We start from the raw sequence: 72,089 nt of genomic DNA on the forward strand, positions 1-72,089 counted from the left end.
TCACACTTTGAGCTACGGGTGTAAATTTGGTAGATTTGGGTAAATCCTACCCAAACTTCGTGCCTGGAAGGAGGTGTAATTCATGCTAGCAAGACAACCACAGGTTTACTGCAGCAGGTGCCCAATAGATAGTCTTATTGTTTTTATCAATAACGAAATTCCACACTCTGGAGAGTAAGTTTCCTTAGGGCTATACTGAGTAGTTCCCCTCTTTAAATAGTAACCATTGTTTTTTGGGTTCTAAGAAATATTACGTTGTTTTATTCAGGCCTATCCCCTGGTCATAGATCCACATTCTTCAAGTGCTTCTTCAATGAGTTTTAAGTGGATTTTAGGTCATAGCTGGCCTTGATCCAGAGCTGTCTTTTCTGTGAAGGTGGTAATAGTGACGGTGGTATCCTCATCCATCTGAAGAAGAAAGAGGTGGAAGAAATTTATAGGCCATCAGCTATTTGGACTTGCCACCCAGCCCACTATTGGGTCATTTATCACACGGAGTCACCTCTGTGGGCCAACTGCACGAAGCCAACATATTAGATGCATTAGATGCGAAGCATATTTAGGGTTTTGAAAGAGGATAGACGTGAAGCAAAACCACATGCAGACATTTCAGCTGATGAATGACCTGTGGATGGGCAGGTGCTGCCAGTTACAGCTGAGCTCTGGGAGAGGGGTAGGGAGGTGGAATGAAACGGAGGGCTGCTTTCAAACTTCTTAGTCTTGCAGCTCCCACCTGAAGGTGATAACACTGCCACTGGGGATAAAAAGAAGTCCCTTGGCTTTGGTTCCTGCAGATCTTGCTCAATCTCTGTGAAGGGTAATGATCTCTTACATCTTTTACAAGACTTTTGGGGTCCTTGCTGTCATGTACATTTATCCAACAAGAGTTAGAGCTCAGCATTCCCTCTGAGGATGTGTAGGAGACAGATCTTGGGGTGCTTTGCCACCGACATCTTTCACACCTCACAGGACAAAGCAACTTTGCCCTCTGTGGTTCGCTTTCCCCCCTCTAGGATTTAGAAAACATATGAGACTCAGCTGTGCTTCCTGAGAGTGAAGCACTGATGAGAAGGTCATTAGGCAATACTTTGTTCTGGAGGGAACAGGACCTTTGTGGTTGTGTTAGTTTCCTATTGCTGCTGTAACAAATTACCACAAACTCAGTGGCATGAAATGACACAGATTTATTATCTTATAATTCTGGAGTTAGAAGTCTTAAAATCAGGGTCTCAGCAGGGCTGTGTTCCTTCTGCAGGCCCTAGGGGAGAATCTATTTCCTTGCCTTTTCCAGCTTCTCGAAGCTGCCTGCATTCCTTGGCTCACGGATCCCTTCCTTCATCTTCAAGGCCCACAGGATAGCATCTTCAAGTCTCTCTGTCTCTCTCTGATCTCTACTTCCATCGTCATATCTCCTTTTCTGACTCTGACCTCTTGCCTCACTCTCGTAAGGTCCCTTGTGGTTACATCAGGCCCACCAACAATCCAGGATAATCTCCCCATTTTAGGATCCTTAACCTAATCACGTCTGCAAAGTCCCTTCTGCCACGTAAGGTAACATATTCACAGGTTTCAGGAATTAGAATGTGGACATCTTTGGGGGCCATTATTCCACCTACCATAATGGTCTAGTTTCTCCTTCTTTTCTGATCTTGACTCTTTTTCCTTGTAAAATTGATTTATTTTTTGTTTCAAATAGATAACATATTCATAGGATTCACACACACAAAAAAAGATACCTAAGGAGGTATACAGATGATCACTGAGCACATGAGAAGCTGCTCAACATTGTTAGTCATTAGCAAAATGCAAATCAAAAACACGAGATAGCACTTTACACCTACTAGGATGGCTGTAATGAAAAATACAGAAAATAACAAGTGCTGACAAAGATATGGAGAAATTGGAAGACTAGTACATTGATGTGGGAATGTAAAATGGTGCAGCCACTGTGGAAAACAACAGTTTGGTGGTTCCTCAAATTGTTAAACATAGAATTGCCATACAACCCTGCAATGCCACTCCTAGATCTATACTCAAAAGAATTGAGAGCAGGGACTCACACAGATACTTGTACATGAATGTTCATGGCAGCGTTACTCCCAGTAGCCAAAAGAACCATTAACAGCTGAATGGATAAACAAAATGTGATATATACATACAGCGGAATATCATTTGGTCATAAAAAGGAACGGAGTATTGATACATGCTACAATGTGGATGAACCTTGAAAACATTATGCTAAATGAAAGAAGCTAGACACAAAAAAAACAAATATTGTATGATTCCACTTACATTAAATATCCAGAATAGGTAAATCCATTGAGATAGAAGCAGTTTGGTGGTTACCAGGGCCTGGAGGCAAGGGGGTATGGGGAGTGACTGCTTAATGGGTACAGGGTTTTCTTTTGGGGTGATGAAAAGTTTTGGAATTTGATAAAGTGATGGTTGCATAACATTATGAATGTACTAAATGCTACCGAGTTGTACACTTTGAAATGGTTAATTTTATGTTATGTGAATTTTACCACAATTTTTTTAAAAAGGGAAAGCAATTAACAAGGTGTACATTGAGAAATCTTACTCCTGCCTCTGCCCCATCTGCCTCATCTTCCTCCGCCCATGTAGATAATGACTTTAATTAGTTCATCGTGTAGCCTGCCAGTGTTTCTTTATGCGGAAACAAGCAGATTGAGTTATTCTGATTTTCTCCCTCTTTTCCCACCAAAAGTAGCATGCTATATATAATTTTTTACAGTTTCACATCTAATAATACATCCTAGAGTTCCTTCTATATCTTCAGTATTTTAACATCTAGATGATATTCCACAGTTTAGATGTAACATAGTTTATTTAATATAAGCCTTGAATGCTATAAATTTCCCTCTAAGCACTGCTTTGGTTGCCTCCCACAAAATTTGATATACTGTAGGTTTATTATCAGGCAGTTCAATATATTTTTTTATTTTCCCTGAGACTTCCTCTTGATCAAAGGGTTATATAGGAGTATACTCTTTAATTTCCAAGTATTTGTAGATTTTCTATTATTTTTCTGTTATTGATTTTAGACTAAGCCCATTATGGTCAGAGAACACTTTGTATGAATTCAGTTCTTTCAATCTTTTTCCTCTTTTTAAAACCTTTTTATTTTGAAATAATTGTAGATTCAGATGCAGTTGTAAGAAATAGCACAGAAAGATCCATATACCTATTATGGGTTGAATTGTGTCCCCTCCAAAATTCATATGTTGAAGTCCCAACCCTCAGTACCACAGAATGTGAGGATCTAGAGATAGGATCTTTGCAGAAATAATCAAGTTCAAGTGAGATCATTAGAGTGGTCATCCAGCATGACTGGTGTCCTTATAGAAGGGAGAAATCTGGACACAGAGGGAAGGTGATGCAACAACAGAGAGAGAAGACAGCCATCTATAAGCCAAGGAGAGAGACCTGGGACAGATTCTCCCTCACAGCCCTCAGAAGGAACCAACTCTGTTGGCATCTTGATTTCAATGTCTAGCCTCCGGAATGAGGAGCCATTCATTTTCCTTTGTTTAAGCCACCTGGTCTGTGGCACTTTGTTATGGCAGCTAGCAAATTAATAAACTTAACCCAGTTCCACCCAATGGTAACATCCTGCAATCTTGCATTACTATAGTACAATGACAACTGGAAAATTGACATTGATATAATCTGTTGACCTTATTCAGATTTCACCATTTAAAATGCACTCATATGGGTGTGTGTATGTTCCATGAAATTTTATCATATGCAGATTCATGTAATGACCACCACAGTCAAGATACAAAGCTGCTCCGTCGCAAAGATGCTTTATGCTACTCTTTTATAGCCAAAGCCACCTCCCTCGCATCCCACTCCCTAACCCCTGGTTACTACTAATCTGTCTCTATCTCTATAATTTTGTCATTTCGAGAGTGCTATATAAATGAAATTGTATAGTATGTAACCTCTAGAGATTGGCTCTATTCACTCAGCGCATTTCCCTTGAGACCTATCCAAGTTGTTGCGTGTATCAAGAGCTCATTCCTTTTACTTGCCGAGTATGGATGCACCATAGTTTGTTTAACCATTCACTGTTTGGAGGACATTTGGGTTTCCAGTTCGGGCCTGTTATGAATAATGCTGCTATCACCATTCATTTACAGGTTTTCACGTGGACAAAAGTTTTCATTTCTCCAGGATAGATGCTACATCCTTTTACATTCAACCTTCGTATGCTATAAGTGAGTTTCTTATAAAACAGCATGTAATTTGGTCATTTAAAAAAATCCATTCTGCCAATCTCAATTGACTTGTTTAGACTATTTGCATTTAATGTAATTATTTATATGTTTGGATTTAAGCCTATCATTTTATTTTCTATTTGTTCTTCTGTTTTTTATTCCTCTGTTTCCCATCTCACGCTTTCTTTTGGGTTATTTGAATCTTCTCAGTATTCTATTTATTTATTTATTTACTTACTTATTTATTTATTTATTTTACTGTATCTCTTCAGTGGTTGCTCTAGGAATTACAAAATATATCTTTACCTTTTCATGATATTTTACCACTTCAAGCAAAATGCAGAAAGCTTACCACAAAGGGCCTTTGCTCTCCCACCTTCATTTGTAATTGTCTTATGTATTACACCTACATACATTGTATCAAACAGTGTTATATTTTCAGTTTTCAGCCATCAAGCAGAGTTTAAAGAACTTCAGAGAAGAAGGGCTGTGATATGTGCCCATCCATTCAGCACCTCTGTTAGTCCTCCTTCATTCCTGGTGTTCCAAGTTTCTGCCTGGAACTTGGCAGACATTGCCCTTCTGTTTGAAGAAGTTGCTTCTAGAACAGGTCTGCTGGCAACAAATTTTACTTTCTTTGTTTTGAGAAGAACTTTATTTCACTGCACTCCTCAAATATATTTTTGCTGGATATAGAATTCTGGGTTGACAATTCTGTCCTTTCAGTATCTTTAAATGCTGTTCCGCTTCCTTCTGGCTTCCACGATTCCTGATGAGATGCCTGCCGTTGTCTGGATCATTGTTCCCTATAAGTCGAATGTTTCTCTCTGGTTGTCTGTGAGATTTCATTTTTGTCTTTAATTTTAAGTAGTTTGATGATAACGTTCTGGACCTGGATTTTTTTGGAGCTCATCCTGTTTATGATTTGCTGAGCTTCTCAACTCTGTAAGTTTTATGTGTTTTGTCAAATTTGGAAAGTTTTTAGTCATTATTTCTTCAATTTTTTTCTGCACTGCACCTTTTCTTCTCTGCTTCTGCAACTCTGATGACACAAATGTTAGGTCTTTTGGTATTGTCCCTCAAGTTCCTGAGGCTTATTTATTTTTTCCCCAAATCTTTATTCTTTCTGTTGTTTGGATTGGAGAATTCTATTGATCTATCTTCATGTTCTGTGATTCTTTCCTCTGACATCTCTATCCTGCCACTGAGCCATCAGTGAGTTTCAAAATTTCAGTTACTGTATTTTTCAGTTGTAAAACTTCTGTTTTACTTTTCTTTATATTTTCTATTTCTTTGCTATGACTGTCTATCTTCCATTCATTTAAAGAAAGTTTGTCCTTACTTGTTGGATCATGAGTCTCTAGGTCTTATTTAAATCCTATGGCAAATGTTGATTTTTTGCTTTAGTAAGCAGTTGACCCAGTTGGGTTCAGGCTGCAGCTTCCAACCAGCCTTTTATGAGTTGTGGTTTCAGGGCCCATTCTACTTTCAAAGTCTTTGCAACACTATTCAGATCTGTCTTGCATGTGTGCCACCTGGTGGCCAGAGTGGGACGTGGGTGGTGGTCTACAGTTTGTGGTTCCCTCTCAGAGCTTTTGGTATACTGTTTGGCGTCAGATTCACACTGTGCCACTTAGGGGTGAGCCTAGGGATTTATAGACACCTTTATCAGGTCACTTTCCCAAGCTCCTTCCTCGCTACGTCCCTGGCACTTTCTGGTTCCTGGGGTCCCCTTTTCAGTCCTCCATCGAGAAGAAAAACAAACGAACAAAAAAACCCAGGAGATTTCTCCCTTTCTCTTTGAGCAATAGGAGACCCCTTTCCTGTCCTTTGAGCCAGAACCTGAGGGTTTCTCCTGGAGTCCACGTCCAGTTTCAGGCCACTTTGTGTCTCGACTGGGCTGCACCGAAGCTAACAATGTGGTGAGCTCACTGTTGGTTCAGAGCTACTTTGAACTCTAGTCTTCCTTCCCAATCCATCTGCCACTATTTACTTTGCAGACTCCTCCGGTTGCTGCCCCGTGCCTTCTGCCCAGGTTTACAACTGCGTTCAGTGGGAGAGACAGGGTGGAGTGTACTCATTGCCTCCTACCTGGAACCTGGGGCTGAGTTTTCAATCACACAGTTCATTTGATCAATACCCTATTAATAGACACTTGGGCTATCCTTCTTGCCAATTAAATTGTGGTGTTTCTGAGAATTCTGTCTTCTCTTTTTCAGTCCTATCTCTTCATAACAGTGGGTCTCAGCTTGGGTTCTCATTAGAATTACCTAGAGAGATTAAATAACATATCCCAATGTCTACACTACACCTGAGACAAATTAAATCAGAATCCTGGGAGTATGACCCAGGCATCAATACTTAAATTTTTTCTTTTATATTTTACACTCCTTACCCTATTCCCCAATCCTTCAAACTTTCTCTTCCTATGGATGCCTCACTTCATTTAATATTGTCACCATCCACCAGACTCCCGAGTAGGACATGTCAGAGTCGGCCTGAGCTCAGCTCCCAAATCCCTCACGTTCAGGCTACTCTCCATCCTGTCAATGCTAACTCAGAAATGTGTTCAAACATGGTCCCCATCTCCATTCCCTTTAACCAAACACCTCTTGCATCTGGACTGCTGCTTAGCCATGTTATTAGTTTCCCTCTCGTGAGTCTCTCTCTTCTTGGCAAGAGCTCTCCCTGCAGCCAGGGGATCTTCCTAAAAGAAGAATCTCACCAAGTTACTCCCCTTGTAAAAGCTCTGTGGTACTTCCTCACCCACAGTATAGAGTCTAGACTCCTGAGCGAAGGACATGAGGCCTGCCATACCTGTCCCGGACTTCTTCTCCTAACTCCTCTCCCATCACCTATCCACCTCTGCTCCCCTATCCCAAAGACCACAGGCAATTCTTGAAATACTCCAGGCCCAATCATGCCTTTTCCTTGTTGCTCCTACCGAAATGCACGCTCCCTACCGTATACCTGGCCATCACCTTTTCAACCATTAGGAACCAACTGAAATGTTAGCCACTCGCCAATGCTGCCAAGCTGATGCCATCGCTGGGTCCTCTGTGTTTCTCCAGCTTTGACTGTAAGTGCATAAAAGTGTATAATAGTGGCCACTTGCATGACTGTTGTCCCCACTAGACTGGGAGCACCTTGAGGGTGGGATCTTATTAACATTTGTCTTTGTAGAGAAGGACAGTGTGCCTGACTCAGAGCAGACCCTCAATGGACATTCAAATAAATGAATAAATTTATGGCAGATGGTGGCCAAGGCAGCAGCTTTGTGAGACTAGAGAAGTAAAAGAAAGAGGATGAAATGTAGGTATTAAAAAAATGCAAGAATGTTTACAAAATGGAATGAGATCACCAAAGTTTCTTAGCTAAAAGAGAGTAGTCATTTATGATTTAGGTGAAGGTGTTGACACTATTTTGAAAAGCATCCTGGATGTTTTCTTACCTGAAGGAAAAGGAGATAACAGGAAAGTATAATAAGTTTGTAAAACAGGTATAAACTAAAACTCTAAGGAGCTGAGGAAATGCCTCTGATCTGGGAAGCAGCAGCATCTTGCCAAACTTGAATTCAATTCCCAGCTCACCATTTGCTCCTGGGTGAACTTGGGCAAGTTAATTAACCTCTCCCAATTTTTAACCTATGTACGGACACCATATTTCCTACCTTATAGGATTATTTTGAGCGTTGAATTAATTAACATATTTCTGGCACATAGTTTAGGGCCCAATAAATAGTAAGTATTACTTTTCTTTTCTGATGATATAGAGACAAATTGGCAGAAGCAGATGGAAAGAGGCATGTGTGGATTTCAGTTGGGTTCTTTATTGTCTCCAGCTCCCCAGAGAAAGCCTCTGGATTCCCAGGCCCCAAAATCCAGGGATGGGCTGACAGGCCAGCGTTCCTCCTCTGGCCCTGGCCATGGCTCTTGGTCCACTTGGACTATCCTCCACTCAGAGAGCCACAAAGCTGACCAAGAACCAGCATGGTCATGCAGGGAGGGACTGTATTTCTCATCTAAGTGTCCTTGACACCTGAAATAATAGAGCAATATTTGAATATGCTATACCTGGACAGAGCATGTTTGTCAAGGACAGTCTAAAAATATATTAAGATTTCAAAAAAATCTCCTGCTGCTGGGGCTGGTCTGGTGGCACAGCAGTTAAGTTTGTGCACTCCGCTTCAGCATCATGGGGTTCACAGGTTTGGATCCCTGGCATGGACCTACACATCGTCAAGCCACGTGTGGTAGCGTCCCACATACAAAATGGAGGAAGAATGGCCCAGATGTTAGCTCAGCGACAATCTCCCTCACAAAACAACAACAACAATTCCTGCCTGTTCTAAAGGTCTCTGCAAGTGCTACCTTCTAGATTTATGTCAACAGAAATAGCCAGACCTTGAGATGTCCGTACGAAGTACACGAAACTTTCAGCTACAAAGATCACTAGCTATATTTTTGGTGTAAAGCAATGATTACATTATTATTGTTCTCTTTGCTACTTTTATTTTTTGTTAACAGATCTCCATTGTTTACCACTTGTGGTAATTGTGTTCTCTGATGACCGAAAAATATTGAGTAGCTCAATAAACAATCAAAGCAAAGCAATCAATGTCCCTGAAGACCATCTTGTTGTATGTGTCTGTCCATAATCTCTCCTTTTACTGGGCGGGAGAAAAGAACCTCATCTTGCCAGCATTGTGTGTGGAAAACATCTCAGTTTTGATAAGAGAAGGAAGGATGAAAGGAAAGAAAGAAAATCAACATTGACTGAGACCCTAACATGTGCATTTTCTATATATCTTCTCATTTAATTCTTGAAAAACATCCACAAGAAAAGTCTTATTGCTATTCTTACAGGTGAGTAAACTGAGACTCAGAGATTAAATGATTTGCCCAGGTTCACTCACTCACCAAGAGGCAAAGCTGAGATCTGAATCTAATTGTGCCCACTCTAAAACCTCCTTTCAGGCCAGCTTCTAGGCAGCAATAGTCTTCCACCGAAGCCATAGCTATTTACTTTTCACCTACTTCTCATTTGCCCCTTTCCAACATCTTCTCTACCCTCTTTCCCCTTCTACAAGCTTCCCCTCTGTGACTTTCAACTGTGTGGTTATTCCCCATCTGGGGCAGCAATATATCTATAGGAATTAATGGAGGACAGAGTTGAGACTATGTTCAATCCATTTGCAAGCTCCACGGTAATGCACCTCTGAGTGTGTGTGTGTACAAGGAGGGGGTTTGAAGGGATGCACGCATCTATATTTCAAATTAGCAAGTCAGTCATGAGTTACAACTCCGTGCCAGGGATGTCTTTAGATAGCCAGACACGCAGATAATCAAGGCATAGATTAACTCGCTCCGCCTATGCAGTAATTTAAAGCTCTCAGCTTATATGGCCAGTTTGTGGTGGTGAAACATTCCTACGGCATATGGTAACCTTTAGTAGAAAACTTGCAGCAAGAAGTGCGGAACCCTATCAGACATGCAGAGAACATGTGGTTGATATTAGACTGTGCGATCACCCCTCAGGTCCACGGGACTTGGCCTGTTTTCTCTCCTTTCCCAAGGCCAGCTCGGGACTGGCTTCTCTGAATTGAAAAAAAAAATATCTCAACCCGTGGGGCTCTTGGAATTGTGACTGTTAGGATTTTCATGCTGCCTTAAATTAAACAGTAGCAAAGTGCTTTAGATCGGGAGTGAGGAGGCCTGATTCTCATCCCTACTGATGGCCTTGGATCAGCCATAGTGCCCCCCTCAAGGATGTGAACTAGGTAATTCTGAAGGCTCACCTCCAGCTCTAAACAGCAGTGATTCTAATCATTAGGATCAGGAAAAGAAAAGCTCCCTGGGCTGCGTATTTGAATTCTAGGGCTCTTCCCCAGTGTGAGCTACCGATGAGGAGATAGAGGCCACCAGACAAAGCTTTCCCACTTCTCCAGCCCACCACACGCCTCTCCCATATCCTTTCTTCCTCCTTTTGAGAAATCCCTGACAAATGTCCTCCATCGTCTCGAAAGCTGGCCTGTGTTCCAGAGCAGGGCTCCTCAAAGCACCCAGGGACCTTGTGAAGATGCAGATTCTGGTCCCAGTGGTCTGGGTGGGGTTTGGGATTCCACATTTCTAACAAACTCCCAGGTGAGGTTGATGCTGCTGGTCCGTGCGTGGACCACACTTTGAGGGTGTATTAGTCTGCTAGGGCTGCTGTAACAAAATACCACGGACTGGGTGGCTTAAACAACAGAAATGTATTTTCTCACGGTTCTGGACACTGGAAGTCCAAGATCAACATGTTGGCAGGGTTTGGCTTCTGGTAAGAACTCTCTCCTCGGCTTGTGTGTAGCTGTCTTCTCACAGTGTCCTCACATGGACTTTTCTCTGTGCACCCACGTCCCTGAGGTCTCTTCCTCTTCTTCTAAGAACACTAGTTCTATTGAATCAGGGCCCCATCCATCTGATCTCATTTAACTGTAATCAGTTCTTTCAGCCACTGTCTCCAAATACAGCCATGCTGGGGTCAAGGCTTCAACACACGAATTGGGGGGCACGACTCAGTCCGTAACAAGTAGCAAGGGTCTAGAGCAGTTCTGGCCATAGAAACATCACGTGAATCACGTATATACTTTAAACATTTCCAGTAGTCACATTAAAAAAAGTAAAAAAGAGGGGCTGGCCTGGTGGCGCAGTGCTTAAGTTCGCACATTCTACTTCGGTGGCCTGGGGTTTGCCGGTTCGAGTCCCGGGTGCGGACATGGCACCGCTTGGCAAGGCATGCTGTGGTAGGCGTCCCACATGGAAAGCAGAGGAAGATGGGCACGATGTTAGCTCAGGACCAGTCTCCCTCAGCAAAAAGAGGAGGATTGGCAGCAGATATTAGCTCAGGGCTAATCTTCCAAAAAATAAATAAATAAAATAAAACAGCAACAATAAAAAAGAGTAAAAAAGAAATAGGTGAAATTAATGTTAATAATCTATTTTATTTAACCCAATATACCTAAAATATTATCATTTCAGCATATAATTGATATAAAAATTGTTGAGTTTTTTTAATACTGTCTTTTAAATTTGGTGTGTATTTTATACTTATAGCACATCTCATTTTGGCCTAGCTACATGTCCAGCACTCAATAGCCACATGTGGTTGGTGGCTATGGTATTGGACGGTGTAGATTCAGAGTTAATCTCTTTCTACCTCATGAGGTACTTGGTATGGGGCCAAGGAGGAGACATGCATGCCTGAGGTAGATTCTAAGACAGGATATTTGACAATTACAGAAGACCCACTTTCACCAATTTCACATGTTGGTCACGAGTCTACCCCTGTTTCTCTCTGACCTTTAAGTTTTCCACCTAGAAAAGTGTGCTGCTTGATTTTATGTGTCAACTCGGCTAGGGTATGGTGCCCAGTTGTTTGGTGAAACACCAGTCCAGATGTTGCTACGAAGACTTTCTTTAGATGTGATTAACATTAGAATCAGTAGGCTTTGAATTAAGCAGATTTCCCTCCATAATGTTGGTGGGCCTCATCCAATCAGTTGAAAACCTAAGGAGAAATGATTGAGGTCCCTAGAAAAAGAAGGAATCCTGTCTGCAGACTGCCTTCAACTCAACACTGCAACATTGGCTCTTGCTGGAATTTCCAGCCTGCCAGCATGCCTGCCTGCAGATTTCAGACTTGCCAGCCCACAAAATCACATGAGCCAATTCCTTAAAATAAATCTCTCTCTCTATAAATACATACATCCTGTTGATCTTGTTTCTCTGGAGAACCCTGACTAACACAAACAGTGCTGATCAAACTTTCATGTATATAGGAATCGTTTAATGTATAGATGAATCCCAAATGGGAGTTTTTTCAATTGCAGATTCTGATTCAGTAGTTCTGGAGTGACACCTGAGATTCTGCATTTCTAAATTCCCAGAGGATGTTGAGTCTGTGGACGACACTTTGAGTAGAAAGAGCATCTTCTCTCAGTTCTCAGAGCATTTGGGAGCGGGGCCAAGTCTTCTCAGAACTTTGTAAAATTTCGCGTATCCATAGTTGGTTCCTTCCTCAAGAGCAAGGGTTGGCAAACATTTTTTGTAAAGGGCTAGATAGTAAATATTTTATGCTTCTGGGCCATATGGTCTTTGTTGTAGCTACTCTCCCCTGCCATTGTAGCAGGAAAGGAATCACAGACAATATGTAAACTAATGAGTATGACCAAGTTCCAATAAAATGTATTTACAAAACCAAGATGCGAGTTGGATTTGGCCTGTGGGCTGAAGTTTGCCAACTGCTGGCGTATAGGATCACTTGACAGTGAGATTCCTTGGGGCAGGGTCCTTACTCATCTCGGCAGCTTCAGCACCTCATGCATAAAAGACACTGAATAGATGCTTAACGAAAAAATGAGTGTACTAAATGAGGTTATTGAAATTTGGTCACTCATAATCTGCAAAGTGCAGATTCTCCATTACGAAGTAACAATCTTATATTGTCTTTTCAGTTTCTGTTTCAGATAGTGAATTAAGAATGTGTTATAATTTTTGTATAAGTGAACTTTTTGTCACCTGCTTACTAACTTCTGTTGCCTTGTTCCTTAGGGCAGAGATGTGTAAATAGAATTAACGAGAAAATTCACTAGTTCAATGTATGATATGGAAATGTGTAACGGGAATATTGTGGCCAAAAAATGGAAAAATAAGAGGACCAGTACAGCTAATGCATGCAAACTCATTCTTAAATTTGTGAAATAGTTTATACATGTAAAATGCATAAGTAATATACGTGGTGTAAAAATTAATATGATCACAAGTGCAAGGGGTTTTTATATGTTAAAAATGATTCAAATAAAATGTATTACAGGGGCCGGCCCATGGCCGAGTGGTTGCGTTCGTGCACTCTGCTTCGGCGTCCCAGGGTTTCACCAGTTTGAATCTTGGGCTTGGACATGGCACCACTCATCAAGCCATGCTGAGGTGGCATCCCACATGCCACAACTAGAAGGACCCACAACTAAAAATACACAGCTATGTACTGGGAGACTTTGGGAGAAAAAGGGAAAAAAAATCTTTTAAAAAGTATTGCATTTGTTTCAAGCACATGGACAAAGAAAACAGTTCAGTGGTTACCAGGGGAAGTGGGGTAGGGGTGGGCACACGGGGTAAAGGGGACCACCTATGTGGTGACAGACAAGAAATAATGTACAACTGAAATTTCACAATGATGCAAACCATTATGAACTCAAATTTAAAAAAAAGTATTACATTTGTTTCACTTAAAATATAACATATGTTCATTTTAGAAAATGGAATTTAACACTCTGTATGATCCCACACGCCAGAGATCAGTAAAAGGCTGGGAGTTTGCAGTGTGGAGTGGAATTTGAAAGCCCCACATGTTGGCATTATTGAGTGACAGGATGGTCTTATGAGGTCATCATGGCAGGTTGCGCAGCGGCTATGTCACCTGGGCTCACCTTCTTGGGGATCAGCTGTTACGGGACGTACTCCTCACCGCATCGTCCTTTTCCCAGTATGAGCTCTAAGCTCTAAGGAGGTTTCAGGAGGGTGGAGAGAGGACTCTGTGCAGGCTCATGTGCCATCAGGATCTTTGTGCCATCCTTTTGGATGGTGGGTTCTGAACTCCATGCCCAGGTAGAGTGGGCCACACGCCAGCCTCGGGACTATGGCTTCATTAACAGTACAGCAAATTTAATATTTATGCTTAGCTAAATTGAAACATTATTTCTAAAGAGCAAAGTAAATTTGGTCTCTCTGGTTGCACCCATATTTCCATATAAACCCCACATGGTATTGGGTCCTTCCTTATCCGAATGCTCCATTTCCACATATTGGAGGATGGCTGTTGATGATGGAAAAGATCCATTAAAAAATGATTATAAAGGACTTGGCTAATCCAAATGAGGGCTAAATAACCTGTTGATAAGGCTGGGCCATGGCAAGAACTGATAACCTGGGCCTCACGGGCCCTCTGTGAGGTCTAGCCTTGGCAGGGACCCATGTGATATGTGTGTTGCCTGCGTCCCCAGCAGACCATAGTAACTGGATGTACCCCAGGTGCTGAGCACGATGGAAACCATGCAGAACCCAGAAAATGCACAGTTCTTGGCTCCTATCTTAAAACTGATCTCATTGTAACAGGGTGACACTGGTCAGTTTTTACTAGCTTTTCAGATAGGCACAAGGTAGTTTGTGCATTGGAGAAAAACATAATTTTAAATGTTTAAAGATACTACTCATCAAACAGATTGTTGTACACCCATGTTCATAGCAGCATTGTTCACAATAGCCAAAAGGTGGAAACACCCCAAATGTCCACCAATGGATGAATGGAAAAACAAGATGTGGTATAGATGCACAATGGGATATCATTCAGATTTAAAAGGGAATGAAGTTCTCATACCTGCTATAACATTGGTAACTCTGGGAAACATTTTGCTAAGTGAAATAAGCCAGACACAGAGGGACAGACATTGTATGATCCCACTTATATGAGGTACCTAGAATGGTCAAATTCATAGAGATAGAAAGTGGAATGGTGGCCGCCAGGGCTGAAGGGACGGGAGAATGGGTAGTTGTTGTTTAATAGGTACAGAGTTTCAGTTTGGAATGATGAAAAATTTCTAGAGATGGATGATGGTTGCACAACATTGTAAATGTACTTAATGCCACGGAACTGTACACTTAAAAATGATTAAAATTGTAAATTATATGTTATGTATATTTTGCCACAATAAAAACATACACACACACACATTGCTACTCAAAGCACTTTCTTTTATGATTTCCATTTAAAGTTAGGAACACCAAATACTCCTTTGTCAATTCCAGCCTCACCTTCCCTTTGCCTTTCCGTCGTGGTTCATGTCCCTCCCAGGCTGTCTGTGACCCAGTGCGCAGGAGCTAAGTCAAAGGCAGGTCACTCTGACCTCACCTTGCCTGTGGCCAGAGAAGACGGGGCTATGTGAGGTGTTGGCAAAACGGGGAGCAATGGGAATGGGAGTCTGTGGGACTGGGATGGGGAGAAAGCCCTATAAGGTCATCAGGAAGAAATTAGTTGATGATTAAAGAAAGATCACAGCTGGTAGACACAACTGCGACGAGAGATCTTGGGAAGGACAGGAAGTGATCCCTTCAGATCCAAAAGAGGGCTGCTCTGGGGAGGTTCTGCATGGCTCCTGGAAGCATGGATAAGCTGCAACTGCAGACGAGCCTGCGGGAGTGATTTGTGATGCTTAAAATGTTTTAGTCTAGGCGCCGGCCTGGTGGCGCAGCGGTTAAGTGTGCAGTTCCGTTTCGAGGGCCTCAGGGTTTGCTGGTTTGGATCCCGGGTTCGGACATGGCACCGCTTGGCAAGGCATGCTGTGGTAGGCGTCCCACATATAAAGTAGAGGAAGATGGGCACGGATGTTAGCTCAGGGCCAGTCTTCCTCAGCAAAAAGAGGAGGATTGGTAGCAGATGTTAGCTCAGGGCTAATCTTCCTCAAAAAAAAAGTTTTAGTCTAGAGCAGGGATGGAAGCGGTCATTCTTGGGAGTGGTGCAATCCGTGCTCCTATTTATTTACCTCCTCTTGAATTTCCATCTATTTTCTTGAAAGAACTGGGCCTGCAGTTTCCTATGTATGAATTGAAAAATTTGTGTCTGCGTACGTTGTTCTTCTCTCACTACTCAGAAACCTCTAGAAATTCATTTCCTAATGGCTGGAGAGCACAACTAAAGTTATTGCTTCGGTTGCCAAATGACTTGGGTAGAAATCTGAACTCGCTGTTCTGCTTTCACCGGAAATGACACCAAACACATAGGTGCTGAGGGCTCCTGGCAGGGTGCTGTGGAAAGTGCAGGGAAGCACCTGGCACAGGGCGCCGGGGATTGGCTGCTGCTGTAGGTATCAAGGCAGGAAAGGGGAAGAACTTGCAGGAAAGGGGAAGAATCTGACACAGCCGGTCTAACCTTCCGGCCGTCCCTGCCCTCCGGTCCTGCTCACCTCCTGGGTCTCTGGCTGCTTAGGATGTCACGCTCCGAGTTTTGCCGAACTCTATCAAAATCAGCCTCTCAGGATTCTGTGTGTCCCTGCAGCCCCATCGCCTGGCAGGTGAAAATGAGCTGTGTTTAAAAATGTTTCCCCGGCCAAAACTTTTTGGTCTAATTAGTCCCATTTGTTTACTTTGGCTCCGTTGCCCTTGCCTGAGGAGACACATCTAAAATATATTGCTACACTGATGTCAAAGCTTACTGCCTTTGCTTTCTTCTAGGAGTTTTATGATTTAAGTCTTTAATCCATTTTGAGTTTGTTTTTGTTTATGGTGTAAGAAAGTGGTCCAGTTTCATTCTTTTGCATGTAGCTGTCCAGTTTTCCCAACACCATTTATTGAACAGACTGTCTTTTCCCCATTGTATATTGTTGCCTCCTTTGTCGTAGATTAATTGCCCATATGAACATGGGTTTAGTTCTGGGCTCTCTATTCTGTTCCATTGATCTATGTGTCTGCTTATGTGTCAGTACCATGCTGTTTTGATTATTATAGCTTTGTAATATAGTGTGAAATCAGGGAGTGTGATACCTCCATCTTTGTTCTTTTTTCTCAAGATTGCTTTGGCTATTCAGAGTCTTTTGCGGTTCCATACGAATTTTAGAATTATTTGTTCTAGTTCTGTGAAAAATGCCATGGGTAATTTGATAGGGATTGCATCGAATCTGTAGATTGCTTTGGGTAGTATGGACATTTTAATAATATTAATTCTTCCAGCCCATGAGTATAGTATATCTCTCCATTTGCTTGTGCTTTCTTCAATTTCTTTCATCAGTGTCTTATAGTTTTCAGAGTATAGCTCTTTCACCTTCTTGGTTAAATTTATTACTTTTTGCACAGTGAAGGAAACCTTCAACAAAATGAGAAGGCAATCTACTGAATGGGAGAAGATATTTGCAAAGGATAGCTCCAATAAGGGGTTGATATCCAAAATATATGAAGAACTCATACAACTCAATATCAAAAAAACAAACAATCTGGGCCAGCCCCATGGCCTAGTGGTTAAGTTTGGCACCTCCACTTCGGTGGCTTGGGTTCAGTTCCTGGGCATGGACACCACTCTGTTAGCGGCCATGCTGTGCTGGTGGCCCACATAAAAAACAGAGGAAGATTGGCACAAATGTTAGCTCAGGGCGAATCTTCTTCAGCAAAACCAAAAACAATAAACAAACAAACAAACCAATCCAATTAAAAAAAGGTCAGAGGACCTGAATAGATATTTTTCTGAAGAAGATATACAGATGGCCAACAGGCACATGAAAAGATGCTCAACAGCACTAATCATCAGGGAAATGCAAATCAAAACCACAGTGAAAGATCACCTCTCACTTGTTAGAATGGCTATTATCAAAAAGAGAAGAAATAGCAAGTGCTGGCAAGGCTGTGGAGAAAAGGCAAGCTTTGTGCACTGTTGGTGGGAATTTAAAATGTTACAACCACTAGTGAAAGCAGTATGGAGGTTCCTAAAAAAATTAAAAATAGAACTACCATACAATCCAGCAATTCCATTTCTGGACATTTGTCTGAAGAAAATGAAAACAGTAATTCAAAGAGATATATGCACCCCTATATTCATTTCAGCATTATTTACAATAGCTAAGATATGGAAGCAACCTAAGAATCCATCAATAGACGAATGGATAAAGAAAATGTGGTATTTAGGGGCTGGCTCCATGGCCGAGTGGTTAAGTTTGCACGCTCCGCTGCAGCGGCCCAGGGTTTGGATCCTGGGCGTGGACATGGCACTGCTTGTCAGGCTACGTTGAGGTGGCATCCCACATCCCACAACTAGAAGGACCTGCAACTAAGATATACAACTGTGTACAGGGGGGTTTTGGGGAGATAAAGCAGAAAAAAAAAACCAAAAAAAGATTGGCAACAGTTGTTAGCCCAGGTGCCAATCTGAAAAAAAAGGAAAATGTGGTATTTATACACACACACACACACACACACACACACACACACACACACACAATGGAATATTACTCGGCCATGAAAAAGAATGAAAATCTGCCATTTGCAACAACATGGATGGACCCAGAGTGTATTATGCTAAGTGAAATAAGTCAGACAGAGAAAGACAAATACTACACGATTTCACTTATATGTGGAATATAAAAACCAAAAATGAGCAAACATTGTAAAATAGAAACACTCATAGATACAGAGAACAAACTAATGGTGGCCAGAGGGGAAGGAGGTAAGCATGTGGGCAAAATAGGTGAAGGGGATCAAGAGGTAAAAACCGCCAGTTATAAAATAAATAAATCATGGGGATGTAATGCACAGCACAGGGAACATAGTCAACAATATTGTAATAGCTTTGTATGGTGACAGATGGGAACTGGACTTAGTATGATGATCATTTCATAATGTATGAAAATATCAAATCACTATTTGTACACCAGAAACTAATATAATATTATATCAATTATACTTCAACAAAAAGAAATGTTAATAAATAAAATAATAAAAATAAAAATGTTTGCCCTGGAATTTCCATTTCAGGTACCAGCAAGACTGACTTAGACCACAAATAACCCACGAAAAGAGTATGCAAAAGACAAAAACAGGCATTTCACAGAAACGAAAATGCATGTGACCAATATACATATAAAGAGATAGCCCATATTCTCAGCAGTCAATGAAATGCAAATCAATGTGACACCATTTTACATCCTTTCAACTGGCAAAAATGAAAATGTCTGACTGTACCAAATGTTGGAGAGAATGCAGATCTAAAGAAAGGATCAGTAACACATAACTATGAGAATGTAAATTGGTACAACCACTTTGAAAAGTTGATTGGCATTACTTCCTAAAAGGGAACATTTATAAAGTTTATGACCAAGCAGTTCCACTCTATGGTATAGACCAAAAAGTAATTCTTGCATCATCATTATCATCATTGTTGTTGTCGTCGTCGTCATTTTCATCATCACCATCATCATGATAATAACTACCACAACAATAATAACAATAAAAGGTATGCACAAAAATGATCAAACAGTACCGTTCACAACAGCAAAAACCCGGAAACACCGAGAGGGTGGAGGAATAAATGTTACACAGCAGTCAGATGTATGAAATAAACAATATATAACGATGTGAATTAATCTGCATATATTAAGGGAAGAAATAAGTATCAAAAGATTACAAACAGCATAATACCCTTTTTTATAATTAAAAACAACTAAAATAAAAGCGTATACTTTTAAATATACATATAGGGGCCGGCCCAGTGGCGCAGCAGTTAAGTGCCCACGTTCCGCTTCGGCAGCCCGGAGTTTGCCAGTTTGGATCCCAGGTGCGGACATGGCACCGCTTGGTAAGCCATGCTGTGACAGGCGCCCCACATATAAAGTAGAGGAAGATGGGCACAGATGTCAGCTCAGGGCCAGTCTTCCTCAGCAAAAAAAAGAGGAGAATAGGCAGCAGATGTTAACTCAGGGCTGATCTTCCTCAAAAAATAAATAAATAAATAAATAAACTAAAATATACATATAGAGTGAATACAACTATTTATAAAGGGGAGCGAGGGCATCATGAATTGGGAAGTCAGTTGGGCAGGAAGGGACTAGGATGGGGTCATGTGGTTAGATGAGGGTTGTTGTCCAGCTGCTTGCTTTTATTTTGGGTGGTGAGTTTGAGGGTGCTTATTACATTGTTAAAAATAACTAACCAAATAACAGCAGGTACATGAGCCAATGAAGAGAAAGTGTTATGAACCAGGATCACAATTCATTCTTAATCGGGTACTCTGCTCCTGCAGTTTCTCCTTGCGTCCTACACCCCCAAAGAAGCCAAAGAAGCCTCACTTAGGGGTCAGCAGAGCAGGGTTCCTTCCCCTGCGTGGATTCCTGCCTCCTGTGGGAGTGTCTTATCCCCACTCAGCTTCTTGCCTCTCTGTTGCCTGTTGCCTGAGGACATCTGCAAATTCCACACATCGAGGGTCACATCTTCTTGCTCCAGGCACCCCTGCCTTCTATTAACATGCAAATAGTGTAACCGCAGGAGTAGTAGAGTATGACTTATTAGTCTTGAATGTGTTTTTAGAACAGTCTCAATTATCTTCCCCTATCTCTCGATACAGATTTTTCCATTCCTTGTAACAGTTGCATAGATTTATCTGCACTATAGTTTATTTAACTCTATTCTTTTATTGATAGGCGTTTAGACTGTTTCTAGTTTCTACTCATACAAAAAGATGCTACAGTAAATAAAATGCTGTAGGGAAAATTGTTTTTTTGAGGAAGACTGTCACTGTGGCAATCTTCCTCTATTTCATATGTGCCGCAGCGTGGCCTGAAGAGCGGTGTGTAGGGCCACGTCCGGGATGTGAACCCGGGAACCCCGGGACGCCAAAGCAGAGCATGCAAACTTAACCACTACACCACCAGGCGGGCCCCGTAGGGAATATTCTTATACACTTAGGTGAGCATGCCAGTAGAGTGAATTTCCAGAAGAACTGCTGAGTCAAAAGAAACGCATATTTACATTCTGGTAGCCCCTTGCCAAATTGCCTCCAAAATGGTTAAACCTCTTTCCAGACCTACCAAAAGTGTGTCATGGTGAGTGTGGCTGGGTTTTTGTGGCTTCTTTCATTTTCCCTGAGCTGGCCCAGTAGGAGGAATGGTTCTGTGACCAGGGGCCAGGGAGAGGTAATGCTCACCTCCTGACCTTTCACCTCTCCCCTCTGTGTCCTGGTTGCTAAGGGCAGAGGTTCAGAGCTTCCCTTTGGCAACAGTAGGGGCACTGTCTCCCCTTTGCCCTCCCCCTGCCCCTGCGGTTGACCACAGCACCTTAACACTGGACACTGCATGAGCACTTCTGCTCTCCTGCCTCAGGGGGATGCTCCTAGGATTTGTGAAAATCCCTTTGGGACGAAAGGTACAAATATACGTAAGTCCGCACTTAAACGTACAGCTCCGTAAATAATGGCACTGGGTAAGACACCACAATAGGATGTCACAATGTCAGTAAAAGACTTGTCACTCATTCTGAAGCCTGGTATCTCTCCTTTTGGATTCAGACTTTCCAGGGTGTAGTTTCAAGCCCACGGCCACTTGCGGCTGGAAGCTCTGTTCATTCATTTGGCTGTGTCTGCAGTCTGAGGACAGAAAAGAATCTTTCCCCTTGTCCCACCTTTTACCAGTTTCATCAAGGTCCATTTGTCGTACTTACCATGGAGCTAGGCCTCTCTTAGGGTGATATGTTATTAAGATTTTCGGGCAAGCATCCTCAATGCTGTCTAACCACTGTCCAGTGGCCCCCAGCTGACTGACTCCACCTGGACCTTGGTGAGGGCCCAAGTCCTCCTGGGCCCCTCCCAGCACGAGCCCCTGTGGCTCTGACAGCAGGCGTGGTGCTGCCTTGCTGCCCCTCTCTGGGGAGGCCCCAACCTGGAGCAGTTGATTCTTGGCTCTAGTTTTGTCCTTTAAAAATAGAGTGAATGGAAGATACAGTAATGTGTTTTCCTGTTGGTAAATAAAAACATTATTTTTTTTCTGGATGTAGTTATGGACGCCACTCTGTACCACACGACCCTTGGCAAGGTTGATACACAGGCCCCCGAGCTGTGCAGCGGCTTCTCAGGACCTGCTTGGACCTGGTGTGGCCCACCGAAGCTTCCTGAATTACTCCAGTTTCTGCCCTGTCATACTGCAGCCGCAAGCAGGCTGTTTTAGAGTCAATTACAAACTAGAACCAGGGTCTGAGAACCACTTTTCTAAGCCCAGAGGCCTGTGGTGAAGGAGGTGTGGGGTGAGGGGCTTGTTGAAGGACTCCTAAATTATGCCCAAGATGAGCCAGACCCTTGGTTTCTCTTGCTGTAAAACAGTGTTTAGAGTTGATCTGGTCTCAGCTATGATGACGGTTTTAATTAAGGAGGTGCTATGCTTGAGGACTTTGAGTGGCGTGGGAAAACAATGTGTATTCTTTGATATACGAAGAATTGATTTGATATAACTATCACCTTTATGAGCATAAAAGTCAAACATGGTGCTAGAGTACTCCCACAGAGTAGCAACAATTTAGAAGAACATTAAGAATGTAAGCTTGATAATATGAATCATTTTTACATTTCATACTGTAAGTATACAGGATGACATAACGTCACGCTTTTATAGTTTGTAAGATGCAAGTTACTAGAATATAATATAATACTGAATGCTTACATGTCCCTGGTACCAGAAGGGCCTAATTTGTATGCTTTCCTTTAATCCATAAAATAGTCCTATGAGATAGGCAATAAAATTTACCCATTTTACATGTCATGCACATAGTAGAGGTCAATAAATATAAGCACAGTAATAATAATAATAATTGTAGTAAATTACATTTATTTGGTGTTTATTTTACTCAGGGAGCTGAACAAGGCATCTTTACACTTATTATTTCACTTATTCCTCATCATCTCATGCGGCAGATATTATTATCCCCATGTTCTAGGTGAGGAAACTAAGAGAAAAGTTAAAGAATGTACCCAAGGCCCCTGAACTATTAAGAGGCTGGGCTGGGATTTGAAAGGCATCAACACACAGGGTAAAGCAAAAGCCATCATGAGGTTGAACAGCAAGAAGCTTAATTCTTCTTTTTAAGTAAAAAGAAATAATTTCGTTTAGATTTCCATTGTATTAATAAATACAAAGGGGAAAAACTCTGCAACTGAGCATTTTATGCTCAAGGGAGCCGCTCCATAGCTTAAACTGACCCACTGCAGAGGGAATCGTGCTTTCCCACGGGGGCCATGTTGGAGTGAAGGGCCCTGTTCTTGGCTGAGAATTTCACATCAAATAAATCAAACCGATGACCAACAATATGCTGGCAGAGCAGAACCAAACAACAAAATTGTACTCCAAAGTCAAAGGAGTTTTGAGCACAAAGGGGCCTCAGAGACAATATAATAAGTAGCTTTAAAAGTTTTTTTTTTAGTGAGGAAGATTGTTGCTGAGCTAACATTTGTGCCAATCTTTCTCTACAGCATGGCTTGATGAGCGGTGTGTAGGTGCACACTCGGGATCCGAACCCACAAACCCCAGGCCACCAAAGTGGAGCTTGCAAATTTACCCAGTACACCACCAGGCTGACCCCTAAAAGGGTTTTTAAAGAAAAGGAAACTTTTTTTTTCAGCAAAATCTTATTAGTTCCATACATAAAATAGTTACAAAAGGAGCCAGACCATTTGCACAAGATGGGAGATTTTATACAAGTAAAAAGAACATGTATATATACTTGTTATGTGTGTAATACATACATATACATAATACAAGTACCATCTACATGCTTGTGCCTTGAGTCCCTCTCAGGGAAACCAAGAAAATGGTGGCAAATGAGTCAGGGTGGCAGGATCCTTACATGTCACTCTATTCTTTGATACTGTTTGAATTTTTAAACAAAAAACACATGTAAATATATCCACTGAGGCTGCTTTGCTGTGTTCGCTCTTGCTCCTTTCCCCGCCCTTCTAGCTCCACAGCACACGCTGCAGCCTGGGAACTGCCCATGTGGACTGAAGCCTTGGACACGTCCTCTTCCCTGCTCTGTTCCAGCTGTGGCTGTAAGTGCTGTTAACTTCACCAGGGCTGCATTTTCCCATCCGAAAAATGAAGAGACACAACTCACATGGCTGTTGGGAAGATTAAAGAGAGTCGGTCCTCGATGGTAGAAAAGGGGAGCCACGTATGTAATTTCAAATTTTTTCAGTAACCACTTTAAAAAACAAGAGGAACAAGAAATACTAATTTTAATAAGATATCTTATTTAACCCACTGCATCCAACATATTATCATTTTAACATGTAGTCAACATAAAGATGACTACTGAGACACTCTACACTCTTCTTCATGCTAGGCAGTTGAAATCCTCTGTGTATTTTACTCTTACAGCACATCTCAATTCAGAACAGCCTCATTACAAGTACTGTGGCCCCTGACTGCCGCAAGGCCTGGAGCACGCAGGGCATACCGCCTGGATTTCAGCCCATGCTTAACAGTGCTAGCTATCATTAATGTGCTTTGCACATGCTGGCACACCTCCTCCTTTTCTGTTGAACTCCTGCTCATACCTCAAGACCCAGCCAATGAGCCACATCCCCTGGAAGGCCTTCTTCAGGCATCCTGTCCTGATCTCCCTCCATTTTTGGCTCCCCCAGTGCCTGTCTCCATTGTAACCATTTTATTTGTCTATCTTTATAGACACTAAGCTCCTCAAAAGCTATAACCCATTTTTTGTTCTTTATGATCTGGGGCATAACTCAGGGCTGGGCGCCTGGGAAGGACTGAATAAATGCCATTCGAATGAATAAGGGGAGACAGGAACTGCACGCTTACTCCTCCGCTTTGACGGTAGGGCGGCTATGGTTTGTTTGTTTCTCTCTCTTTTTGTCATTTAATTTTTAAATACTGATTGGCAGAGTCAGCTCCCCCTTTCTTGTCAAACTGCCTCTCAAGGTCATTTCCCCAAGCTGGGCCTTGTTGCAGAGAAGTCACGATAAGAAAAGCAAAGGTCTTAATTAAACAGTGGGCCTGGAGAGAAGTCATGAAAAGTCAGCAGATGCCCGGAATTCCCCAGAGCCTTACCCGCACGCTTACTTGTGTCTGATAAACCTTTGTGAAAGGGAAAGAGATGCGGCTCCACTTGGGTGGCTTTCAGGGATCTGAGCCCAGGAGCGAGAAGGTTTGTGAAGCAGTTCGGACGACGAGAGCGTAGGGAGAGCAGGCAGGGGCAGCCTCTCCGCGGGGTGGGGGTTGGGGGCCGGGGGCGGTTTACGGAGCCCTGGGGCTGCCGCCTCTGCTCACGTTCTTTTCCTCCGGGTTCTGTAGCCCAGTTCTCACGCTGCTCCTGTTGCGCCTGGTTTCTGCTCCTGAGAGTGGAGCTGGGGAGCTGGTGAGAAGGGGTACTGAGGCATTCTTACCCAGGGCTCCTTTTCACCTTTTGTCAAAGCTGTGTGTCAAGGTTGGCCGAAGTCAGCCCTGGCGCATCCATGTCTTGGGTGACTTTAGGGAACTGCGGAGTTTCCGCGTTTGATGTGTCTTAACTTTAACACAAAGCACACCAGGGCTGGTTAATGATCATGAACTGTCATGGCAGCCACTCTGCAAAGGTGACAGTGATGGATAGGACCTGCAGCTTGGAGGGAGGCGGCTGGGTGCAGAGGCAGAAGGTTTATTTAAGCCAAGGCTGATAATAGAGGGGCCTGACCAGTCACTGACCAGCGGGACTTTAATGGGATGAGAGGGGAGGAGAGCCCTCTTTCTACACTGCCCTCTCAGGGGACTGTTCGCACTCTCCTCGTCTGCTCCACCAAATAAAAGCATTCCTTGAAGATTCAGATCTATTTGAAATCTTCTGCCAGGAGGGAGAAAAAGCCCATTTCTCTAATCGACCCAGTCATCTTTCTTGGTTTGGCTTCATTTATCTAAACTCTGTGTTTGCCTTACTTAACCGTTGGAAAACGGCGTCCTTAAAGAAACCGTAGGGATGGGCCTGAGTAAGAACGAATTCAGTCCTCTGAATAGGCTTAATCCTTTTGGGATTACCGCTGAAATGTGAACAGGAGTACAGGATTCTGCCTGTCAGTTGGGGTTCCTTAAGTGATTGTATCCGGAAAAATAAAGTCTATTTAAAAAGCTAATTTAGTAAAATTTTTACGCACACCTTTGTTTTTGGATTTATTGATCATCACTCCATCCAGTGCCCAAACTAGGAACAACACCGATATTTTTTTTAGGTAAATATCATATCATTATCATGAGTGAAGTTTGCCTGTTGTCCAATCAGACAAGCCACAGCGTGATGCTCTGGGGTTAGAAGCCCCAGCTCCTCTCTCCCTCAGCTGCGGCTGTGTCTCTTATGTTTCACTAAAGTGAGCTCTAGGGGAATGGTCTCACCCCAGACCCCTCCTTTGGAGATGCCAAATTTGGATCACTCTGGGACCTTTAGTCTCCAAGGGAGGGACGTGCTATCAGGGTCCACTGATAATTCTGTAGAGCGAGGGCTAATGCCTGATGGAGATGTTTAGTTGGCTCCCCAATTACTAAACTCAGCAGCCCAAGGCCCCTACTCATTGCCGGACAGCATAAACATCAGGTTTTGGTAAATAAACTCAGGCTATCATGCAAGCGTCCTGCGCACTTAAGCTGTGACTGACAGCTCGCTTGGGAGGACTTGGAGTCTATAGCCAAAGCTTTTGGGTGCACAGGCTCCGAGGTTCCAAGATAAACAAATCTGTCGGTGAGAGTGACCAGAGTGTTAGGTCAGTCCAAGGGTCACTTATAGGTCATCCCACTGGGAGCTTGGTCTCTGCTTTGTGTTTATCCTGGGAGGGAAAAAGCGGGAGGGGCTGTGGGCAGAGGGGTGGGTCTCTACTGGGAAAACACCCCTGGCCTGCTCATCAGAGCCTTTGGAAGTGAATCAGTGCCCCTCTCTCTCTGAGTAATCCAGTAAGGGTATGGGCACAGGCTTCTGTTTTTCATTGGAGTTAACAAACAAGTTCTTTTGGAAATACAGATTACAGGGGGTGCAGGACTGGCTTACTGGGGCTTCAGACTTAATCAAGGGATTTTCAGAGCCCAGAGTGATTCAACAGATTGTGTTATGGAATTGTGGCAGCCAAAATTAGAAGAGCCAATTGAAGGAATGGGAAATTTTTCCTGTCCCTAGCCCTCTCCTTGATCTAACCAATTTTCTTGGAAAATATTTCCTCAGTTTTACATTCCATACAAACTAGTGGCTTTTTTTTGGAGAATGATCCTAAATGTTCTTTCTTGTGCTTGGCTCTTTAAGATTGATAGAGAAGTGAAAGTCGGGGTACGAGTTACGGCCCTCTTTGGTTGATAGTTAGCAAAGTGAAGACCCTAACCTTCCCATGGATCCCTCTGCTTAGCCACCTTCCAATTCTCTCTTATTTGGAGGGCAGTCTGGTACAAGAAGAAGATGTGACATCAAACGATGGACATTTAGAGTTGATGGTGGTTTTTTTTGTTTCAAGACAGCAGATTAAAAAGACTTTTTCATCCAAGATTCTGTTGCTTGCTCTGGAAAATAGCCTTATCTTATAAAAAGTCTGAAGGGGCTAGTGTCTTCAGATAAATAGGAAGCTGTAAATGCTCACAAATAAGCTCTTAGGGATATTGGCAGACCACTTTAAGTAAACACAATTTACAAAATATATAATACAGTAAAGAAGCATTTGAAGATAGGTGTAAAGATGCATTGAAAGATACATGTAGAGATAAATATATATATATTATAGTATATATATATATATAATTAAAAGAATTGAAATCCTACAAAGTGTCTATGACCACATTGGAATCAACCTAGGAATCAAGACGAGAAAAGTAGCAGGAGAATCTCTAAACATTTGGAAACCAAAAAAAAAGAGCTAAGTCTTTTTTTGGAGTCTCAAGGAAAATAAAAAAATATATTGAGCTGAATGAAAATGAAAATACAATATAATAAGATTTGTGGGATACAGCTAAAGCAGTGCTGAGAGGGAAATTTATAGCATTAAATGCTTACATTAGAAAAGAGGAAAAGTCTTAAATCAATACTCTAAGCTCCCACCTCAAGAAACTAGGAAAAAAAGAGAAAATAAACCCATGACAAACAGAAGGAAGGAAATAGTAAGGATAAGAGCAGAAAACAATGAAATTGAAAACAGAAAAACAATAGAGAAAATCAATGAAACAAAAAGCTGTTTCCTTACAAAGATCAATAAAGTTGAAAAACCTCTAGCATAAGATACAAGGAAAAGAAGAGAGAAGACACAATTTTTCAGTATCAGGCGTGAAATAGGGGCTATCACTACACCCTGAAGACATCAAAAAGACCATAGAGAATACTATAAGCAATTCTACATCCACAAATTTACATCTGTGACAACTTAGATGAAATGACTAATTCTTAGAAAAACACAAACTACCACAACTCATCACAGAACAGATCATTTCAATGGCCCTGTAATTATTACAGGATTGAATTTATAATTAGTCCTCCCACAAAAAAGAATATTTAGGCCCAGATGGTTTCATTGGAGAATCCTATTGAATGTTTAAACAAGAATTATTGGGGCTGGCTCCGTGGCCGAGTGGTTGAGTTCGCGCACTCCACTGCGGTGGCCCAGGGTTTGGATCCTGGGCACCAACATGGCACCGTTTGTCGGGCCACGTTGAGGCGGCGTCCCACATCCCACAACTAGAAGGACCTACAACTAAGATATACAACAATGTACCAGGGGGCGGGGGGGTTAAAAAAAATTAAAAAAAAAAGAATTCTCACCAATTCTAAACAATTTTTTCCAGAAAATAGAAGAGAGGACCCTTCCCAACTCATTTTTTTTTTTTTTGAGGAAGATTAGCCCTGAACTAACTACTGCCAATCCTCCTCTCCCTGCTGAGGAAGACCGGCCCTGAGCCAACATCCACGCCCATCCTCCTCTACTCTATACGTGGGACGCCCACCACAGCATGGCTTTTGCCAAGCGGTGCCATGTCTGCACCCGGGATCCCAATCGGTGAACCCCGGGCCCCTGAGAAGTGGAAGGTGCAAACCCAACTGCTGCGCCACCAGGCTGGCCCCCTCAACTCATATTCTGAAGCTAGTATCACCCTAATGCCAAAACCAAAGAAAGATAGTACAAAAAAGAAAACTACAGACCAATATTCCTCATGAATACAAATTAAAAAATTAATAAGGGATTGGCCCCGTGGCGGAATGGTTGGGTCCTTGTGCTCCACTTCAGTGGCCCAGGGTTTTGCAGGTTTGGATCCTGGGTGCTGACATGGCACCGCTCATCAAGCCATGCTGAGGCGGCATCCCACATGCCACAACTAGAAGGACCCACAACTAAAATATGCAACTATGTACCCGGGGTTTTGGGGAGAAAAAGGAAAAATAGAATCTTAAAAAAAAAAATGTTAGCAAATGGAATTCATCAATATATGAAAATAATTATACACCATGACCAAGTGGTATTTATTTTAGGGATGCAATACTAGTTCAATATTTGCAAAATTAACTACTGTAATCTACTGAATTAATACACTGAAGAAGAAAAATAACATGATTATATCGAGACATATTTGACAAAATTCTGTACTCATTTGTGATAAAAACTTTCAGAAAAATAGAAATAGAGGAGAACTTTCTCAACTTGGTAAAGAACACTTATAAAATACCTACAGCTAACATTAGATTTGACAAGGAAAGACTGAATATTTTCCCTATAAGATTGAGCACAAGGTAAGGATGTTTACTGCGACCACTTCCATTCAACATAGTGTTGGGAATTCTACCCAGTGCAATAAGGCAAGAGAAGGAAATAAAAGGCACACGTTAAAAAGTCAAAAATAAAACTGTCCCTATTAGCAGATAACATGATTATTTACAGAGAAATCCCAGAGAATCTAAAAACTCTTCCTCTAAATAATAATTCAGCAAGGTTATAGGATACAAGACAAACATACACAAATCAATTGTATTTCCATAAATTAACAATGAAAATGCACATAAAAATACAACACTATATTTGTTCAAAAAATAAATGCTTAGGTGTGAATCTGACAAAACATGCACAAGACTTGTATACTGACAGCTACAAAATGTTGATGAAAGAAATCAGACAAGATCTAAATAAATGGAGAGATATACAATGCCCACGGATTGTAAGACTCAACATAGTAAAGATGTCAATTCTCTCCAAATTGAAATACAAGTTCAAAACAATTTCTATCAAAATTCCAGCAAGATTTAATTATTCTAAAATTTATATGGAAAGACAAAGGAACTCGAATAGCTAAAATAATTTTGAAAAAAAAGAAGAGGGAAGAACCAGTCTACCTGATTTCAAGACTTATTAGCTATAGTAATCAAGATTGTGTGGTGCTGGCAGAGAGATAGGCACATACATCAATGTAACAGAATAGAGAACCCAGAAATAGACAGGCAAATGCACCCAACACATTTTTGACAAAAGTGCAAGAGTATTCAACTGAAGAAAGACAGCCTTTTTAACAAATAGTGTTCGAGCTATTGGATATCCATGGGCAAAAAAAAAAGAACCTCGTCTTAGGTCTCACATCTTATATAAAAACTAAGTCAAAATTGACATAGACTTAAAAAATAAAAATTTTAGGAAAAAACGTAAGAGATAATCAAGATCTAGGGCTAGGCAAAGAATTCTACACTTGACATCAAAAGCATGATCTATTAAAAAATGACAAATTGTACTTCATTAAAATTAAAAACTTTTACTCTGTGAAAGACGATGTGAAAAGGATGAAAAAACAAGTTAGAGATTGGGACAAAATAGTGCAAACACATAATTCAACAAAGGACTAGGATCCAGAATATATAAAGAACCTTCAAAACTCAACAATAAAATCACAAAACAATCCAATTAGAAAATGAGCAAAAGACAAGAAGAGACATTTCACAGAGGAGGATGTATAGATGGTGAATAAGCACATGAAAAGATGTTCAATGTCATTAGCCATTAGGGAAATCCAAATTAAAACCACAATGAGGACCAGCTGGGTAGCGCAGCGGTTAAGTGCGCACGTTCCGCTTCGGCAGCCTGGGGTTTGCCGGTCCGGATCCTGGGTGCAGACATGGCACTGCTTGGCAAGCCATGCTGTGGTAGGCATCCCACATATAAAGTAGAGGAAGAAGGGCACGGATGTTAGCTCAGGGCCAGCCTTCCTCAGCAAAAAGAGGAGGATTGGCAGCAGACGTTAGCTCAGGGCCAATCTTCCTCAAAAAAAAAAAAAAGCCCACAGCGAGTTATCATTAGACACCTGTCAGAATGGCTAAATACAAAGTAGTGACAACACTATTTCTGCTGGTGAAGATGTGCATACGTTACTGGTAGGAATGCAATATGGTACACCCACTCTGAAAAACAGTTTGTCAGTTTGTTAAAGAAGTAAATATGATGTGGCCCTGCAATTACCTTCCTGGGCATTTATCCCACAGAGACGAAAACTTGTGTTCACATCAAAACCTGCACGTGAATGTTTACAGCGGCTCTAGTCCTCACAGCCCCAAACTGGAGGCAGCCCACACGTCCTTCAACAGGTGACTGGTGAAGCAAACTCTGTTACATCCACACAATGACATACTACTCAACAGGTGGCCGGTAAACAACACTCAGATGGATCTCAAGGGAATTATGCTGAGTGGAAAGAAAAAGCCAATATCAAAAGGCTTTATGATTCCATTTAGATAACATTCTTGAAATGACAAAATTATAGAAGTGAATTATAGAAATGTTAAGGGGGTGGTAGGGGGGAAGGGAAAAGGGCGGGGCTCTAAAAGAACGGCAGGAGTGATCCTCGTGGTTGCGGATCTGTTCTGTATCTTCACGGTAATGAGGTCAATATTCTGGTCATGATATTGGGCTACAGTTTTGCAAGATGTTACCATTCTGGGAAACTGGGTAGGGAGTATGCCAGGATCCCTTTGTATTCTTTCCTATAATTTCATGTGAATCTACACTTATCTTAAAAGTCTAATTGAAAATATTTTTCGCTGTTATCAGGATTTACAGTCTAACATCTTTAAATTATGAGCTTGCCTGGTATATATATTTTAAGTAGCTAATCAAATTAACCTTTAAAGCATCTATTTTATTTACACAGAATGTTCTGGAATGAATTATAGTATAAAGTGCTCTCACTAAAATCCCGTGTATAGCTGTCCCATTTGCTCTGTCATAAAACCTGTCAGCCACTCCCTCAATAATTGATTGTTTTTCAATCATGCAACACGTATGGTGTGCGGGCCTGAACAAGGCTGGGAACCACACACTGTCGCGTGTTGTTGGACTGCCATTCAGTCAGAATCTCTACCCCTGATCACACGGCTCTCAGATGTGGTAGAAGAGAAATGCTGAAGTCTGATTTGAATTCCTTTGTGAAAGACATTTTCAGAGTGTCAGTTTTTGGGCTTTTGAAAAACCTGCTTCAGAATTTGCAACCCAAAGAAGGTACAAAAGGTCAGACGGGCTCTTGTAAGTGAACTATGACCGCCTTGTATCTGGGTGGCTCTCCAGTTTCTCCCAAGGCGTTGCTCTTCAGATCAATGGGCTTTTCCTATGACACGGAAAGAGTGAAGACGCCTTTTTCTTCTTTATGGTTTCAGAGACCACATATATTATTTAACTGAAAAAAATATGGATGAAAATGTAAAGGTGGATAGATGATGTTTTGTTTTCCTCTCAATTCTCCTATCAAAAATGGGGCTGCCAACACCAACATTCAATCCTACGGACTCTTGACACGGGGGTCCTGCATAAATCTGGGCATCTTCTGAAACTGTGCACTGTATTTTAGTATATGTACATTTTTTCTGAAGAGAGAGAAGGCCAAGAGATTCTCTAAGTCTGTGATTCAGAAAATATAAGAACTTCTGTTTTAATGGATAAAGGATCAAGGAGAAGTAGCAAAAACTAGAAATAGTGGGGAAGAGCACAGGCAGCTGGCGGAGCTGGCTCCACTGAGCCCAGCCATTCAAGCACCGACTCAAGCACCTCTGTCCCCAGTGCTTTCTCCTGTCAGCTCACCTCCGCTCAGCCAGAAGTTGTCTCTTCTCTGAACTCCCAGCGCCATTGTTTGCTCCTCTCTTAAGATACCTATCACTTTCGATCATATGTGAGAGTCTAGACTTTACCTTTGCTCCTGACCCCTGTAGTATTATGGATTTGGTCTAAGTAGGAAATCTATAAATGTTTGTTGGGTGAGTAAATGAATTGTAAATGGTACCCATGAAACTGTCAGTTGGTCCTTACAGGTTTGGTGGCAGCCCTTGCAGAAATGACTTGGGGACGCTCGGAGGTCAGAACGATAGATTCTTTTCCCTTTCAACGTGCCAACAGGAAATGTAAAGTCTTGGGCATTGACTGGGGTTTCACATAGTGTGGGCTGCCCAATGGGGAAGGTACACTCAGTCCTTCCGCAGGGACCCCTGGATCTGCGGAATTGAAAATTGCACCCTTGTCTTAGTTGGGAAAAACTTAAAAAATCCCACCAGCTCCCTGATTTCACATTCTTGGTAGGTGAAGTCTGTTCTTTGAAGGGAGGGTGGGAGTGGAGAGAGGAACTCAGGTATTCCCTGTTCAAGTGGAATTTGCCCCAACCTCCCACAGCATTGCCTCTAGCCTCTGTCTTGCATTCTTGGCTTTTGAAGAGGGGAGGCAACCCCCCTCTTATCTGGGATTGCCTGCTTAAACAAACGCAGCGTGGAGGTATTGTCCCTTAGAAACTTGGCCTGGGACACTTTACCAAGTGTCTGCAAACACTGGGATGAGTAAAACTGCCCACTGTTAATGCAGAGCCATTGTTTCTGCTCAGGCTGCTCTTGCCTGAAAGTGCTTGGGGTGGGGGGTGGAGGTGGTGAGAGTGGGCCCAAGGGAATCCCTGGGCTCTGGGCTGGAGAATTGTGCTGCTGTTTGTTTAAACAACCTGAGTGTAATTGGGATTGTTTGAGACGCCCAAGATGTTTGGGAAAGCGGGGGAAGGGAGGCAGCTTGCTGGGCAGAGAGTCACCAGCAGGGACTTGGACGGCTGGCTGGTTGGCTAGTTGTCAGCCCCTGATTGCAAAGCCAGTGGGAAGGGTGGCCCTTCCCGCTGGACCGTGGGCGCTTCAGGACCTGGGTCAATAGGTTGGACCACGGAGTCTACACAATATCACAGCTAGTGCCTGAGGGAGGGAGAGGACGCAGGAAGGTGCAACTGAAACCTGTCGTCTCTTTTTAACCATAGCAATCCGAGGACAGCACAAACACATAGCTATTTGTTTGTTTGTTTTCAGATCATCTTTTTTAAAATCCCACAAAAACAGTTGTAACGACCAACCCGGGTTTCAGCCAGGGAAGGTAGGAAAGCCGGGGGAGGAATTCTTGAGGAGTGCTCACAGCATTCCTCGGGACACAGCGGGCAATGAGGGCGTATTCAGCAGGCCGGATGGAAAACGCAAGTCTGTTTTTTATGGAGGAGATCATACCCTTTCCTTTGACCTGGGGAAAGGGACAGAGAGTGTTAAAAAAATGAGAAGAATTTGGGAATAATAGAAGGAATCTCTGCAATGCTGGGCCTGGCCAGCGCCGCCCTGAGTGATCAGGCCTCACGTGAACCGGGTTCTCAGGTCAGAGGATTGCGGGTGTTGGGGAGACTCCAAAACCAAGGGTGAAGCTGATTAGGGACGCTTTCCACAAAAAAGGATTAGTGAAAGTACGGGGCTCCTACTGCACGGCGGCCCCGAAACTGGTCATGTTACTTTATCTCGGCTACAAACCTGTGACACCGATTTGTAGAAAGATGGACTGTGGCTCAGAGGGGTGAAGTTAACTTGCCCAGACCACAGAGAGTGAAATGGTCAAATCTGAATTTGAATAAAGAGCCTTCTGTTTTCAAAACCCTTCCTCTTTCCACTACACCATACTCAAACCACCTCCCGTTCCCCAAAAGAATGAAAATGTAGAATTCATCACTGTGCCAGTTAAAAAACAAACAACCCTCTTTTGACATGCTAATGGGACGTCACACATATAGGCCTTCAGCTAAATAAACAAGCATTGAGGAAAGGACAGAAGTGTTAATATCTGTAAAACCTACTGATCTTCTGATTATTTGTAGATAGAGTACTTATCTTCATTTTAAGATGGCTCTTGGTTTTTGAGATTGCCTCTTACACTTAAAATCATAGTCAAGTATTGTGTAACAGATTTAGTGGAGCAATGCCTTGCAGAATCCAGTGCTCTTTCGCACTGTTAACATGAACATCTCTGTAACGTGAAAATATCTTTGCCAAGTTTAGAAAATGCATAAGAGTAGTTTGATGAATACTTTAAAACACTGCTTTCAGAGAAAAGGGCTTGATATACTTTCTGAGCAGCTCGGCTTTGTGCACACCTTAAGGTCGGCTGCTTTTGTCGCTCTAGGTGGCGGGCATCATTCACGGGCACAGTGAACCACAGAGCAAATAGTGGTGTCACAGCATAGAACAGTTGCTGTTTTTATTCCATTTGGCAACTCCATTCTCTAGCCTCTGAGGGCTTCTTAAGTCATGAGCCAAAGAGCTTTTCAAAGTCAGACCATGACCACGCTTGTTTCAGTGGAAGCAGTAGCTTCTTCTAGCACTTCGGGTCTTTGACACCGGAAGGCTGCCTGCCTCCAAACACTTTAAAATGAAAGGTTTCAGCTCAGTAAAGGGAATGTTTGCAATATGGATGAAAGTAAACACGGCAAGGCTGGTGTTAGAGCACTGGAGAGTCAGACAGTGTCTTTGTATCAATCTGTGCAGTTTGTAGAGGATGTGGAGGGTGAGTCTTGGGAACATAAGGGCTTGGGGCACTGAGAGCCGCTGTTGGGTGCATGCTGCGAGCCTTGATCTGTGCCACAGAGACCACACGGACGCAGGAATGCCCTACCCATTGGCCAAGCTGGGGAGCTGAGCCGTGATGGGTGAGCCAGTTTCCACTTCAATTCCCTGAGTGGATACATTTTAGAATCATAGTATTTTTTTGTATTCTGCTGTTCTCACTAAGATATACACGGATCATTAAAGGTTAACAAAGTTTTCTTAGATTAAATGGAGGTTTCTTCCATACTCTTTTTCTGGATGCCACCTCCTTCTCTAACCCCCATCCCAACTCCCCAAATTCTAAACTCCAAATGGTTGAAAGATTTAAACTTTGTTGGTATTAATGATGGCAGTTTACAATTGACAAATACGTCGGTAATGGGCGTTCTTCCTGTAGGTTTGTTTAGAAGTGAAAACAATGTGGCTAGTCATAAAAGTTTCTATTTATTTTAGGCTGGATAGCTCGCTTGTTCGGAGGACGGACGGTGCTTGTTGACAGAGCGTTAGATTTAGCATGACGCATATGAAGCATTTCGCGGCTAAAGACGGAATAGAGACTGATGTCTACAGCTCAGGAAGACTAATCACCATTTTAACAGTTCAAATTCTGTTGCATAGAATAATCACGGGTTAGTTTAAATAAGACTCTGCTTGTTTCATGATTATCTGAAAATATACTGAATCAAGATGATTCAGATATCTGGCTGGAGCAACTGGGTAGAGGGTGATGCCATTTCGCACAGAAAGGCCCTGGCGTAAGTTTATTTGTCACGTATTTATTCCCTGTTTTGATCATTTCCACAATGTCATTCTCTTGTCATTTATGAGCATTTCCAAAATGATCAAGACAGGAGATAGGGAGAACAGGTTGGGGTGTGTATGTGTGTGCATCAGATTCAGTGCTTAAAATGGAATGATCTGGCTTCAAAGTTCTTGGGTTCAAATCCCACTTTCACCACTTACTACCTGTGCAATCTTGGGCAAGTGGGTCTACCTTTCTGTGTTTCAGTATCCTAATGTAGACTAGGTATGATTAAAGGATTAAATAAGGCCGTATATATATAAACTCTGTACTGAGCACACAGTAGATGCTCAATGAATGACAGCCATTTTTATTTGTCATAGTGCCGATGGTGGTAATATTGCTCCTTGGGAACAGCACAAGGGAGTCAAGACATAATGGTAGATGTGTCCTGATGGGCAAACACAGAAGGAGGAAACATGTTAGAACAAGTTCCTGAGAGTTGCCTGTGGCTGTGAAAAAATGAAAGCGAGAAAGCTTTGATTGGGGCATCATGGGAAAAATGGTGGGCTAGGCAGGAGGGACCCTGGGGATAGCATCCTGGGACCTGGAGCAAATTCTCTGAGCCTTAATGTCTTCATTTGTAAAATGGGGATTAGAAATAACTAAATGAGAGTGTTGTTGTGATGATAAGTAGTGTAATTATGCAAACACCTCCCACTTGGATGGATATGCAGGAAACGTTTGTTTTCTGAATAGAATCTGAGTTCTTACTGAACAGTGAATCATTGAAGACACACCGTCCTCTGAGCCTGGAGGCCAGGAGCAGCCTTTGAAATCCCCCCAGAAGGAGCGGGCCTGAGCCGCTGTGGGTCACTCCCTGCCCGGTTGCAGACCTTTCGCCCAGGTGGCCTTCGGTCCTTGGGTTTAGGAGCAGAAAGCCTGCACTCCCGTCTGTTCTGGCCCAGCCCTTTCTTAGGCCCATTGTTCTGGGAGGCCTTGTGCTATTTGTTCATCTCATCTGTTAGCAAAAGGGCACACTCTATATCCTTCACTTGGACGCCTGGCTCATGTCCCACAGAGAAGAGCAGTGTCCTGCCTGTCGTGGCCTGTTGCTCTGCCCGTGCTTGCTCCTCTCTGGCCCCTCGGAAGGCCCCAGGCAGGGAGCAGGGGCAGGGCAGAGGGGCCTTGCGTCTCTGCCTCTTCGGGGCTCTTTAGACTTGGCTCCTCCCCCTTCCCCAGGATGAGCTTGTCACTGGAGCGCTAGCCCCTCTGATGAAAGCCCTAGACTATTTCACCTGCTCTCCCCACCCCTACCCCTCGGGGATCTACCAGACAGGGGGCATCTGACCCAGTGCCCTCTTGACCAGCTCTGGGACCAGGACGTAAGTTGCCAAATTGAAAATGACCCGTGTGTCAGAGCCTGGCAGCTGCCCATCGCTTCACCCCTCCTCTGCACAGCTCGCATCCCCTTCACCGAGTTCTGTTACTTATGGTTATTACTTTAGACTAGGGCTGCAGGACAAATACCGTGAGAACAGTTGTTATGCCGAAGTTACAGATGAAAGTGTGTGAGGCTCAAACAGGCGTGATTCTTCCCATGTCTCACCGGGTAAACGGTGAAGCCGGGGGCCTCTTCCTGACTGTTCCTGCCTGCAGATGTCCTGTTTACTACTGATCACCCTGCGCACTGCCTCTCCTGAGGCACGCTCCTACTTTGTGACGGCCACACTCTTTGGCCTGGCTGGTGAAGGCCCGCAGGTACTCAGCCCTCCACTTGGTGGGTTGACTCCCCACCCAGATTTCTCTGTTCTGTCAGCTGGGCAGGGGTCTCTCCTCGCTCTTCTCTCCTTCCTGAGGATTCCCTCGTTCACTCCCCAGTTCCCTGGGCCTTTGTCTGGAATGCCGTTCCTTCCAAACCTCATGGTTTCTTCAAATCCCAGCTGAAGTCCTGCCTGCTCGCTGTCCCTTCCTGTCCTCCTCCGCCCCCACAAGCTGCTCCCTTTGGCTCTTATGACGTCTAGTCTCCAATCACAGGAGTGCTGCTCACTGGTAATCTTTTGTGCGTTTGCTGCTTTATCCTCTGCGTTTTCTGTTTGTTTAATTTGTATCTTCCTGTTGCTCTCTCTCACCCTGCACGCATATTCCAACTAGATTATAGGGCCCCCAAGAGGCAACCAGCATGGAGCCAGCTTATGGCTGTGGCAGAGCTTTCCCCCTTAGAGGAGCAAAACCTACATCCCCTTTTATGCTGGTTTAACAACATCCTATTTCTACTTTGTGAGTTGGCAGTGACTCACCATTAATGATCCTTATTGTTCACACTCTTACTTTCATAATTCAAATTAGTTATGAAATGCCTTTGTGGGGTTCTCTGTGGGACAGGTTTGCTAGAGAAAGAAAGGTGTTAGAGTCAATAAGGTTAATCAGTGATGTAAGTAAAGTGTGGAGTTCCAAGGAAAAATTTCTGGAAAGGCCTCCACGGGGTCTGCTCATAATGAAAGGAACAGGTCTCCCATGTAACAGGTCCCCATACGTTCCTACTCACACCTACATATCTGTGTTTATTAAGTGCAGACAACGTGCAGGAAAGTTTTCTCCTGTCATTTATCAGTGTTCATGCTATTGAAATAAAATGGATAATTAAATATTTTAAATATCATTATATACATATACACACCTATTGTGTATATATATATTTTTTTCTTTTCTTTTTCTTTTTTCTTTTTTGTTATATGGAGTCAGGAAGATCTGACGGTTTTCAGGTCTCTCTTCCATTATTCACTTGCTCTGGGCCCTTGCGTCTGTCCCTTAACCTCTCTTAGCCTGTTTCTCATCTATAAGATGTGAGCAATATGCCTTCCTTTAAGGGATGTTGAGAGGTATAATTGAGATAAGGTGTGTGTGGTCAGGGACCAGCAGCACCTCCCTGGGAGCTTGTAGAAATGCAGAATCTCAGGCCCCACCCTAGAGCCAGGAATCAGAATCTACATTTAACAGAATCTGCATTTAATGAGATTCCCAGATAATTTGCATGCATGTTAACGTTTAAGAATCCTTGTCCTCAAGGAAGGAGTAATCAGCGTATGTATCTATGGGGAGAGGATAAGAGCAGCACCTTGCATTTGTGGAGTGCTTTTCAGCATTTTTGAAGTGACTTTGGACTCAGAGTGCTTGTTGGAACTGGATCTTGATAATGTTCAGAGAAGTAGCCATTAGGACTTGGTGGCAGGTGGAATGTGAGGCGGGTCTGGGAGCAGGTATGGCAGAGGGAGGAGGGGAGGCTGGCAGAAGGGAGAAGTTGGAAAGGCAGGAAGAGTATGAGAAAGGGTGGAGTGCCTGAGATGGAGGAAAAGTTCTTTAAATGCTTTTAGAGCAAAAGCAGGTGAGAGACAGACAGAACTGAGCCCATTTACATAGAATCTGCTAGAACAGAAACTTTTATGAAAGTCACAGTAGTTTTGTACATTTGCTCCAATGTAATATATTTGCATATTCGGCAGATGATAATAAAGCAGAATTATGATCAGTTTAGAATAATGGGCATTGGAGCTGGAAGGGAATTTTAGGAATTATCATTGAGCTAATCCTTTTAGCCCCTGAAGCCCAGCTAGTTTTAGGACTTCTCACATCTGCCACTTATAGTGTGATCTAGGTTAAATAATCTCCTCTCACTAAATCTTTTCTCTCAGCTGTGAAATGGGAAAATAAAAGTGCCTGAGTTCCTAGGTTGTTATGAGGATTCACCGAGGAAATGCATGGAAAGTACCTAGCACGTGCCTGATCCCAATTAAATAATAACGAATACTTTTATCACAGCTAATAACCAACAGGAGGTAGAGAGGGAAAACCATTCTAGATATTACTACTACTATCAATAAATATGAAGACAATAAATTTGAGATTCAAGGAGTTGAATAAATTTCTTGTTGATACCAATCTGGATAATGGTGATGATTACAGTAACAATAAAATCAACAACAACCACAACAATAAGTATGATGTAGTAAATACCAGCTATAGCTGACATGAATTGGGTGCTTATTACATGCTACACACTAAGTGAAGCACTTCACTTGGATTATCTGATTTAATTCTTCAAACATATGCGATGTGTACAGTACTATCCCCAGTTTATAGATGAAGAAACGGAGGCCCAGAGAGATTAGTAATCGGCTCAAGGCCCAGAGCTTGTAAATGGAGCTAGAATTTGAATTCAGACCAACTGGCTCCACATATATATTTTTCTTTTGACCACTACATTAACTCCCATGCTAAAAAAACAATGAACAAAATACTCTTTTTTTTTTTTTTGAGGAAGATTAGCCCTGAGCTAACTGCTGCCAATTCTCCTCTTTTTGCTGAGGAAGACCAGCCCTGAGCTTTCTCTACTTTATATGTGGGACGCCTACCACAGCATGGCTTGCCAAGCAGTGCTGTGTCTGCGCCCGGGATCCAAACCAGCGAACCCCAGGCCACCGAAGCAGAACATGTGACCTTAACTGCTGCACCACTGGGCCAGCTCCTATTCTTTTCATTGACTGGCAACATATGTGCTGTTTGTTTTCTGGACTGATTCTCTGATATAATTTAAAGAAAATGCACTGCTGCAGGATGAAGAAGAGAGAGTAGCTTGAAGACAGAAGAGAGGGGAGACGAGCGTCTGCTAATCCACTGCATGCTGGGCCAGGTGCAGTCACATGCACGAACCCACTAATGCTCGTGGTTCTCTGTGGATGTGACCTACATACTCACAGGGGGCACAACTGAGGCTCAGAGAAGTTCAGCCTCTTGTCCAACTTTACAAGGTAGGAAGTGAAGAAGCTGGGATTTCAGCCTGAGACCAGAGTGCAAGCTAGCTCAGAAATGACCTGGATTCATGGTTTGTATTTTACCTAAAGGAAAATTACACTCCTCTCAATTTCCCAAAGTCCCTAAAACCTGGTTCCACTTCCAAACTCCTCCATCATAAAGTCGTCAAATGGTTTGAAGAAACTCCCCCTAGAACTGTCTGAAATCCCATCCTGGAAGAGCACATAAAGCTCCTTTCTAAAAGTATTTTATTTTGACTTATGTCTTACCTCATTCCAATAAGAATTTCAAGTAGCTTACAAATACACAACTGAACTACAAGAGAACGGGATATTGAAGTAGGATGAAGTTGAGACTAGGCATAAGGTTAGTTGCTAAAATAAGTACCAAAGGGCCCTGAATCAGCTGACGTGGGTTGTAAGGAATCTTTAATTGAATTGGAATATTTATTTCTCCCAGAGGGACCATAGGCAGAAAAATCCAAGTAGCTTCCAGTGGGATCCCTCACAAATCCATGGGTCGTGTGAATTGCTACGGGACATGGGGGCTACTTCAAAGTATAGTCTGGCCTTAAAGCTCAAGTTTGGGTGGATGCCAGGCCCTTCCTTGGTCTGTCTGGTAGGTCTCACGATAGGATGAGGGTTTGGTGGAAGAGCCTTAGGTCTCAAGTTCTGTAGCAATTTTTCAGTTCTTTCTTTCTTTTCCCTTTGGTATCAGTTGTATGTGATATTTCAGTAAATACCTTTTCTTCGTAACGTGCTCTCTCCAGTCACCTTGCATGTCATTCCACTGGAAGGGAAAGCACGGTTCTTCCCAGGATGCACAAACCCTCCATCTCCAAAAAGATGGAACAGTCAAGCCCTGGGTGAAAGGGCTCGCAGGGTGTGTTCCTCTCATTTATGGCTATCGGAAAAATAGGGCGGGAATCAGCCTCCATCAGCTGGACTCCACCTTGTGTCAACAGCCCTCACAAACAGAGGGGCCCAGCAGTGGCCTTTTACACCGCCTGGTACTGTACACTGGAACCAGCTCACACGCTCAGCAGAAAGGAAAACAAGTGCCGGCCCTGTTCCGATGGCGGCCGATAACGCCTGCCCCTCCAGTCAGGGCGCCATTGTTCTCTCCCTCTTCGCCTTCCCTTGTCCATTCCAAGCAGCCCTGATAAGTCTGTGCCCAGGGCAGGCTTGTGTTTGAGTTGGGGTTGTCAAACCCATTACTCAAAAGGAGGACGTGGACTTGCTTTGGGAAGGGCGAACTCTGGTCTTACAGAGTAGGAGAAAAGAAAGGTGATTTATGATTAACTAAGTGGCTACACTGTTGAGTTTGGTCTCACTGACTGGTGTTTGAGTCACGGCTCCTTTGTGTGGTTGGTGTGTCTCCATCCAGGCGGGAGTTGAGGGTGACCACAGAGAAAGTAAGGCAAGAAGTTACCTTATCACGGGCATCAGGGCAGCCCTGCATGTTGTCGCTGGGTGAAAGCAGAGGGCTCTTTGATTTGACAGGGACCCATTAAACACATAATACTTGAATGGACATAACTGGGTTATATCCTGTGGGTGTTGCTGGAGACGTAGGGAAAAATCAGTAAAAGTGTTTGAGTGGAGATAATATCCTGCTTAATTCTCTCCACAGTCAAAACTTTGGGCTCCTTTATGAACTTTCACTAGGAGTGAGGAAGAAACAAAAAATAGTGTTTTTCCTGGTACCAGCTGATATTAAGGCAATAAGGGATGGGAGCAGGCAGAGACAGGTGTGGTGGTTGGCTGTGTGAGTTGCCAACTGCCCTGGGATTCTTATGTTTTCTTCTGTTTTCATCTCAATGAAGGATGTTAAAGTCTAAAACTTGAATTTCGCTCTGGAGTTGGCGATAGAGTAAAATATGTGAACACGTCAAAAAAGCTATAGTATTACACAAAAAGGAGGCAGTATTATTATCTTATTTGGTGCTCACCACAACTCTGTGAGGAAGATGTTATTGTCTTCAATTTGTGTGTGTGTGGGTGTGTGTGTGTGAGGAAGATTGGCCCTGGGTTAACATCTGTTGCCAATCTTCCTCTTTTCTTGCTGGAGGAAGATTAGCCCTGAGCTAACATCTGTGTCAGTCTTCCTCTGTTTTGTATGTGGGTCACCACCACAGCATGGCTTGATGAGTGGTGCAGGTCCACGCCTGGGATGCAAACCTGCGAATCCAGGCTGCCAAAGTGGAGCCTTCCAGACTTAGCCACTACATCGTGGGGCTGGCACCCCCTCATTTTTAATTTGAGTAAATTAAGGCTCAAGGAAGTGAGGGTACCCGTCCGAAGTCACACAGCTGGCAAAGAGTTGAACCGGTAGCAGGACTCAGCTCTCCGAGGGGTGCAGTTCCCAGCATCCTTCCTAATGGAAAGGCCAGCCTGGCTGGCATGGTAATAAAATAAAATTTAAGAGGAAATGTAGGAAAGATATGAATTAGACTTAAATTTTCCTTTACCATTTAAGAAATCAAATAGGCTTTTCTCCGCATTAAAAATCCCTGACATGGAAACATTCTATACATGAGAACCACCAGCTTTATTCTCGCACTGGAGGTCGCCAGAGCAAGCAGTATTCCCTCAGTGGGTGTGTTCTGCTGCAGCGCACGGGAGGGGTGTGTGTGTGTAACTCCGAAGTTCCAAGTTCTAAGGTGGAATTCAGAACACCTTTTGCCTTGAAAACACTTTTACAAGTTAAGTTCCCAGGGTAGACTTTGTAATTTTACTTTGAGTGTAACCCGTAACTAAAATACCATCATTTGCCAAAAAGTCATTTCCAATGTTATATATTTTCATTGCAAATACACACAAGACATTTAGGAACTTTATTAAATAGTCTTTATGAGCTAGCTCAAGGAAATAATCTCCAATTGTAACACTGTTTCTATTACAAGAGGTGTTACAGGTTCCAAAAAGCTAACTTATACGTTTTAAGAACACCAACAAATTGCCAACGGAAGTCTGGACTGCTGTCTGTACTGACTGTACTGCTGTCTCTGAAGATTAACATTCCTTATCACAAATTTCTCTGGTACACAACGGCATCATCAGGCTGGAGTGTGCTAAAATTTATGCTAAAAATGGGCAACAGGCAATATATCAAATGTCAAAACAAATGGAAGACTCCAAATTTTCTGAAGTCTTGTTCCTGATTATTCCAAATTACTCTCTTGTCTTCTGTGCTCTTGGCATCATCTCTTCTAATCTATCAGTGCTTTAGACAGCAACCCCCAAGCCCTCTCTAGTCTGTGGTCCTGCACCCTCTAAAAGTGAAGAGAAGAAGAAAAGAATTCTGAGAAGCCTCGTGCATGAGAAATCTTAGAGTTCCAGAATCTCGGAATCCATCTTGTTGGGCCACAACTTCTCACTTCTTGATCTATCTGGTAGCCCCAGCCTCTCTGTGACTTCTCCCAGCCTCTGCACTAATAGTGCAGCAAGCTGGCACTCACAAAATATGAACTGATGGAGATTTGTCAGTATTTTTGAATCCTATCAACATTGTTGTTTTCTCCTATTCTGTTTTGTAGACTTGATTTCAAAACTAGGAATCAAATGTATGTAGGTGCTCACATCTGACTTGAACGAATAAATAAAGGGATGAGTTATTGCTCAGCCAGCTAGCTGTAGACCTGGGTCCATTTTCCCATCATAATTTTCCCTTCTGCTTTCTTCATAGCCCCCTCCCCCATTGTGATCACGGTCTTCCTTTTATTGTTGCAAACATTTTTACTCTCACTTGTGAACCAGAAGTCTATTAATTAGGAGCTGTCAGTAGGCCCCGATGGGAGCTTGTTTGGACTCCGCTCATGAGGCATGCTTACTCTAGTTGATTCATTACGTGGCCAGGGGCCAATGGTTCAGTTTTGCTGCAGCCTTTCCATGAAGGAGCCCGAGGCTGAGACTGGGGAGCACCACTGGCTTTTGACTCTGCTGAGCCTTCCTAATGTGTTTGTAAATCTTTTGAGCTCTGTAAGTAGCCCAACTCACTAGATCACTTAAGCACAGACCTGGAAATCAGCCACTCTCAAGTACTAATTCTCATAATCCTCATCCAGATTTGAGTGTATCCATTTATAAAATGGTTATTAATATTAGCTCCTTCCCAAGGTCCCTAGTCAGGCGTTTTCCTATTGAGAAACTCTTTGGGGCCTATGCTTGTGTGGAGTAACTTCACTCTCTTCTTACAAATCTGGCATTTCAAGGTCTCTCTAATCCAACTCCAAACCAGTTCTCTTATTTCCATATAGCTTCTATAGTCTGTTCTGGCTGAAAGGGACTTTATACTATTTCTTGAGACTGCTTTCCTTTCTGCCTCAAAATCTTGACTCTCTGGGATCTGGACCTTCTGACATACTGTCCAGTAAATGCCTTCTAGAGCCACAGGCTGTTGGAGACAGAAGGAACCTGGAGGATCAGAAAAGGCTCAAGGAAGTCAGGTGGAATGCTCTTGGACAGGAAGCCCACCCTCCTCAGATCTCTCACTGCTCTTTGAGGGTTTTCCTTAAGATAACACGACAAACCACTTTGGGGTATACAATTGCGAGTAACTCTTCTTTGAATTGCGAGTAACTTTCTTCTTTTGTGTACGTGTCTTATTCTGCCCTCCCGCCGCCAGCATTATGCTATGAGTCAAGACACTCTATGCTTATATTTTAAAACAATGTTTCCTAAAAGAAAAATATTTCCTCTCCAGAGAAGTCCAGATCTTTAAAGTATGAATGAAGCAAATGTGATGTTTATAAAACCCTTGCGGATGAAGGGTGAAATGGCCTTTAAGCAAACACTCAATAATGGAAAAATCAATGAAAACGTTCTTAGGTAAAAACCTGTCCAAGCTGTCATTCTTTGTGGGTCTCACATTTTGCTCAAATAGCTTGTCTTCCATCTGATAGTTGCAAAGTCTGCCACTGGAAAATGTAACATTAAGATGGCAGAAGAATGAATGATTTTCAGCTTTGTCAACCACTTGTTTTGTCTGTCAATAGATTTCCGTGTTACTTTTTTTTGATGATTACAGCTCTCTCATTAAGAACATTTTTACTCATGAGCATTTTAGAGGGTGATCCTGTAAATATTAACTCACTAGTTAGATTATTTTATCAGGCCCTCACACAACAGTCTCAGATGCAGCTGATGACCAAGGAGAGAGACAGAAAAAGATGCAGATGCACAAAAGGTGTAAAATAAATTTATAAATGGTGGACATTAAAGTGGATTGAGTATCCGAAAGAAATTTCATTGCAACAGCAGCCCATGTGCACTGATTGGCACCATCAGTCGCTCCTTCCGGCCCGTTTTGGTTGATACCACACCACATTGACAATGAGCATTAATTATAAGTACATTCGTGCATGTGCAAGACCACTCTTTGTAGGATTATTTAAAGCAGCAAAATGTCAATAAAATCTAGATGTCCGTTGATAAGGGTCTAGTTAAACAGATCATGGTACATCCACACCGAATATTATGCAGTTGTTAAAGAAAAAAAGACAGCAATTCCTCTATTGATACGGAAAAATTTTCAAGATATGTTGTTTAGTTTTAAAAAAAGCAAGAGGTTGATCAACAGGTGTAGTAGGTGATCTTTCGTGTAAAATGCTCCAAGTACTAGATATTTGTGTATACTCATATGTGTGTAGAATATTTCAGGAAGAAAACACAAGAAACTGATACTAATAACTGGTCGTTTGTGGGGGAGGACAATTGAGAGAATGAGGGGTAGGAAGACATTTTTCAATGTGAACCCCATGTGGGTGGCAGCTTTGTCACGTGTCAACTTGGCGAAGCTGAACCATATTTCCAAGAATTCCCTTTCCTGTATGTTCCAGTTAGAGTAGTCCCTAAAAAAGGTTATCAAGTAAGCTTTGGATGGTGGAAGTGAAACAGAAGCTATTTTATAGCTCAATATTTTGTCACTTGTCTGTGGCTGCCCTTGTTGGTGTGGGGCAGCAGCCAGGCCTTCAATGGATCCTTTTTCAGCTTTTCTGACTTCTGGGCCAACTCTGAATCCTGTGTTTAGCTTCATGATGAGGGCATCAGCTTCTCTGGCAGGACACTAACATCAGAGGCAGTGAGAATTGACATATTTCTGTTCATCCTCATGGGTTCTAGCACATACTTGTGGGTTCCTGCTTCTCTTTGCTCTCCCCAACTCTACATCCATCTTCCTGTGGACTTCAAACTCTAGCAACAGATATGATGACAAAAGCCCTACAGAGACTACATAACTAACTCCTGCAATTGCACATAACAAATCCCTTATTGTGTGTGTGTATGTATCTCCTAATGGTTCTGCTTCTCTGATTGAACCCTAACACAGAATTGTTAGACTTTTCAACATGCTTATGCATTACCCACTCAAAAATTAAATTAAATTTTAAAGTAGAGATTTAAAAGTCAGAGACTGCGTCCTACTATTCAGGTCATGTTAGGTGTTGAAGGAAGAGAGCCTGGATTCAAGTTGGGAAGGTTTGAAGCTGCTCCAAAACTCCAGGGGAAGTCACATACAGCTCAGTTTGTATGAAGTTAGAATCTTCTAAGAGAAAAGATGGGCCTTTGACACATGCAGTCCTGTTGCTGTGCCAGTCAGATCATCCCACTTGTATCAGTTAACCATTGTGGCATAATCAACCTACCAAATTTATTGGCATAAAACAGACACCATTTTATTTGCTCCCAGTTCTGTGCACCAGGAACTTTTGCTGGGCCCAGGAGGGCAGTTCTTCTGCTGGTATCACCTAGGCGGACTCACCAGCTTGGCTGGAGCTAGATTGTCGAAGATAGCCTCAAGCAGATGTGTGGTGGTTAGTGCTGGTTGTTGGCTGGGTCACATATCACCAGCAGGTTATCCTGGGCTTCTTCGTATGCTACTGTGTTCCAAAAGCAGCAAGAGAGAGGGTATAAGTCTCAATGCACAAGGACCTTTCAAGCCTCTGTTTGTATTATGTTTGCTAGCATCCCGTTGGCCAAAGCAAACCACATGTCCAAGCATACAGTCAATGTTGAAGGAGCTCATAAAGGATATGGATACAGGGCTGCATGATTCTTTGGGGGCCATTACTGTAGCAATCTACTGCATCATCCAATGACTGGCGAAAAAATTTATTATACTATATGTGAATTAGGGGAAAAGGTAAGTGAGTAAAACTGATGGAAATCCTTTTGAACTTATGTGTCTTATGCTTGTGTCCCCCAGGTAATGCCTAGCCCAGGGCCTTGCATATAATGGGTATTCAAAAACTATTGGTTACCCTAGCATCTGTAAGACTTGACCACCACTGGAGTAGCTTGGGGCTTAAGTAAGAACACCTGTGATTATGGCCTGACCCTCACTGGATTCCAACTGGCATGAGGAACTGAAGAAGAAACACTCTTGGTTCTGTTTTTGGGTTTATGTGCTTCTGATGAAGTCATTATGTTAGCCTGTACCTCAACCTCTCTCCCTAGAAATTGTGAGCAAATAATATTATAATTATGATCCATCTGCCTTTCAGGGTAGAATGGTTTTATTCTTCTGTTTTTATACCTCAACTGCAAGTTTTAAATGCCTCGAAAAATCACAAAGGATAAGAGTCAACTTATGAAGCGCTCTCAGAACAATTTCTTCAGTTTCTAAAACTCTTTTTCAAGGTATTACAAGCAAATTATTTAAGAGTACAAATAGTGTTAAAAAGGTTTATATTAAGAACAATAGTTTCTCTTTTTCTCTCTCCCTCTCAGAGGCACTTTCTATTCTTCATGGTCTTTCTTCTGGCAATTACATTGTTTCTATATTTTATGTCTGTCTTGTAAAGAGCATACTGTTAGTCTTACTTTTTCTATCTGGTTTGTTAGTCTCTGCCTTTTAATTGGAGTGTTTAGACTATTTATATTTAATGTAATTACTGATTTGGTTGGATTTAAGGCTAGCATTTTGCCATTTGTTTTCAATTGTCCCATTGATTCTTTATTATCCTTATCCTTCTTTCCTGACTTCTTCTGGAATAATCAAGTTTATTTTAAAATCCAATTTTGTTGCCTCCATTGGATTTTTAGCTATAAGTCATTGTTTCATTTTTAGTGGTTGCTATGCAACATTGACTTATGTCTACCTTGAATTATTATTGTACCATTTATGTATAATTTAAGAATCTTAGAATAGTATTAAACTCTTATTTATCCTCCTTCTATCCTTTGCTATTCACTATACATTTACTACACATAATGTCATGTATTTTACTTCTATGCATGTTGTAAACTCACAACGCATTGTCGTTATTTTTGCACTAAATGGCTGATTGTATTTTAAAGAAATTTAAAATTGAGGAAAAAAGTATTTTATATTTATCTATATAAAAGTCTTTTTTATTTACTATTTTCAGAGCTCCTCATTCCCCAGTCTCGATCTGTTTCCATCTGGTATCATTTCCCTTCACCTGAAGAACTTTTTGTTTTTATATTTTCTCAGCTTTTGTTTGTCTGAAAATGTCTTTGTTTTGCCTGTATTTTTAAAGGATATTTTCACTGGGTAGAAAATTCTGGGTTGTCAGGTTTTGTCTTTCAGCACTTTATGTTATTCTGTTGTCTCCTAGCTCACTTTGTTATGATAAATTGTTGTTCCTTTGTTTATCATGTATCATTTTCCCCTCCACTTCCCCAACCTCTGGCTGCTTTTAAGATTTTCTCTTTATTCCTTAGTTTACAACAAATTGATCATGCTGTGCCTCGGTATGATTTTCTTTGTTTTTATCCTGGTTGGGGTTTGTAGACATTCTTGGATATGTAGGTTGAATTTGTCATCAAATTTAGGAAATTTTTGGCCATTCCACATTAGAATTTTTTTTCTCTTCTTTCTCTTCTATAGCTGAGGCTCTGATTACCTCTATGTTTGATCACTTGATAGTGTCCCAGAGGTCACTGAAGCTTTGTTCATGTTTTTTAGTCTTTTTCCCCTCTCTATTCTGTATTGATAGTTTCCATTGACCTGTCTTCAAGTTCACTAATGCTTTATTCTGTAGTTTCCAATATGATTTAAACTCATCCAGTGAAGTCTCCATTTTAAAATTGGTATTAATTTCTTTTCAGTTCTAGATTTTTTTTTTTAAAGATTGGCACCTGTGCTAACATCTGTTGCCATTCTTTTTTTTTTTTTCCTCTCCTCAAAGTCCCCCAGAACATAGTTATATATTTTAGTTGTGAGTGCCTCTGGTTGTGCTATGTGGGACCACCTCTACATGACCTAATAAGTGGTACCATGTCCACTCCCAGCATCTGAACTGGTGAAACACTGGGCCACCGAAGCGGAGCGCGCGAACTTAACCACTTGGCTATGGGGCTGGCCCCTAGAATTTTTGATTGGTTATTTTTTATAGTTTTCATTTTTCTGCTGTGATTCCCCCATCTGTTCACTCATTGTATTATCTTTTATTTATAATGTTTAAACATATTTATAATAGCTGTTTTATTATTTTTTAAAATTATTATTATTTTTTTAAAGATTTTATTTTTCCTTTTTCTCCCAAAGCCCCCTGATCCATGGTTGTGTACTTTTAGTTGTGAGTCTTTCTAGTTGTGGCATGTAGGATGCCGCCTCAGTGTGGCCTGATGAGCGGTGCCATGTCTGCACCCAGGATTTGAACCGGTGAAACCCTGGGCCACCACAGCAGAGCATGCCAACTTAACCACTTGGCCACAGGGCTGGCCCCTACAATAGCTGTTTTAAAGTACATGTCTGCCAGTTGCAACATCGGTGTCATCTCTGAGTTTGTTTCCGTACACTTTGTTTCCCCAGGTTATATGTCACACTTTCCTGCTTCTTTACATGTCTAATAATTTTTGACAGTTTACTGGACATTGTGAACTCTATTTATGGTAGTCTAGACTTGTTGTTTTCTTTTAAAATACATTGAATTTTGTTCTGGAAGGCAATTACTTTCCTGGTGGATCAGTGGGATCATATTAAGGCTTAGGTTAAGTTTTTGTTAGGGTAGGTCTAGCCAAGCCTTTATTCTTAGACTAGAGTTGCCATTTTTCCAAGTGTGATCTTCTGGAGTCTGAACTGAATGCTTGGGATAATTCTCCCAGCACTATGTAATCTCCAGGATCTCTCTGTGCAGGTCATATCCCCCCTGAACTGTTGTCTGCTATGTCTCACAGAATCTCACCCTGTGTACATATGACAATATTTAGCTGAAGGTTCAAGGAAGTCCTGTGCAGATTTATGGAACTTCTCCTCTGCACAGTTACCTCCCCTCTGCTACCCTTCCGTGAAAATTCTAGTTGCCTCAGCAGCCTTGTACTCCACTGTCTTTCTATCACCCAGAAAGACTGTTGCTTTCTATTTGGCTCTACTTCTCTTTGCCTTGGTTTGGAAGGTATTTCCAGCAGAAAACTGGGATGGATGTGGACCTAACTTTGTGTATTTCCCTTCTCTCAAGGACCACATCCTTGTGCCATTGTCTGATGCCTAAAAGGAGTCGTTTTGCATATTTTGTTTAGTTTTGTAGTTGTTTAAGGTTATAGAGTAAGTCCAAAACTTATTGTTTAATTGTGATCAAACTGGAAGTCTGTCTTCTGTGTTCATATTTCTAAGCAATATGAATATACTTAATTCATCAATTTTAGACATTAACTATTGGCTTCCTATTATGGAATAATAGCTCATTTAAACTCCTCTCTTCCTCTCCTTATTCTCATAGTATAATTATGTCCTAATTCTGATTTTGTTTGTATTCAAATTTTCATTATTTTGGATTTGTAAATCCTATTTATGGCCAAACCAAATTGTGTACTCTGATCACATTTCCTTTCCTGTTCAAGTTTTGTTTTTCTTGGAGTTAATAATGGTTGGTTTATTTTATCTAATTAGTTTTCTTTAAATGTGTAAGTTTTCCCTTACCCATCTTCACTCTTAAGTGTAAATGTCTCTCAATAACATTTTCTACTGAAGCTTTTGACTTTCTGCTTCAATCTGAAATCTTTGCTTGGTTGGTTGGCCTGCGGCTATACAGCTGGTGTCATGTAACTCACCTTCACTCTCATCCTAGGAATTTCCTTCCTTCTCTTCTCTGCTGAATTCCAGGATTGCTGGATCCATTTTTCATTCTCTTTTGATTTACTTCTTCATTTTTGTGGAACATATTCTCCAGTACCTTCATGATAAAGGATGAGTAGAGAGTACATTTTTTTCCATCTCTTTAAACATCTAAAATATGTCATTATTCTACTCGCACACTTAATTGATGCTTGACTGGGTATAAAATGCCAAGTAGAAGATAATTTATACTCGGAATTTTGGGTATATCACCTCATTATCCTCTAACATCAAATGATGGTGTTCAAAAGTCTGATTCTAGCCTCAGACGTGATCCCTTAAGTATGACCTACAATTCCTCTCTGGAGGCTTTTAGAATCTTCTATACATTTCTTTGTGAAATTTGGTGATGCTGTGTCTTGGTATGAGTCTTTCTTCATTCTTTGTGCTTGGTATTAGACTTTTCAATCTAGGGACTCCTGTCTTCCAAATTTTCTTATGCTATTTCTTTGATAATTTCCCCCCTTCCCGTATTAGTTTGCTAGGGCTGCCATAACAATATACCAAGGACTGGATAGATTAAACAATAGAAATTTATTTTCTCACAGTTCTGGGGGCTAGAAGTTCAAGATCAAGGCATCAGTGGGTTTGGTTTTTTCTGGGGCCTCTCTCTTTGACTTGCAGATGGCTGCTTTCTTGCTGTGTCCTCACATGGCCTCTCCTCTGTGCCTGTGTATCCCTGCTGTCTCTTCCTTTTCTTATAAGGACACCAGTCATATTAGATTAGGGTCCCACCCTAATGGCCTCATTTCAACTTCATTACCTCTTTAAAGATCTTATCTCCAAACACAGTTACATTCTGAAATACTGGGACTTCAACATATGAATTTTGAGGGGACGCAATTCAGCCCATAACACTTTCACTTTCTTTTTTATATATTTCCTTGTATTGGGAAGTAGAACTTTCTAAATAAAACCTCTTCTGTTTGAGGGGCTGGCCCCGTGGCCGAGTGGTTAAGTTCACGCGCTCCGCTGCAGGCGGCCCAGTGTTTCGTTGGTTCGAATCCTGGGCGCGGACATGGCACTGCTCATCGGACCACGCTGAGGTAGCGTCCCACATGCCACAACTAGAGGAACCCACAACGAAGAATACGCAACTATGTACCGGGGGGCTTTGGGGAGAAAAAGGAAAAAATAAAAAAATCTAAAAAAAAAAAAAAAAACCTTTAAAAAAAAAACCTCTTCTGTTTGACTTCACCAGAGAATGACTCTGTAGTGTCATTATGGGGAAGTATGGGACAGAGGAATGGTGACAGTGAGGAGTACGTGCCTGACTACACAGTGTAGAGGTGGGGAACTGCCTACACAGACATTCAAGTGATCGCCTCGTTTTCAGCACTAGTCTCATGCCCATCTTCTGTATTAACTTCTATCTCTAGTATTTGAGCATTTCTGGTGTTTGGCAAAATTAATAGGATTGCTGCCTATCCCATATACCAAACCCTGCAAAATACTTACATTTGAATTTTCTTCTTTGGGCTGAGTTACTCACCATTTCTTCATCAACTTTTGCTCTTCCTACGTTTTCATTTGAAGCTATAGATCACGTAATTTCATTGAATTTCTAATTACATGTTAGTTTTTTTCCATTGTTTCGAGATTAAAAAAATATTTTGAGAAGAGAAGTGAATGAAAACGTCTTTACTTTTCCTTTTTGGAGTCAAATTTCTTTTTGTTTTTTTTGGCTGAGGAAGATTTGCCCTGAGCTAACACCTGTGCCAGTCTTCCTCTATTTTGTATGTTGGTCACCACCACAGCATGGCCACTGATGAGTGGTGCAGGTCCACACCTGGAAATGGAACCCAGGCTGCCAAAGCAGAGTGCCCCGAACTTAACCCCTAGGCCACAGGCCAGGACCTGGAATCAAATTTTTGCAATTGATAACTTTCTCTCCCTGCCTCCCTCCCTTCCCTTCCTTCCCGCCAGGATCTCAAATCCTGGAGATCCAATTAATCATATTTCACTTTTCTTCACTGTTCACACAAGACCTCTTTTTTCACATTGGTGCAGCGTGGTGACAGAAACAAAAAAGAAGAAAACAAATAACTATCTAATTACAGAAATAAATACACTGGAGAAAATGAATATAATGCTGTGAAAGAGTAAAAGAGGGGAGTTGGGCAGTATTTAAGAGGGTGGCCAGGGAAGGCTTCTTTGAAGAAATGCCACTGACGCTAAGACTTGAAAAGGAGTTGCCCTTTGAAGAGGAGGAAGGAGTGTTTGAAGAACTGAAAGGAAGCCGGTGAAGCTGGAGTGTGGCAGACAAGGAGGAGCACGGCTCCGGATGAGATTGGACGGGTGGGCAGGGGCAGTGATACAGGGTCTTTTAAGCCAGCTGAGAACTTGAGATTTTATCTGAAGTGCAAGGGAAAGCCGTTGGCGGGGGCAGGTTTGAGTGGAGAGTGACATGGTTTCTATAGTCCTAGCTTTTAAACATCGCCGTGCGTGCTGCACGTAAACCACGTTAGGGGCGCAGGTAGGAGTGGAGGTGAGGGCGGTCAGAGGGCTGTGGCAGCAGGTGAGATGATGGTGGCTGGGACTGGAGCAGGGCAGCAGTGAGGGTGAGACAAGGGACGGAGTCAGGGTTGATTTTGGAGGTAGACCGGACAGGACTTATGAAGGATTAGATGTGAGGAGTGAGGGAGAAGGATGCAGGAATTTATAGACAGTGTGCATGGGAGTCTGTAGTCACCTCTCCCAGCCCCACGACTGACACGTGAGATATTGGTTTCCTGGATCGTTCTAGGATGCGTCCACATGCATTTGTGCTGGGGGAGTAGGAGGGCTCTGAAATGCTTACACACAAAATAGGATTTTTCGTTTTTGAGGAAGATTAGCCCTGAGCTAACATCTGCTGCCAATCCTCCTCTTTTTGCTGTGGAAGACTGGCCCCGAGCTAACATCCGTACCCATCTTCCTCTACTTTATATGTGGGATGCCTGCCACAGCATGGCTTGATGAGCAGTGCATATGTCCGCACCCGGGATCTGAACCAGTGAACCCCGGGCCACCAAAGTGGAACGTGTGAACTTAACTGCTGTGCCACAAGGCTGGCCCCAGGCAATGAGATTTTTGAAAAGAGGTCTGCACTTATTTCAGGGCTTTACTCCCAGGTTGTAGGGGAAAGATGGTAATAATTAAAATGATGACGGTGATGATAACAGCTAGCGTTTGTTGAGTGCTTACTATGTAGCAGGCACACACAGCACCCATGAGAGGTCGAGTATCTTGTCCTAAGTCACAGGTAGCAAGTGGACAAGGCAGGACGTGACCCACGCGGCCTGGTTCTAGAATCTATTGTCTTTCCCATTCTGCTATTTGATTAGCTCTGAGTGTAGGCAGACAATCTTGCTGGTAATTGCCATTCAGCACACTTTTTGGGTGTGGAACCAGCAAAATCAAGTTCAAATACAGGGGCTGGCCCCATGGCTGAGTGGTAGGTTCACATGCTCTGCTTTGGTGGCCCAGGGTTTCGCTGGTTCGGATCCTGGGTGCGGACATGGCACAGCTCATCAGGACCTGCTGGGGTGGCGTCCCACAGAGCAGAACCAAAGGCACTCACAACTAGAGTGTACAACTATGTACCAGGGGGCTTTGCAAGAAGACGAAGGGAAAAAAAAGTTCAAATACAATCAATATTTGAGACAAATCTTAGAATTTTAGAACCAAAATTAAAAACAACCACCACCACGTTAACCAAACAACAACAGAAAGCTGAAAAATCGAAGAATGGCCTCCCCCGGCCCACCTCAGATGATGGGGTCCTGGTCAGAAGCCTGAGGTTCCTATGGGCTTCTTCCTGAGTTGAGCACTTACCTTGTCTCAGGTAACTGGCTCAGGCGCTCTTCCTGCCCGGGATGAGGATGAGTCAGCTTCTAAACCTTCAGCTGGGAGCTAATCATTAACTGGTCTGATTTCTGCCGCTCCTGGGCCTTAGCTCCCATTCCAGCTCAGACATGGGACAGTCTGGGACGCCACCAACCTTGGAGATACCAAGGCTGTGCGTTTGCCATTACAGGGAGATGCCCTTATCTCCGGTCAGTCCTTTTCTCCATTAATTTGCACCTTACCTTATCTTTTCCATCTATGGTCTCTTTGCAATGGCCAGTCTTTTCCATGGTGCTCCTGCGCTGCCCCTGTGCATCTGAGCGCAGGCACGCCTGTCCCTCGGCTGACCCCTCTGGGAGCCTCATTTGTCTCCCTGCCAGCACTCCCCACTCCTGACCCTGTCCAGGCTCTCTTTGATCTAGCCCTTGCTCCCCTCTGCCTTCCCCTAGAGTTCTCCTTTCTCTTTTTCAGGCGAGGTCCCTGCCCATTCCAGAAATTCTCCTGGCTCCAGGAGACAGTGTTTCTGGGAGCAGGGCCCTTTGTGCCTCCAAAAGGACGGGAAGGCGAGAGGGGGAAGTGGTTGGTTTTTGTCGCTAGAGGAATAGGCCTTGAGAACACAGAAGAGGCGGGGCCCGGGGTTCCTAACCAAAAGCAAAGAGGGTCGGAGCAGGGAGCAGGGAGGCGGGAGGTGGGAGGCGGGGCCGGCTTTCAATGGCCCCTTCCACAAGCAGGCACGCAGGGGGCCCTTCCTGTGTGCCATGTGCAGTGTGATGGGGCTGAGATGTAGAACGGGAGAAGACCTGGTCTGCCGGCAGACCGACCCCTCCCTAACCCAGGACACTGAGAAGTGGTGACGGAGGAGAAGGAACATGGCCTTGGCAGGCAGAAAGCAGCTGGGCACCCAGATGTTGACCTGGTGGGGCTGGCCAGTGAAGATGCCTGGCTGTTTGTTTCTGCTCTGGCTTGGTTTCGGTCTGAGCCGGCCCTCCTGTTAACATCCCCAGTTTCGCGTCTGCTTTGAAGGATAACTGTTGAAACCTGTAGGGATTTCCATGCCTCCCTTCTTCTCTAGCTGTCTCCTCAGTCTGGAATTTCTCCCCCAAATGCCAGTGCTGGGCTGGTCCTGGGCATTCTGCCACCTACAGCAAATAGAAAAAGAAAATGTGCCCTTACTGTCGCCACCAGTGTTTGCTGTGTCCTGCCGGGGAGCGGCGAGCACGCCTGCTTGGTGCAGGGAAGACTCCGGCGCCCAGGGTGGGGGCTTGTCAGGGCCCTCGCTGGGTACGTGAGGAAAGCCAGGCATGGCCGAGGCCTCTGAGGACCCCTGTGCAGCTCTTTACAGTGTTCCCGCGTTCCTTTTCAAAAGCTTGGTATTAAAAAAAAAACAAACCAAAACCCTGAACATTGGAAAGACACATATACAGCCATCACCAGTGGGCGCCCTAGAGGAGGCAGGTGGCGGGAGAGGAGCCGGGCATGGAGGGGAGGGGAGGGCAGAGGGAGGGAGGTGCAGGCCTTTGAAAGGCCTTGGTTTTTGTTCTACATGAGCTGGGGGCCATGGAAAAGTTTTGAGCAGAGTAGTGACATGATTTGACTTAACTTTTAAAAGAATTGCTCTGGCTATTGTTGGAGAATAGACTGGGCGGCATGGGTGGGAGCAGGAGTCACCTGGGAGGCCACCGCCACAATGTAGGAAGGTGAGGATGGCTAGGACCTGGTGGTGACCACGGGCATGCTAAGGGATCAGATCTGGATATATTTCGAGGGGTTGAGTTGACAGGATTTTCTCGTGGATTGGATGTGGTGTATGAGAGAAAGGGGGGAGTCAGGAATGAGTTCAAGGGCTTGGCCTGAGCAACTGGGAGAATGGAATAGCCATTTGTTGAGAAGGTGAAGACATAAAATCATCTCATGCACCAGTGACACCACAAAGGAATGGAAGGGAAGAAAGCCACCTTTGGCACCTGGCATGGGGCCGCACACGATGTCAGCAAGCAATGGAAAAAAGTGAAAAAGAACAGAAAAGGAGAGCAAATATTTGCCTAGTGGTATCTGAGCAGATCTTGGGCTTCCGAGGACCAAGTGGTCTTATAGTTTGGGACAATGGGTCAAGGAGATGTTGGGGTCAGCGTGAACACCCGTGATTCTTGTGCATTCTTATTTTGGCATTTTGTGTCTCTAACTTCATTTTAAAAGTTGTAAAGCTGTCATAATCATACCTACTAACAAGAGCACATCACAGAGATGTTGTAAAGATAAACAGGGTGCTCAATGTGTACGTTTCTGAACAAATTCTAGAATTGGTGCTATGTAAAAGCAAGATATTATTCTAGAAAAAAAAAACTCACGTTAGTTAGCCAGCTTCACTTTTTCAGCCATTAAAAGCTTTTTCAGCTATTTGAACTATGCTTGAGGATGAAGAAGTCAGCAAAGAAAGGACATCCACTAAAGCTCAGGGGCATTATGAATTGGAGAGCTTCCTAGATTCTCACTTGGAGCCTAGGAACTCTTAGTTTAGAAGCATTTGTAACTGATTTTAGTTGTTTGGTAAGCCAGGCCACAGAAGAACTCAGAACAATGTGATGAACACCATGAGCTCTGAGCTCAGGCAGCCGGACTTCCCCTCTCGCCTCCAGCTGTGTGAAGAAGGGCAAGTTAATTTCTCTCTCTAAACCTCTGTGTTCTCATCTGTAAATGGAAAGTAATAATATTACCTATAAGGATTAAATGAAGAAATATTCCTGAAGAGGTTAGCACATGTACATGTAACTTCCTAATAAATAGCTATTAATAGTAGCATTTTTGTTACTATTATCAATATCAGCAGCAAAGTAGGTGCTATAAATTGGAATGCTAAAAGCAATTTTTAAAAGTTACAGCCTGGGCCGGCCCTGTGGTGCAGCAGTTAAGTTCGCACTTTCTGCTTATGCAGCCCCGGGGTTCACCGGTTTGGATCCCGGGTGTGGACATGGCACCACTTGGCAAACCATGCTGTGGTAGGCGTCCCACATATAAAGTAGAGGAAGATGGGCACGGATGTTAGCTCAGGGCCAATCTTCCTCAGCAAAAGGAAGAGGATTGGCAGCAGATGTTAGCTCAGGGCTAATCTTCCTCAAAAAAATAAAAATAATAAGTTCAGTGTCAGTGTAAAGGAAAGCAGCTCGATGCCCTTCAGTAGCACTTGGAGGCCTCATGTCGCACAACGTTGAGTGCAATCATTATGTAATTAATAATACCCCATGTCATTGAGATAGCGCGTAGCACACTCTATTTTAGAAAGCATATTTTAGCTAAAACAAAGTTTTTGTGCAGGCACTTGTGTGGAACAGACTGTAAACCAATAATGCCAAATAAAGGAAACTCCCTTATTTGAAAACTTCCAGGGATTTACCCCAACAATGACTTGGAATATTGCTTACATACGGGATATGGTTGTTTTTGGAAAAGTCTGTTTAGAGTATATAATAATCTGCTTACATGTAAGCCAATGGAGTTGTCTCATGTTTTAAATATGTTGGGTGCAGAACCCTCGAAACTTTGCACAGCAGGTTTCCAGTGAGATGGATGGAATTAATGAAGGTGTGTGGGCATAAACTTCTCAGGGTGCAGGTCAGAAACGGAACTGGTTAGACGCAGTAAGTTTTCAAGCACATTTCAAGCAAACACACACCCTTTCATGTGCCATTTATCTCAAGAAAACATATTTTCAAGTCACAAATTAGGACCTATCAGATGAGAAATACAGACGTCCTTAAGGGGGTAACGGGGTAGGACAGTTAACAGTACAAAGAACTGCTGGACCCTCCCAGCCTTTCCACGTCCTCGCCTGGTGCGGCTCTTTCCCACTAACTGAGCAGACCTTGGCTTCTGAAGGACAAGTGGTCCCTCCAGTTCGGGTCCTTGGGCTCATTTCTTGCTCTTAGTCTGTTCCAATAGTTCCCTTCTGGTCCCTAGGTAGGTCACCTGCTGGGCTCTGTCGACCCAGACAATCACGGGTTGGTTCTTTGGTGGGTGGTGGGGATGGGTCTCACTCCTCTTCAAATCCTCAGCTCCTAGCATAGAATTTGATCCATAACAGGCGCTCGAGAAATGTTTCTCCACTGCGATTGAATTAGCAGTGCTCCTTCACTTCCTCAGCCACCTGGGTTAATACCTCCCGCCGTGCCTCAGCCCGGCCCTGCAGCCCGCCTTACCCTCCGTCCCTGGGGGGCCAGGCTGGCTGCCCTCTTCCTCCTGTGGATGCCAGGCCCGAAGTCGGGCCCTGTCTGAAGGCCGCAGACCCGGATGAGCAGAGGCCGATTGCCCTGAAGCAGCATTTTCCCAAGGCTTGGCTGTCTAATTGTTCCTTCCCCTCCTGGTGTTAAAACCTTGGACTCGAAAACGAAATCAAGGGAGGGGGTGTGGAAGGGCGGAGGGGAAGGAAAGGAGTTAGCGAGCAGAACAAGGTCACCCATCTGCTGCTGCTGTCCACACTCGTTATCTGTGACGCCACCAGCCCCAAGGTCCCCTCTTTTTATTAAAAGGGTTGAATCACCTAAAATGATAAAATTAACTAAATTCCAGCCTTCTGCTTTAGACATAACAGAGCTTGCCTTGATATTGATGCTGCCCAATGGGATGAGGCTTCTCTCCTCCCTGTAGCCCTGAAGGAGGAGAAGAAACCCCACTGCTGGTGGGGAGGCCAGTAGAACAGCCACCCCAGGCCTCCTGCGTGTCACAGGGCTGGTAGCTGTTCTCCCACCTGGTGGGCGGACGTGCATGTCTGCCAGGCTCTGTGTCCTGGGCAGGTGAGAGACAAACTTGTGGACTCCTCCTTTCTGACAGGGCTGTGACAACACCTCGTCATTCCACACCTCTGCAGGGGACAGCGGATGAGCTGGCCAGGCTCCTCCAAGCCAGGAAGCCAGAGCTCCTTGAAGGCCATGATGCTCCAGGGCGATGGCCCCCGGCACAGTCTGGGTAGCGGGAGGAGACGCAGAGATATGCACGGGCAAACTCTGCACTTGACAGACAGAGTAGGGTGGAAGGGCTTTAAGGTCCAGCAGAACCCAGGAGTCTGTGATCCTGGGCAAGTCACCGAGTCCCCATTTCTTCAACTGTGAAATAGGAATAGTGACCACTATGTCATAGGATTAAGGAAATAGGGTATTTCAAGTTTCTAGCACCTGCTTGGCGTATCATGGTGCTCAATTAATTTTTGGTTGTTCAATTATCCGTAAACAAATCCATTAAATAAATATCAATGTGACCATCAAAACCAAAGCGGAGAAACCAAAGCAAAGGGAAAAGCAGGGGCAAGGCCGATAGAGAAATTCCTTCAGGTTTTTAAAGAACATGGAAGTGTAATAAATGCTCTTATGTACTTTCCATTTCCTCCCAGCTGTGTTGAGATCTAATTGACATGAAACACTGTGTGAGTTTAAGGTGTACAATGTGGTGATTTGATATATGTTTATATTGTGAAATGATTTTCACAATAACGTTAGTTAACACCTCCATCACCTCACATAAATATCTTTTTTTGTCATGAGAACATTTAAGATCTACTTAGCGACTTTCAAATATATGATACAGTATTATTAACTCTAGTCACCAGGCTGTGCATTAGATCTCCAGAAGTTATTCAACTTATAACTGGAAGTTTGTGCCCTTTGACCAACGATCTCCCCTTCTCCCCACCCCCAGCCCCTGGTAACCACCATTCCACTCTCTGTTTCTAGAGTTTGAGTTTCTCAGATTCCATATATGGTGAGATCACACAGTGTTTATCTTTCTCTGTCTCACTTACCTCACTTCGCATAATGCCTTCAAGTTCCATCCATGTTGTTGCAAAAGGCAGGATTTAATCAGCCACAAGAAAGAAGGAAATCCACTTTTTAATCTAATGATACGTCTAGGAGCTCATGTTAAGTCAGTACCTATAATCTGCCTCGTTGCTTTTAAAAAATTACTGCGTGACAGTCTATGACGTGAACATACCAGGCCTTTTGACAGGTGCATGGAATCTTTTGCTATATCTGATCTTGTGGCCATGGATGTCCCTGTGCGTACTTCTTGGAGCATACGTGTGGCCCTATACTTTCCAACATTTAGCGACTTGGGTGAAACTATAAAAGGTGTATTTTTCAATTTTGCTGAGAGGAAGAGCTAGTACAGTTGGTGGGCAGAATTCCGTGTCCGTGTCCGCTGGACTCTCACTTCTGTGGTTGTGTATGTATATATATGTGTGTTATATCTACGCTTTATATATTGAGTACCTACTTTGTGCCAGATACTGTTGCAGGCACTTGGGATTCATCAGCAAATGAAGCCAACCAAGATCCCTGCCTTCATGGAGGTGATGAGCTAGCGGGGGAAGCCAGACAGCAACAAACACCACAAATAAGGAAATCACATAGTCTGTCAGAAAGAGATAAGCGCTGTGGAGAATGGGGGAAGGTGGAGCAGGGAAAGGGGGAGCTAGAGTCCTGGGGCCTGGGGGGCGGGGGCGGGGGGCAGGCGGGTGACCTTGAAGCTCTCTAAGTATCATAATGTACTTTTGTGATTTAATGCACAGCCCTTAATGGCCAAGGACACACTTTAATTGGCTTGAACGGAATTCAAACGAGTGAAAAATCCTCCAGCTGGCCAGGTCTGCAGACTCTCACTATCTTAGCCACCCTCCTCTGGGAAAACTCCAGGATACCAATTTAAAAAGTGTCACCCCAGAGAGGCAGCTGCAGCCTTGTGGATGGTGACGTCATGCTGTTGCCACACGTTGAATCTATGGGTGTCAGAGAGCCCTGGAGCAGTTGTTTTTCAGGAATAGCTATGAAGCCAAGTTGTCCTTATTCTGTTCCGCTTGAGTTTATACCTTAATGCAGGACACGTGTGAGACTTTTTCCCCTTTAGTTTCCTTTTTCAGTTTTATTCCATGTTTCTACTCTGTTGAGATGCTGAAACTCAATTCTGAGTAAGCAGAGTTGTTGGCTCCTGGAGGCCTTTTTTTTCCCCCCAAACTAAGGAGTCTGGTCTTTACTCTGAGAGTCATAGGGAGCCATTAAAGGGCTTTGAGCAGACGAGTAACGAGGGCAGATTTGCCTTCTAGAAGCATCACCCAAGGAGCAAGGGAGGGATTGATTGGAGGGAAGCACGATACCGGAGAGGGTAACCAGGTTCTCTTTTGAGAGGAGAGTGGGTGAGGGCTCAGCTGAGGCAGCAGCAGGGAGGGCGGAGAGAAGTGGGTGAGAGAGGATATGTGCGGGATGGAAGGAAGCGGATGTAGAGCGGCCCAGGCTGTCCCCCACCCCTGGGGGCTGACTGCATGAAGCCTTTTACCAAAATAAAGAATATGCAGGGAAACACATTTTAAGAAGCAGTTGATGAGCCTGACTTTGGGCGTGATGATGGTGAGGGGTCTGGACCAGATCTAAATGAAGCTGTCTGCTGGGCCCCGGAGTGGGGTCTGGCCTGGGGGCTTAGAGGTGGAAGTTATCAGCTTACTGGGGCAACCAGGAAGGTTACATGCATAAAAGAGGGAGACCAGAGGAGTTTTCAAGGGCTGCCACGTGGAAGAGAACTTGCACGTACCCAGTGCAGTTCCCGAGGCCAAAACTGGAACTGAGGGTGGAAGTCACAGGGACGTGGCTCTCAGGTCGATAGTAGAAGAACTTGCTAATGGGACCGTTACAGTCCTATTACAGGCCATGGCTGACAACCGCTTGGCACCAGGTGGGCCAGAGATGACAAGAGTGGTCCCTGCTCACATGGAGCTCATAATCTGATCAGTGATTCCACAAGTGAAATGATCGCTGGTTGGACTGCATGTCTACCAGGAGCTCAGAAAAAGCAACAGTTAGCGTGAACTAGAAAGAGAAAACGATAACTCCATCTGGATGGTAATGAAGAGCTCGTCCCCCAGATCTGTGGGCTGGGAGTGGGTGGGAGAAATGGTTCAGGTTAATGAAGGCTCTGAGAAGGCCTGGAAGACAGGGGCCGGCTGGGGCAGGCCACACCTCTGCTTGGACCCCGCTAACTCAAAGTAGAAGCCGAGGACCTTTCAGTGGCCTGCCAGGCTCCACTGGGTCTGTTCCCTGTGGCCCACCCTGTGCCAGCCACACATTCTTCCTGGATGTTCCTCAAGCAGGCCAAGCACCCTCCTGCCACAGGGCCTTTGCAACTGCTGTTTCTGATGCCTGAATGCTCTTCCCACAGATTTGCACATCTTACTCCCTCATCCTTTTTGGATCTCTGCTTAAAGATCACTTTCTCAGACAGAGAGCCCTGACTATACCACATAAAATAGCAACTTCATCCCCAGCACCGGTGTTCCCTCTTCCCTCTGTTTAACTTGTCTTCATAACACCTACCATCACCTTGCATAGCATCGTATTTATGTGATTGTTGTCTGTCTCCCTGAACTAGAACGTAAGTTCAGTGAGGCGAGGACTTTATCTGTTTTGTTCACTGTATCTCTAGTGCCTAGACTTGTGCCTGGCACAAAGTAAGCACCCTGTAAATATTTGTTGAGTGACTGAATAAATAAACAAATGAATGAGCAAACTCCTGGTTCACACCGAGGGGTCGTACAGGATGAGTCTGTGCCAGTGCAGTGCCCACGTGTGGAAGCTGGCATGGAAGTTTGAACTCATACAATTCAAAATATGCAGCCTCTTTGCTTTTTTCCTTAGAAAGACAAAATGAAAATTGTGTTTTAAGAGAAATCCATCAAGAAAAAGAAAGCAATTCTCCAAGGACAACTGGATCATTCTTCCCCGGTCTTGGACCAGCCGCTACACCGACTGGTCCTATTTCTCCAGGACGTTTCCTTGCAGGCAGCAGCCCAGCTCTCCTTACAGCTGTTCCGGAGGGCTGCTGTGCTCCACCCCTGCTGCATTCTGTGGGAGGCCCCAACATAGAGTCCTGGAACCTTCAGCAAATGGTGGGCTTGGCGCATGAGCCCCTGCCAGAGAGCCTGGGCAACCACCGGCCTTTAATATGGCCTGTGAAGGGAATGAATACATGAAGGAATGTGTGATTTTGTCACCGAAACAGAGCAAATGTGTGTTACAAGGAATTTATTCCCTCACAAAACAACAGATGGAGTAAAAATGAATATTGTGGTTTAGAGGAAGAAGGACGAACTTTGAAGCTGTGTCTCCAAAGTGTGCAGTGGTCAAGAGCATAAACTCTGAAGCCAGACAGCCTGGGTTTCACTGCAGCTCTCCTGGTCTTATCTATGTGGCCTTGAGTATGTAACCTCTCTACCTCAGTTTACTCAGCTGTAAAATGGGGACAGTAATGGTTCTCTCTCACAGAGCTCTTGTGAGCACGGGTGAAGCACTTCGGCTGTGCCTGGCCACACTAAGTACTGGCCTAGGTTGTTACTTTGACCTCCAGACTTGGGTGGGTTTGCATCCCGGCCTCGGGGTCTGGATTTAGGTTATTTTTCTACCCTCTGTGAGTTTCAGTTTTCTCATCTGTCAAACAGTAATAATAACCCTACCTTGTAGGATTGATGTTGATGTTGAATTTAAATAAAATTCCTTGTTTCAGTGTGTGGCACATAATGACTGCTAATAAAGGTGTATGAATGAGTGATGTGCTGGAACCACTCCTTCTGGTGGATTTGGAGCGGCTGAGCCTTCAACGAGCGTAAGCCTTCAATGAGGGGTGATCGGAGGTGGGTAGGTATGATTGAAGTGTTTGCTGAGTGAACATTATGAGTCGGATTTCAAAGGAAAAATGGTTTACAGGTCAGCAGAAAGAAGAGAACAGGCATTCTAAGTAAATGAAGTAGCATGTGGAAAATCTCCAAGAAAAGGGTATTTATTTGCTGGATGGAGAATGAAAAATACAGTTGACGAGCTGGGAAGACCAGTTTTTCTAACCTCTTGGAGGTCAAGAATTCTCTTTTGTACTTAAAGCCCCCAAATGAACATTTCTGTGGGTGTGATTTGTCTCCAGTCCTAGCCAATTAGACCACCAAACGAATCCATCCCCAGCACGTGCCATTTAGGGTTAGGAAAGAGGACCGTGGAGACGGCCAGGGCAATTCTGGCGGCACGTTCCAAAGTTCACCTGGAGTTTCAGGAATACTCTTTGGGGTAAGGAAAACCACCTTAAAACGATGGCTAGGCTTCTGTGGTTCCGGGACTATGTTCTTCCTGTGGGTCAAAATTCCATAAGAAATACCCAACACAAGGAAGGCAGTGAGGCCTTTCACAGCAGCAGTGATACTGCCAGGAGTCCAGAATACCTTTTAAAAACTACCCCAAAGTCTTTCAACGCGGACGAGGGCACTTTGCTGGGAGGGCAAGATGTAATGCTGCCAGCTCCCAGACGGCCGGTGCGGAGGTGGCACCGTGAGGACTCTCAGAACACGGAAGAACTCTTCCTGAGCTGAACTGAACAGCCACGCTCCCCACGCTCCTGCCTCGTGATTCTTCACTTCACCACCAACGTGCTTAGGGGGCAAGGGATGTCAGAATGCATCACCCCATCTCTGTTCCAGTAGTCTTGCACCTTGTGGGTGCCACTGCCCTTTGAGAACCAAGGACTGCGTGGCCTCTCCTCCAGGTGGATCTCTGGGCCCTCACATGCAAGCTTTCTTGCAACGTCTGCAGGCCACAGACCAGGGGCCCATCTGCTGCCCTCTGTTAAAGGCCGTGATGTCGTGACAACTATTGCCTCTGCCTTGTAGCGTGGCTCGGGTTTGCACAATGGATTGCAAATTTTCTGACAATGGGCACCAGGTCTTCAATCACAGTATTCTCCCTGGCCTCAACACAGTTTCTGGCACATTCTAGAAACTCCCTAAATATTTGTTGAATGGAATCCCCACCTTAGCTACAGGGACAACTGCTTTTTTGTTAACATACAGAAACTGGGCTTTTTTTTCTCAAATGAAATTAATATACCTCAAAGGGAAGAAAACACAGTCTGTGGTGGGAAACAACACGCCTTCGGGGGCGGCTGGCACTACAATAACGCTTTTGCTCCTGCCCTTCCTGATGCAGGCTCACTACAAGGAAATACAGCACATGGCCGCTCTACAACAAGAGGATCTTTAGATTTTTTTTCTTTTACCCCAACTCTGAGCTGTGGCACTTGAATAATCCTGGTTTCCGGAGAGCAGACTACTGTAATGATAATCCAGGAAGTAAATTGCCCTTTGAAAAGCAAGGAAGAAACCAATCGACTAAGTATTTATTTATATTTAATGCTCCAGGGCTTCTGTTTCCAGCTTTGAAGAGTTCCTGGCAAAGGCTTCTTGAAGCCATTAATCCTAGGGGCAAATCTAAATGTCTTGCAGGCTGCTCCTGGCCCCTGGAGCCTGGCACACTGTGTTTATAACCCGTGGGCTTTCCAGAAAGCCAGGAACGTGGGGAGGGAGGGGCTGGTGGCACTGACAGAGAGAAGGGGGAGCAGCTCTATTTAGAATCTGTGCTGGAATCTTTGGTCACAAATGAATTCTCCAGATTGATTGATTAGTTTTTTTCAAATGAAGTTGACCTGCTTGCATCCTTCTACCCTGAAGTCAGGCACCAACCCACTGACTCTTGACTCTGGTCTTCCTCCAGCTCATGTCTGGGGATCCCTGTTGACTTATATCAGCTCTGGCCCACCTCAGGGTAACTGGCTCCAAAAGCATATATATATATGATATGTATATATAGATATATAATATATGTGAATACGTATATCTCTCTCTATATTTTTGTAATGTGTGAGCAATCTTCGTTCATGATAGAAAAATTAGAAACTGCAAACAAGCAAAAAGAAAAGAAGTTCTACGTGATTCTCCCTCTCAAAGATAATATGCTTCCCATATTTTATTTATTTACATGTACACACATATATAAACAAAAAATGTTATCCAATACATATTATTTTATAGCTTGTTTTCCTCAGTTTAACAATGTTTTATTATATTATTTTATTCAGTAAATATATGCCAAGAGCATTGTTTTCAATGACTACACAGCATATCATTGCATGACTGCACCACAGTGTATTTAGCCAGTTCCCCTATTTGGTGAATGAATAGCTGTGTTCATTTGCAGGGGTGGCTGTGACAAGTACACAGACCGGGGGGGGGGGGGGGGGCTTCAGCAACAGGAGTTTATTTCCTCGCAGTGCTGGAGGCCGGAAGTCCGAGATCAAGGTGTCAGCAGGGCTGGTTTCTTCTGAGGCCTCTTCCTTCACTTAGATGGCGCCTCTTCCCTGTGTCCTCACGTGGGCTTCTCTGTATCTCCTGGTGTACAAATTTCCTCTTCTTCTAAGGACACCAGTCATAGTGGGTTAGGACCTACCTAATGACCTAATTTTAACTTAACTATTTCTTTAAAGACCGTGTCTCCAAATACAGTCACATTCTGAGGTACTAGGGGATAGGACTTCAATATGCGGATTTGGCGGGACACAATTCAGCTTGTGACAATAGCTAGTATTTTTAGAAGGCTTGGCATGGGCCAGGAACTGTGCTGATTGCTTTATATATGTCATCTCATTTACTCTCTTAACAACTCTAAGATGTAGGTACTATTACCCTCATTTCACAAATAGTGAAACTGGCACAGAGAGGTTCAGTAACTTACCTCAAGGTCTCACAGGTAGTAAGTGGTAGAGTTACGTTCAAACCAGCAGTTTAGCTTGACTATGCTTTTAGGTATTTTGATACTCTTTGAGGGTACCATTTTTACTATTATTTCCTGTACACTGATTAATTCTCTAGGATAAAGGAAAATTTCAGGGTGAATGTGTTCGAACATTTGTAGTGCTTTTAATACAACTCCCTCCACAAGGGTGTACCCATATATGTTTCTAACAGCAGTGCAGGAGAGGGGCTGTGAAGACACTGCTTGGTTGTTGGACCCAAAGCTCTGTGGTGTGTGAGTGTGTGCTAACACATATCTGAGGTTTCATAACATGGCTTCCTGAGGTGAGGCATATGCCTCAGAAGAATGAGCTAAGATTAGGCTTGCTCGGAGTTCATTGCTTAGCTTTCCAGCCTCTGTGTGTCCATCCTATTGTGCAAAGAAGAATATAAAACTCTGACTGTCCCAACTGATGTGGGCAGTTCGGTGACAACGAGCATAAACACACTATCTTGGAAGTGAAAAGGGAAATCCCAGGGCCGGCCCCGTGGCCGAGTGGTTGGGTTCGTGTGCTCCGCTTGGGCAGCCCAGGGTTTTGCTGGTTCAGATCCTGGGTGCGGACATGGCACGGCTCATCAGACCATGCTGAGGCGGCGTCCCACATGCCACAACCAGAAGGACCCACAACTAGGATCTACAACTATGTACTGGAGGACTTTGGGGAGAAGAAGGAAGAAAAAGGGAAATCCCTTGAAAGTGCTTTTTGGTGTATTTTTCTCTCCCATAAGTCAGGTTTACGGAAATATACTTTATATATAGTAAAATTCACCCATTTTGGAAATGGTCCCATCAGTTTCGATACATACACACAGTGTGTAACCACCGCCACAATCAACATATAGGACATTTCTATCAGTCTTACAAGTTCTTTTGTGCCCTTTGTCATCAAATCCCCACCCCTAGCCCCAGGCAACTACTGATCTGTGTTCTGTCCTACAGTTTTGCCTTTTCCAGGATGTTTCATAAATAGAATCTTACTGTTTGTGACCTTTGAGTTCAGTTTCTTTCACTTCGCGTAATGCATCTGAGATCCATCATCTTGCTGCATGCATCCACAGTGTGCCTGCACCCACAGTGTGCATGCACCCACACTGAGTAGTGTGGATGGAAGTGGAATGGAAGTGAGCATGGACATACCACCGCGTTTTCATCCATTCGCTAGTTGAGTGGATTATTTCCAGATTCTTACTGTCGTGAACAAAAGCCATTAGAAACATTCCTGTACGTGGTTTTGTGTGAATTCCTTCCTTCCTTCCTCTTCCTTTGTTTTTCTGTCTCTGTTTCTCTCTCTCTGTCCCTCCCTCCCTTCTTTCATTCTTTCTTTGGTTTGGCCATTCAAATAAGGGTGCAGTGGTATCTCATTGTGGTTTTAATTTGCATTTCCCTAATGACTACTGATGCTGAACACCTTTTAATGTGCTTGTTTTCCATCTATATATTTTCTATGGTGAAGTGTCTGTTTAAATATTTTGCTCATTTCTTAACTGGGTTGTTTGTTTTCTTATTACTGAATTGTGAGAGTTCTTTATGTTTTTTGTATACCAATCCTTTACCAGCTATGTCATTGCAAACATTTTCTCCCAGTCTGTGACCTGTCTTTTAATTTTCTTAACCACATTCTTTGGAAGAGAAGATATTTTACATTTCAATAAAGTCCAACTTATGAACTTTTTAAAGAAATGGTTTGTACTTTTTGCATCCTACCTAAGAATATTTTGACTAACCCAAGGTCACAAAGGTTTTCCTCTATGTTTTCCTTTAGAAGTTTTGTAGTTTTAGGTTTTTCACTTAGATTTATGATATTTTTAAGTTAATTTTTGTATATGGTGCAAAGTATGGGTCATTTTTTTGCATGTGGATATCCAATTGTTTCTATTCTATTTGTTAAAACATAAAGGCAGCTTATGAGTTCCAATACTTAGTGAATCAGTAAAGACTGGGAATTGTCTCTGCTGGAGGCAGGAGGGGATGAGGCAGGAGGGGATGAGCCCGGGAGGGGCTGCGCGAGGGCTCCGGCTCCACGCAGTTGTCTGCAGAGCTCACCAGCATTCCTCTTGCTCAACAGGTTACCTGCAGGCTGCCAAGAGGGAGGACTCCCACACAGAGCACCTTTCAGGGGCTCACGGAAGAGGCACCTGAGAGCCAGCAACGTTTGGGGTTCTGGGGGCCAGTGTGGGATCCAGTGACGGTGTCAGGGCTGAGTAAGAAATAGTTTGGCATCCTGAGTGACATGTCATCTCTCCCGTCAGGGGCCTGGGGACGGGAATTTAGGGCTCTTTCTGGTGAAAGATATGGTTGAAAATGCTATTGTGTGTGGCACAGTGTGAGAAAGGGTTAGTGGGTCTGGGACCCTCTCTCTGATGTGAGGGAAACCTCATTTGTGGGCATCCACCAGCAGCCCAGGGATGTACTTCCATGCTCACTAGAGTCACACACAAATCTGCTCCTTCGTTGTTCAGAGGAAGACTCCGAGGCTGAGGGGCTGAGGCACTTGCTCAAGGTGATGCAGCAAGTGAGTCCTGCTGGCCCCAGGTGTCTGCTGCTGTCTCGAATATCCAGCTGCCTCTCAGCCCCTCCATTTACGTGACTCTCAGCTCCTCAAATTCATCATGTCCAAATTGGAATTCCTTCTTTTCCTTCCTGCCTTTCACCTTCCTGCTAAAACTGTGTTTTGTCTTGGGACTCCTCTCTTGGTAACGTTTAACCAACCATCCAGCTACCCAAACGAGGAACCTGGGAGCCCCTCGCCAGGCCCCTGTCCTTCACTTGTACCAGATGAGTCCCTAAGCTCTGTCATGTCTACCTTCTGAATATTTCTTAAGTGTGTGCCCTCCTTTTTGTCCCCTCCTGGGACACCCTTGGTTCAGAAAGTCAACATCTATCATCTGGACATTTGAAACGTCCTCCCAGCTGGCTTAGCTTCTCTCCAATCTTCTTTGATTAAGCTATTGCCTGAAGAGCCGCCAAAGTGATCTTTCCAGAACGCAGTCTTGACAACGTCACTCCTCAGCTTAAGGCTCTGCCAGGCTCCCTGCTGCCTCCCTGATGGACGTCAGCCTCTTCAGCCTGGCGCCTGTTCTCGGTGGGTTTGGGCCACGTGTCCCCTTGCCCCTAGGCTTCAGCAATAAAGAGCTCTTATTATGTCTGCTTTTTCTCCTATATGACAGCAATCTCACTGTGACAATTTGTTTACACACCTGTCTTTCTCTCTAGACTGCGACGTGCTTGAGGGTAGGGACTGTGTTTTGCTGTTGTACATCTCGCACAGGGCCTGGCATGAAGTCACTGCAGGCACTCATTTGACAAACATTTGTTTAATGCCCACCTTCACTTGTTGAATTTA

The sequence above is a fragment of the Equus quagga genome, chromosome 9 (assembly GCF_021613505.1).
Source record: "Equus quagga isolate Etosha38 chromosome 9, UCLA_HA_Equagga_1.0, whole genome shotgun sequence".
NCBI classification, from domain to species: domain Eukaryota; kingdom Metazoa; phylum Chordata; class Mammalia; order Perissodactyla; family Equidae; genus Equus; species Equus quagga.